The sequence below is a fragment of the Coregonus clupeaformis genome, unplaced genomic scaffold (assembly GCF_020615455.1).
Source record: "Coregonus clupeaformis isolate EN_2021a unplaced genomic scaffold, ASM2061545v1 scaf0458, whole genome shotgun sequence".
Classification (NCBI taxonomy): domain Eukaryota; kingdom Metazoa; phylum Chordata; class Actinopteri; order Salmoniformes; family Salmonidae; genus Coregonus; species Coregonus clupeaformis.
The window spans coordinates 237769-309857 of record NW_025533913.1 but is presented as its reverse complement, the minus strand read 5'-3'; the positions used below and the strand labels follow the sequence as shown (position 1 = coordinate 309857).

The 72089-nt window shown below is 44.2% G+C and overlaps 3 protein-coding genes and 1 long non-coding RNA gene across 4 annotated transcripts in view; 3 read left to right on the top strand and 1 right to left on the bottom strand.

Annotated features, from left to right (window-relative positions):
* The window catches only part of LOC121583594 (leucine-rich repeat-containing protein 49-like), a gene marked incomplete at its 5' end in the record, with an annotated part of 43751 nt that extends 39957 nt beyond the window's left edge, over window positions 1-3794 (top strand). Inside the window, 2 exon segments of the mRNA XM_045215497.1 lie at window positions 2072-2234; window positions 2680-3794. Coding sequence (XP_045071432.1) covers window positions 2072-2234; window positions 2680-2901 — 385 coding nt within the window.
* Window positions 3795-16582: 12788 nt separating this feature from the next.
* LOC121583443 lies at window positions 16583-18318 on the top strand. Its single transcript, XR_006003532.2, has 3 exons — window positions 16583-16875; window positions 18006-18062; window positions 18288-18318. It is a non-coding gene; the product is annotated as an uncharacterized LOC121583443 (long non-coding RNA).
* A 1604-nt stretch (window positions 18319-19922) lies between these two features.
* LOC121583590 (thrombospondin type-1 domain-containing protein 4-like) lies at window positions 19923-58770 on the top strand. Its single transcript, XM_045215499.1, has 15 exons — window positions 19923-20284; window positions 20833-21355; window positions 23264-23366; window positions 24457-24593; window positions 49064-49271; window positions 51967-52142; window positions 52269-52392; window positions 52537-52734; window positions 52906-53035; window positions 53318-53522; window positions 54046-54219; window positions 55995-56168; window positions 56619-56798; window positions 56963-57107; window positions 57372-58770. The coding sequence occupies exons 1-15, from the start codon at window positions 20064-20066 to the stop codon at window positions 57512-57514; spliced, it is 2841 nt and encodes a 946-aa protein (XP_045071434.1). The 5' UTR covers window positions 19923-20063; the 3' UTR covers window positions 57515-58770.
* A 2832-nt stretch (window positions 58771-61602) lies between these two features.
* On the bottom strand, window positions 61603-71526 carry LOC121583589 (xaa-Pro dipeptidase-like). The gene is made up of 15 exons (XM_045215498.1): window positions 71443-71526; window positions 68653-68836; window positions 68309-68436; window positions 68099-68162; window positions 67884-67931; window positions 67699-67760; window positions 67545-67589; window positions 66660-66735; window positions 65669-65715; window positions 64103-64171; window positions 63851-63928; window positions 63164-63312; window positions 62746-62930; window positions 62402-62593; window positions 61603-62146 (listed from the first exon to the last, which is right to left on the bottom strand). The coding sequence occupies exons 1-15, from the start codon at window positions 71481-71483 to the stop codon at window positions 62030-62032; spliced, it is 1485 nt and encodes a 494-aa protein (XP_045071433.1). The 5' UTR covers window positions 71484-71526; the 3' UTR covers window positions 61603-62029.
* Between the last annotated feature and the right edge of the window lie 563 nt (window positions 71527-72089).

The window sequence follows — 72089 nt, the reverse complement described above, 5'->3', positions numbered from 1 at the left end:
CCTCTCCTAGTCCGCCGATTCGCCCTGTAGCTGCCTCCAGCAGCCCCGTCGTCCACGCCGTGTGCCCCCCCCCAAAAAAATTATTGGGGTTGCCTCTCGCGTGTCCGTCGTCGGCACGGTTGGCGCCGTTTCTCCTCTCCTGCCTGGGCATTTACTTTTGCCCATGGCCCTCTGCCCGCGAATATGTCCTCCCATGACCACCATTCGCCCACCTGAGCCATCGCCCTCTTCTCCTCCTGGGCACGCTGCTTGGTCCTCTGGTGGTGGGATCTTCTGTCACGATCGTTGACTGATGAAGAGACGGACCAAGGCGCAGCGTGATAAGCGTACATTCTTTATTTAGTACACACACAAACCAAAACAACAAACGAAACGATACGTGAAGTCCTAGGTTATACACAAAACCTTACGGAACAAGATCCCACAACCTAACATGCCAAAAGGCTGCCTAAGTATGGTTCCCCAATCAGAGACAACGAGATACAGCTGCCTCTGATTGGGAACCACCCTGGCCAACATAGATCCACACGATCTAGAAACTAAAACATAGAAAATGTAACAGAAACTCCACACCCTGGCTCAACATAAAGAGTCCCCAGAGCCAGGGCATGACAGTTTCACTATCTTGCAGGATTCAATAGTTGGAATTGTAAGAGTTGTTGCCCTGTCCCTTTCTCTGTGGTTGTCATTCTAATGGAATCCAGAAAGTACAAAACACTGTCCTCAAACATTTACATCAAAAGGTGAAAAGTTATGGGCAAAGACACAAAACATCCACATCAAATTAAAGATTTTTCTTGATCAAATAACATGGAAAACAACCACTTTTTGTGCAATATTAATTTACCATCCTTACAAACCACTTCATGTAAATGTACATTACTGTATTTTACATAGGCTGGTCATCTACTGTAGGTTTGCACCTGTAGACTTTCCATCACCATGAAGATAAACAATGCACAATACAGTAATTAAGTACATTGAGCCATCAAGTGGTTTGTGATGATGTGGTTCAGTTGTGGGTTCGATTCCCACAGGGGACTAGTACGAAAAAGTATGAAAATGTATACATTTGCAAAGTATTTCAAGAAACTGGAATAATAGTGAAACATCAAAACTATGAAATAACACATATGGAATCATGTAGTAACCAAAAAAGTGTTCAACAAATCAAAATATATTTTATATTTGAGATTCTTCAAATAGCCACCCTTTGCCTTGATGACAGCTTTGCACACTCTTGGCATTCTCTCAACCAGCTTCATGAGGTAGTCACCTGAGAAATGACAGTCCAGAGTGATGGAGTGCTGCATCAGATGACCTGGCCGCCACAATCCCCCGACCTCAACCCAATTGAGATGGTTTGGGATGAGTAGGACAGCAGAGTGAAGGAAAAGCAGCCAACAAGTGCTCAGCATATGTGGGAACTCCTTCAAGACTGTTGGAAAAGCATTCCAGGTGAAGCTGGTTGAGAGAATGCCAAGAATGTGCAAAGCTGTCATAAAGGCAAATGGTGGCTATTTGAAGAATCTCAAATATAAAATATATTTTGATGTATTTAAAAAAAATTTGGTTACTACATGATTCCATATGTGCTATTTCATAGTTGTGATGTCTTCACTATTATTCTACATTGTAGAAAATAGTAAAAATAAAGAGAAACCCTTGAATGAGTAGGTGTGTCCAAACTTTTGACTGGTACTGTATATCAAGCAAGAATTTTTATATTCCACAAGTATTATCAGTTTAACTGTTTTGTACAGATAATTATCAGACTCAAGTTACAAATGCTGGTAAACACTCAAATACATTTAGTGTCAAAGAAAATCACAAAAGTAGTGCACTGGGCCTTTACTAGTCCTGTATTAGCGGACCGATATGGACGTCTTCAGCGCGGTCAAATTTGTTTTTCTGCAACAAGAAAAACAGCACCCCCACCCCCAAACTACTTCCCCCTTGTCTCAATCTCTCTCTCTCTTTCTCTCTCTCCCTCGCTCTCGTTCTCTCGCGCTCTCTCTCCCTCTCCCCCCTCTCTCTCTTTCCCTCCCTCCTTCCCTGCCTCTCTCTCTAGGAAGCGTCAGCTGCAGTTTCTGTTGGAGGGGCGTGGACGGCGTGCAGGCTTGAGCCCAGAGGAGCTGCGTGACAACGGCAAGCTGCTGGGAGAGGGCCTGAGCAGAGCCCTGTTCAACTACCCCAGTAGAGACTGCTGCAGTGTGGGAGCAGAGAGCCCAGAGGTCAGCACTGTCAGACTATCACTGTCTGTAGCCTGGTCCCAGTGGTGATGACTGCAGTAGCAGAGTGGGAGCAGCCAGTCTAGCCTGGTGGTCCCAGATCTCTTCCAGCACAAAGAGATCTGGGACCAGGATAGACTGGCTGCTCTCACTCTGCTACTGCAGACATCAGCACTACCTGTCACTGTATACCTGATGCTTCATACTGTATTAGATTTATTGAGGGCATGTTTTATACATTTACAGCAGTGAACCTCATTCCTGCTCCTTGAGCAGTGAAACACCTGATTTAGCCAATAAAAGTATTGAAGACAGTGGCTCTCCTGGAGAAGAATTGAGGATCACTTATTTACAGTGTAGCATGATTACCATCCAATAGGATGATTAATGGAGACTTCCTCTCCCCAGTGTACATGCTAACCGTCCTCTGTTCCCTGGATCTCCTCAGGAGGGTGCTATGGAGTCATCATCGGAGCGCGGAGCCATGATGGAGCAGTATATACAGGATCTGGTCCAGAGGGCATCTGACACCAACCTGAAGGGGGAGTCCCTCCACAAGCTGTGGCCCTCCATGTTCATGGAGATGGTGAGAGACTGTGTGCTGGAGATGAGGGACCGACCGGCCTTCCGTCAGGCCTGCCTCAACAGGCTCTCCACACAGGGAAAGTGAGAGGGTGAGGGGTAGAGACCTGGTAAAGCTCCATAAGACCTACAGTACAGCAAACTGGACACTTACTGGACACAGGTACAGCATACTGGACACATACTGGAAAAATGTACAGCATACTGGACACATACTGGAAACATGTACAGCATACTGGACACATACTTGACACAGGTACTGCATACTGGACACGTACTAGACACTGCTACAGCATACTGGACACCTACTAGACACAGGTACAGCATACTGGACACCTACTAGACACAGGTACAGCATATTGGACCACTTCTACTACTACAGCATATTGGACACTCTCATGCTGCTCTGTCTCACCACGTTAACCCGTCTTCATCATCACGTGGTGTCAGCCAGTCAAGTCTTTGGGAAGTTTTGGGTTTGATTTTTTTCATAACTGGAAAAAAACGTATTCTGTTCGAAGATGGATGTGGATCGTTCTTTTAAAGGCATTTTTTTTTGGGGGGGGGGGTTCTCACCAGCCTGCCTCATAAGCTTGAATACACATTTTCATGGAAAATACAATATTGATGTTTGTTCTATAGTCTGTTCTTCCTATTCAACTTGATTCCAGGATGCACAGCGCTATAGAGCTATATACTTGAGAAAGTTATTTTGAGCGTGCATTGTCATCCCTAAGGAGGAACACTCTTTGCACTTTAAAGCCTTCATAAAGACCCTGTTCATGATCTCCAGCTGAAGATTACAATGAGTGTCTCTCATTGAGGCTAGAATGATTGTGTCATAATAACCTCATCCTCTTCTTGGTGTTACTCTCTGACTCTCTGCCTGGCGTGGTGACAAGGGCACAAAATACACCTTTTCTTTTAGGACCACTAATTTTCTGTATTGTACTTAGTATTAAAAGATTCCCTAACACTTAACTTGTCCATGTTTATTGCTCCTGTAGTGTCTCTGTTGATCAAGAAACCATGCTGCAGGAAATGTATTCTCCATCCATCAATCATCAAATTACTCAAAGCTAATGTTTTGACTGACTCAGACGATTTTGCAAAAAAACGTATCATTAAAAGTTTTCTTTTTTTTTGTTACATTTCTCTCTTCTGACCATTAAACCCTAAGTATGTTATTACTATATTATACCACCTCTAGCTCCTCTGATCTCTGACTATTAACTGAATTATTTTGGACAGGGGTGTCCTTTTGAAGATCAGCAATATATCCAGCCACCTCCTAATACATTAGACAGAGCCGTATGCTTATGCTGTTCCACAGTATCTCAGTGTCTCTCCAAGTGCATGCTCTACACTGCACTGGGCCATCCAGGGGCAATGGAGAGGGTCCTCTCTCTCCTGTTGAACTCTAGAAAGGAATGTTCCTGCAGGCTTCGATAGAGCAGACCTGCACTGGTTTACTACAACTACTCTGTAGAGAGGCACTGACTGACTGGCCTCTCCACGCAGCCTGTGCTGTCAATGGTTTACAGTCATGGGTTTCCAAAGTCAACTGCAGACACCTGTGGCACTAAACAGGAGTGGTGAAAAGGGAAACTGGAAACCTGCCGGAGTGGGAGAGTTCAGAATTGAAGGTATCTGAATGGTTTTCTGAATGGAATGTTCATTGTGCAACTGAATAAACAGAAGCATCTTGGGGGAAGGCAACTGTGGTTCAAGTATAATGTCCTACTGCTCTCAGACATTGTAATGTCCTACTGTTCTCAGACAGTGTAATATCCTACTGCTCTCAGACAGTGTAATATCCTACTGCTCTCAGACAGTGTATTGTCCTACTGCTCTCAGACAGTGTAATGTCCTACTGCTCTCAGACAGTGTAATTTCTACTGCTCTCAGACAGTGTAATATCCTACTGCTCCCAGACAGTGAAATTCCTACTGCTCTCAGACAGTGTAACATCCTACTGCTCTCAGACAGTGTGTCTTACTGCTCTCAGACAGTGTAATTCCTACTGCTCTCAGACAGTGTAACATTCTACTGCTCTCAGACAGTGTATAATCCTACTGCTCTCAGACAGTGTAATGTCCTACTGCTCTCAGACAGTGTAATGTCCTAATGCTCTCAGACAGTGTAATGTCCTACTGCTCTCAGACAGTGTAATATCCTACTGCTCTCAGACAGTGTAATTTCTACTGCTCTCAGACAGTGTAATGTCCTACTGCTCTCAGACAGTGTAATGTCCTAATGCTCTCAGACAGTGTAATGTCCTACTGCTCTCAGACAGTGTAATATCCTACTGCTCTCAGACAGTGTAATTTCTACTGCTCTCAGACAGTGTAATATCCTACTGCTCCCAGACAGTGAAATTCCTACTGCTCTCAGACAGTGTAATGTCCTACTGCTCTCAGACAGTGTGTCTTACTGCTCTCAGACAGTGTAATGTCCTACTGCTCTCAGACAGTGTAATGTCCTAATGCTCTCAGACAGTGTAATGTCCTACTGTTCTCAGACAGTGTAATGTCCTACTGCTCTCAGACAGTGTAACATACTACTGCTCTCAGACAGTGAAAATCCTAATGCTCTCAGACAGTGTGTCTTACTGCTCTCAGACAGTGTAAAGTCCTACTGCTCTCAGACAGTGAAATTCCTACTGCTCTCAGACAGTGTAATATCCTACTGCTCTCAGACAGTGTGTCTTACTGCTCTCAGACAGTGTAATATCCTACTGCTCTCAGACAGTGTAATTTCTACTGCTCTCAGACAGTGAAATTCCTACTGCTCTCAGACAGTGAAATTCCTACTGCTCTCAGACAGTGTAACATCCTACTGCTCTCAGACAGTGTGTCTTACTGCTCTCAGACAGTGTAATGTCCTACTGCTCTCAGACAGTGTATAATCCTACTGCTCTCAGACAGTGTATAATCCTACTGCTCTCAGACAGTGTAATATCCTACTGCTCTCAGACAGTGTAATTTCCTACTGCTCTCAGACAGTGTAATGTCCTAATGCTCTCAGACAGTGTAATGTCCTACTGCTCTCAGACAGTGTAACATACTACTGCTCTCAGACAGTGAAAATCCTACTGCTCTCAGACAGTGTAACATCCTACTGCTCTCAGACAGTGTGTCTTACTGCTCTCAGACAGTGTTATGTCCTACTGCTCTCAGACAGTGAAATTGCTACTGCTCTCAGACAGTGTAACATCCTACTGCTCTCAGACAGTGTGTCTTACTGCTCTCAGACAGTGTAATTCCTACTGCTCTCAGACAGTGTAATTCCTACTGCTCTCAGACAGTGTAATGTCCTACTGCTCTCAGACAGTGTAAAATCCTACTGCTCTCAGACAGTGTAAAATCCTACTGCTCTCAGACAGTGTAATGTCCTATTGCTCTCAGACAGTGTAATTCCTACTGCTCTCAGACAGTGTAATTGCTACTGCTCTCAGACAGTGTAATATCCTACTGCTCTCAGACAGTTTAATGGTTTTATATGCATTATAGTCAAACATTGTTCTGCAAAAATAAGAACATTTCTCATACACATTTGGGGGAAAACGATAACATACTTGTAGAGTGTATCTGAATAGCTCTATTGTCAGTGTATTTATTGTATATGGATAATGAAAACCAAATGTAGACTATAAGTGATACTGATGATCTAAATACAGGGTATGAACGTATATCCTCCAATTGCATGTGTGACAGTGGCTGTCTCTTGTGTTTTATTATGTTCTTGAGTGTGTGCGTGCGTACGTGTGGCACGGAGGGATATATCCTGCAGGAATCATTCCTTTGCGACAGTGGCCCTTTGGGGAATAGAGGCTGTTACAATCTTACAAATACAATTATTTTAATAACCAGAGCTGTCAGACACCATCTAGTCAACTGTCATCATTGTTTTTATGACTCTTTACAACATTGACCTGTGGAATGAGTGCAGATATCTGCCTCACTCAGAGCTAACTTAGATGTTTAAATGATGATAGCAAGGAACATCAGTGCTGTGTTTCCTTTGTTGACAGATGAACACACCAGAGTATATACCGTTTACATAAATCAAATGCTCCCAGCGTGAAAACGAAACTATAACGAGGGAAAGTATTCCACCTTGGCAAGTACAAATAGAAGATTAGCTCAACCGAGCTACCTGTTCTCACAATAAACAATCACTCACAAAGAAAGGGGGAACAGAGGGAACACTTATACACATACTAATTAGGGGAATGAGCACCAGGTGTGTGTGATTGACAAGACAAGACATGACAAGTGGAGTGATGAGAATGGGATCGGGGACGGCCAGGAGGACGCGGAGCAGGGCGAGTCGGATGGCGACGGTGGAAATCCCTCAACAGGGAGGGATCGAGGATGTCCCTCCTTGGGAACCAGCACCGTTCCTCCGGACCGTACCCCTCCCACTCCACGAGATACTGAAGGCCCCCCACCAGACGCCTCGAATCCAGTATGGAACGGACCGAGTACGCCGGGGCCCCCTCGATGTCCAGAGGAGGTGGAGGAACCTCACGCACCTCAGACTCCTGGAGCGGACCAGCTACCACCGGCCTGAGGAGAGACACATGAAACGAGGGGTTAATACGGTAATCAGGGGGAAGTAACAACCTGGAAGTAACCTAGTTTATCCTCCTCAGGACTTTAAACGGCCCCACAAACCGCGGGCTCAGCTTCCGGCAGGGCAGGTGGAGGGGTAGATTCCGCTTCGAGAGCCAGACCCGATCCGCCGGTACGAAAACCGGGGCCTCCCTGCGGTGGCGGTCAGCGTTCGCCTTCTGACGACGCACAGCACGCTGGAGACGATCGTGGACAGCGTCCCAAGTCTCCTCCGCACGCCGAAACCAGTCATCCACCGCAGGAGCCTTGATCTGGCTCTGGTGCCACGGTGCCAGGACCGGTTGGGAACCCAAAACACATTGGAAGGGTGTTAGGTTAGTGGAGGAGTGGCGGAGAGAGTTCTGAGCGTATTCTGCCCTTGGCAGGAACACCGACCACTCCCCCGGCCGGTCCTGACAGTAGGTCCGCAGGAACCTACCCACATCTTGAAGGCCAAATCAGCCTCAGCAGACCAGCGGAGCCGGGACGGCCCACCCTTCAACAAGGAGGTAATAGGAGCTGCGACCTTGCCAAAGCCCTGAATAAACCTTCGATAGTAGTTGGCAAAGCCAAGGAAGCGCTGCACCTCCTTCACCGTGGTTGGAGTCGGCCAATTACGCACGGCTGAAATGCGATCTCCCTCCATCTCCACACCTGTGGTAGTAATGCGGTATCCGAGGAAGGAGATTGACTGCTGGAAAAACTCACACTTCTCTGCCTTGGCATGAGGAATACACCAGGATGTCATCGATGTAGACCACCACACCGCGACCAAGCATGTCCCGAAATACCTAGTTCACAAAGGACTGGAAAACGGATGGAGCATTCATCAAACCGTAGGGCATCACCAGGTATTCATAATGCCCCGAGGTTGTGCTGAATGCTGTTTTCCACTCATCCCCTTCCCGAATACGCACCAGGTTGTAGGCACTCCTGAGGTCTAATTTGGTGAAAATACGGGCCCCATGCATTGACTCAATCACTGAAGGAATGAGGGGAAGAGGATAACTAAATCGTACCGTCACCTTATTCAGTGGTCGATAATCAATGCACGGGCGTAAACCGCCATCTTTCTTCTTCACAAAGAAGAAACTCGAGGAAGCAGGTGAAGTGGAGGGACGTATATACCCCTGGCGCAGGGACTCGGTGACGTATGTTTCCATAGCCTCCATTTCAGCCTGCGACAGGGGATACACATGACTCCTGGGAGGTACAGCGTCTACCCAAAGGTTTATCGCGCAATCCCCCTCCCGATGAGGGGATAATTTAGTCGCTTGCGTCTTGGAAAAGCAAGCGCCAGATCATGGTATTCGTGGGGAATGCTCACGGTGGGAGTACCGTCTGGACTTTCCACCGTGGTCGCACCAACGGAAACACCTAGACACCTACCCGGACACTCACGCGACCACCCCATAAGAACCCTCTGCGGCCATGGAAATTTGGGGTTGTGAAGGGCTAACCACGTAATACCTAAGACTACAGGGTAAGCAGGAGACTCAATAACCAAAAAAGTGATCTGCTCAACATGCGTCTCCTGTGTAATCATGGTGACTGGTACAGTAACCTCCTTAACCAACCCGGACCCTAATGGTCGACTATCAAGTGCTTGATGGGGAGTGGAATGGATAGGGGAACCAATGAAATGCCTTGACAGCGTGCAAATGCCCATAAAGTTCCCAGCTGCGCCTGAATCGACTAGCGCCTTACACTGGGAAACTACCAGGTGATCAGGAAAGGAGATAGATAGGGTACAGTGCGCCGCAAAGGGCTCTGAACAAGTTTGGGTGTTCGTTACATGGGGTGATGCGTGAGTACACTGCCTACCGCCTCCAGACCCAAAAGAACGTTGACTGCGACGTCAGGTGGATTGCCCCTTCGTGCCACCAGAGTGGCACTGTCGCTGTCCTCCTGCGCTCTCTCGACCGGCGGTCCCCCCAGCTCCATCTGCTCGGGGTCAGAGTTGTCCGGAGTGGGAACGGGCAGACCCCTACCAGGACGTCCTCTGGCTGCTAGCAGATTGTCCAGCCGGATAGCCATGTCCACCAGTTGGGAGAACGATAGCATGGCATCACGGCAGGCTAGCTCCCGTCGGACGTCCTCCCTTAGGTGGCACCGGAAATGGTCGATTAGGGCCCGCTCGTTCCACCTGGACCCCGCTGCCAGCGTCCGGAACTCCAGCGCGTAGTCCTGTGCGGTCCTCGTCCCCTGCCTCAGATGGACCAGTCGTTCGCCCGCCTCTCGACCCTCAGGCAGGTGATCGAAAACGGCCCAAAAGAGGCGAGCAAACTCCCCGTAGTCCTCCAACGCGGCACCTCTCTCGTTCCACACCGCGTTGGCCCACTCCAGGGCTCTCCCACAAAGGCAGGAAACGAGGACGGATACCTTCTCCCGCTCCAGTGGCGCTGGCCTGATGCTGGAGAAATACAGCTCGAGTTGGAGTATAAATCCCTTACATCGTGCTGCCGTCCCATCAAACGCCGGTGGTCGGGATATCTGGATCCCTCCAGGGGCTGGGGTGTAGGTGGCTGGATTCGGTTGACCAGCTGGTCTCGATAGATCGGGTCCTCTCCTCTCCAGGCGTTCTACTACCTGAAGAACCCGATCCATCGCTTCCCCCAAGCTGTCCAGCATCGAGGAATGCTCCTGGACCCTTGCCACAACTCCAGGCATGCAGTCTTCTCCTGCTGTCTCCATTCAGAGGGTGAGTGATTCTGTGATGAGGTATGAATGAAGGAGTCAGGCGCAGGAGGTAAAACACCGAAGTCCAGAGTTTATTCTGTTTACATAAATCAAACGCTCCCAGCGTGAAAACGAAACTATAACAAGGGAAAATATTCCACCTTGGCAAGTACAAATAGAAGAGTAGCTCAACTGAGCTACTCGCTCTCACAATAAATAATTCCTCACAAAGACAAGGGGAACAGAGGGAACACTTATACACATACTAATTAGGGGAATGAGCACCAGGTGTGTGTGATTGACAAGACAAGACATGACAAGTGGAGTGATGAGAATGGGATCGGCAGTAACTAGTAAGCCGGTGACGACGAACACCGAAACCTGCCCGAACAAGGAGGGGAGGCAGCCTCGGCAGAAGTCGTGACAATCGTATTGAAACAGTTGTCCGTTTATGGAGACAAAACTGAGTCAGACTCACACAAACAGACTTTAGGGAGAAAACCTCAGAGAACCTGATGACAAGTGACAGCACACTGTGCTTGGTGGGGAGGTAGAGTAGATCAGAGGAGAGAGTAATAAGTCATCCTTTGTAGGAAAGCAGATGAGAACCGCTGGCAGGGCAGCACTTCCCAGGCCCAGGGCTCTGAGGGGTCAACTCAACATCAACTCCAACATGCCAGACATTTACATACCACTCAGTGAGTAATAACCAGCCTTATTGGTCTATACCCTTTATTTAGAAGATTATTTTTACACTGACTGAAAGATGTGGTACTGGAATCCATCATTGGAAAACGTCCTTCTGATATCTGTTGGAATGGTGCATGAGAACCAACAATCCTTGATGTGAGCAAAACAAGGTCATAAAAGAGATCTTCTGCAGACTGAGTTCTTGAGAACATTTTTGATAGATGCTGGTATCAAAACAAACCAGATGTAGAGTTTCTTTCCAAAGCAATGTATTCCCAGCTGAATTTCTCCCCACACACTTCTATCATGCCCAGCCCAAGGTTCCTCCTTTGACACTGTAGTGGAGGCAGGCCAAGGAGAGCTCTGCTATTGACAAGCAAAACATAGCCAGTATGTTTGTAGTATCAAAGAGCTGCATAGGATCTGTCATGTTAATTAATACCGTATCTTGCCATGTAGGTGTTGCTGTCAATGAGGAATCTTCACCTTAATCCACCCAAATCCTTTGATACCAGCAAAGGAAAAAGCACTCAGGTAAGAGAGAAACATAAAATGTTGAGGGTGAATAAATATTGGACCCCGTGAGAATGATTGTCACATGCATTTAGAACCCAGGTTGTCTGTGTGAATCTTGACTGCATAAGCCCACTGAGCTATCATGAGTCTCAAGGTCTTAGGCAAGGTTACTCTTCATGCATAATTCATGAACTTATTCAGACATTAGAGAAATGTATACTGAACAAAAATATAAACGCAACATGTAAACGCAACATGTAAAGTGTTGTCTCCTGAGTGGCGCAGTGGTCTAAGGCACTGCATCGCAGTGCTAGCTGTGCCACTAGAGATCCTGGTTCGAATCCAGGCTCTGTCGTAGCCGACCAGGAGACCCATGGGGCGGCGCGCAATTGGCCCAGCGTCGTCCAGGGTAGGGGAGGGAATGGCCGGCAGGGATGTAGCTCAGTTGATAGAGCATGGCGTTTACAACGCCAGGGTTGTGGGTTCGATTCCCACAGGGGGTATGAAAAAAATAAAATAATAATAATAATAATAATGTAAGTCGCTCTGGATAAGAGCGTCTGCTAAATGACGTAAATGTTTCATGAGTAAAAATTTTGTGCACAAATTTGTTTACATCCCTGTTAGTGAGCGTCTTTCCTTTGCCAAGATAATCAATCCACCTGACATGTGTGGCATAACAAGAAGATGATTAAACAGCATGATCATTACACAGGTGCACCTTGTGCTGGGGACAATAAAAGGCCACTCTAAAATGTGCAGTTTTGTCACACAACACAATGCCATAGAGGTCTCAAGTTTTGAGGGAGCGTGCAATTGGCATGCTGACTACAGGAATGTCCACCAGAGCTGTTGCCAGAGAATTGAATGTTCATTTATCTACCATAAGCCGCCTCCAACATCGTTTTAGAGAATTTGGCAGTAGTTCCAACCGGCCTCACAACCGCAAACCACGTGTAACCACACCAGCTCAGAACCTACACATCACCTGGCTTCTTCACCTGCGGGATGTTCTGAGACCAGCCACCCGGACAGCTGTTGAAACTGAGGAGTATTTCTGTCTGTAATAAAGCCCTTTTGTGGGGAAAAACTCAATCTGATTGGCTGGGCCTGGCTCCCCAGTGGGTGGGCCTGGCTCCCAAGTGGGTGGGCCTATGCCCTCCCAGGCCCACCCATGGCTGCGCCCCTGCCCAATCATGTGCAATCCATAGATTTCGGCCTCATTTATTTATTTCAATTGACTGATTTCCTTAAATGAACTGTACCTCAGTAAAATCATTCAAATTGTTGCATGTTGCGTTTATATTTTTGTTCAGTATATTAGCAGAATGCATTATGGTGGCCTGCACAACCATTGAAAGTGAAATTCCAACAGTGTGTGGGGTATTATCAAAACAATAGACTATCATGACAGAGGAATAACTTTTTATCCATCCAATTTATCCTCAAATCAGAGTGTATTATCTGTCTCCACTATAATAGCTTGTTTATAAGCATTGATACTTCTCCATATAGAGGATGTGACGACAGAAACTGTCAGTAAGCCTGTGTTGTATTATATACTTGTCATGCAGGATGTATTTCACAGGATTAAGTACAGTGTATACTGTAAACAAACAAGCTCTGTTGGCTCTGATAGTAGCCTCTGCTAACAGTTCACTCATGTATATCAAAATATGTATCTGTACAGTTATCATACAGCAAATAGAGATATTTGATACCAGTTAAGATAGCAATGTGTTTGTGTATGGGTGAATGGACCAGAGGTATCCCATAGAAAACTGTTTTACTTCTCAAGCAAAGGACGGATTGAGAGTCTGAGGTGTTGCTGATGAGGAGTTAGCTTTTTATGTGTGTTCTATTGTTTCTGCTCGTAAAGCCATCCCATTGAGACACCACCTCCTTATAATGTATTATCTGGACACATGGCTTTCACTTGGTTCCACTTCATAGGACAGAGTATTACTTTTCCCTGGTCCTGGAATGAGCTTAGCACATTGTTAATTGTGAGCTGCAGTGCTGACTGTACTGTACGTCGGATGGCAGGGGATTCACATTTTTGTCAGATGACCGTGTAGAACAGCTCTCCTTTCGAACCCGTTTCCTTGTATAGTTTGAATAGGTCAACCGGAACAGTAGTTCATTAAGTTGCTATAATTGGGTGCGGTCACCCGTGACCACGGTTTGGAAACATAGGGGTTAAAGGCAAATTCACAGCCAGCATCAACATGGTCCCACCATTGAATGAAGCCATTATGATAGCCGGCACCTTTGGACACAAAGGCCATGATGAGACACATATGTCACACAGTATACATACAGTGGGGAAAAAAAGTATTTAGTCAGCCACCAATTGTGCAAGTTCTCCCACTTAAAAAGATGAGAGAGGCCTGTAATTTTCATCATAGGTACAAGTCAACTAGGACAGACAAAATGAGGAAAAAAAAAACAGAAAATCACATTGTAGGATTTTTTATGAATTTATTTGCAAATTATGGTGGAAAATAAGTATTTGGTTAATAACAAAAAGTTTCTCAATATTTTGTTATATACCCTTTGTTGGCAATGACACAGGTCAAACGTTTTCTGTAAGTCTTCACAAGGTTGTCACACACTGTTGCAGGTATTTTGGCCCATTCCTCCATGCAGATCTCCTCTAGAGCAGTGATGTTTTGGGGCTGTCGCTGGGCAACACTGACTTTCAACTCCCTCCCTCAAAGATTTTCTATGGGGTTGAGATCTGAGACTCAGGCCAATCCGAACCTTCGAATGGCTCACTCCTTCGTTGCCGGGCGGTGTGTTTGGGATCATTGTCATGCTGAAAGACCCAGCCATGTTTCATCTTCAATGCCCTTGCTGACGGAAGGAGGTTTTCACTCAAAATCTCATGATACATGGCCCCATTCATTCTTTCCTTTACGGATCAGTCGTCCTGGTCCCTTTGCAGAAAAACAGCCCCAAAGCATGATGTTTCCACCCCCATTTGCTTCACAGTAGGTATGGTGTTCTTTGGATGCAACTCAGCATTCTTTGTCCTCCAAACACGACGCAGTTGAGTTTTTACCAAAAAGTTCTATTTTGGTTTCATGACATTCTCCCAATCCTCTTCTGGATCATCCAAATGCACTCTAGCAAACTTCAGACGGGCCTGGACATGTACTGGCTTAAGCAGGGGGACACGTCTTGCACTGCAGGATTTGAGTCCCTGGCGGCGTAGTGTGTTACTGATGGTAGGCTTTGTTACTTTGGTCCCAGCTCTCTGCAGGTCATTCACTAGGTCCCCCGTGTGGTTCTGGGATTTTTTTCTCACCGTTCTTGTGATCATTTTGACCCCACGGGGTGAGATCTTCGTGGAGCCCCAGATCGAGGGAGATTATCAGTGGTCTTGTATGTCTTCCCATTTCCTAATAATTGCTCCCACAGTTGATTTCTTCAACCAAGCTGCTTACCTATTGCAGATTCAGTCTTCCCAGCCTGGGTGCAGGTCTACAATTTTGTTTCTGGTGTCCTTTGACAGCTCTTTGGTCTTCACCTATGGAGTTTGGAGTGTGACTGTTTGAGGTTGTGAACAGGTGTCTTTTATACTGATAACAAGTTCAAACAGGTGCCATTAATACAGGTAACAAGTGGAGGACAGAGGGGCCTCTTAAAGAAGAAGTTACAGGTCTGTGAGAGCCAGAAATCTTGCTTGTTTGTAGTGACCAAATACTTATTTTCCACCATAATTTGCAAATAAATTCATTAAAATCCTACAATGTGATTTTTTGGGATTTTTTTTCTCAATTTGTCTGTCATAGTTGACGTGTACCTATGATGAAAATTACAGGCCTCTCTCATCTTTTTAAGTGGGAGAACTTGCACAATTGGTGGCTGACTAAATACTTTTTTTCCCCACTGTATTATACAATGAAAGCCAGTAAGAAAACGATGGCATTTAGGACGCATGCTCAACCAAGCGTGACCTTGATTCATCCACTCAAATTAGGCAACTCTGCAATCCAAGGAGAACAATGCCATTGACCTTCACAGTATATTTTATTTACTTGATAGAGCAAGAAACAGGCCATTTTACGTAGTGAGACTTTCAGTTACACACACACACACACACACACACACACACACACACACACACACACACACACACACACACACACACACACACACACACACACACACACTCTTTTCACCCTGACCCTTTACATTGTATTTGGTCTTTCACCAAATGACTGAGTGGGGCAGTTGGATAACTTTGACCTTTGTGTTGGTTTAAAGGGTGACAAATGATTATCCTGTGTACAAATGAATTGGTTGCGGTTGTCAAGCCTATGGCACTTGCAGTAATGACAGTGATAGCCCTTACCTAGTCTGGTCTCTACAATCTGGGCGCATGTTACAGCATGCTTCCTATGTAGTCATGGAGAATTGTCATGGTCCATATTTCAGCAGTGAGAGAATGGTAGTGACCACCCAGGAGAGAAAGACTCAAAGACTATACAGTAGGAGGAGAACATATCTTATAGATGATGATGAAAGTCTGAAAAACCTTAGGAACTAGGACATATTTATTAGTTAATAAAACGTTTCAAAATATATATACTGTACACTTAACGTACAAAACATTAAGGACACCTGCTCTTTCCATGACATAGTCTGACCAGGTGAATCCAGGTGATGTCACTTGTTAAATCCACTTCAGTCAGTGTAGATGAAGGGGAGGAGACAGGTTAAAGAAGTATTTTTAAGCCTTGAGACAAATGAGACATGGATTGTGTATGTGTGCCATTCAGAGGGAGAAAGGGAAAGACAAAATATTGAAGTGCCTTTGAACAGGGTATGGTAGTAGGTGCCAGGCGCACCGGTTTGTGTCAAGAACTGCAACACTGCTGGGTGTTTCATGCTCAACAGTTTCCCCTGTGTATCAAGAATAGTCCACCACCTAAAGGACATCCAGCCTACTTGACACAACTGTGGGAAGCATTGGAGTCAACATGGGTCAGCATCCCTGTGGAACGCTTTCAACACCTTTTAGAGTCCATGCCCTGACTAATTGAGGCTGTTCTGAGGTGGGGGGGGGGGGTGCAAATCAATATTAGGAAGTTGTTCTTAATGTTTTGTACACTCAGTGTATGTCTGTCTCTGTCTCTCTCTCGGTTCTATTTCCATTAGAGAGAGTGAGAGAGGCAGTAGGGGGCGCAACAAGTTGTTTTCTTCTCTGTCGTTCCCATGGCTTTCATTCTCTCTGAGTAGAAGTGCGTTTCAGGACGCTAGAGAAAGAGAGTGTGAGAGAAAGAGAGAGAGAGTGAACGGAATATGTCATGTTGATTAGTGACCAGCGCGTGTACAGAACGTTTGGGATATTTGGAGCGGTTTTAAAATTGATTAATTGATGCGGTGGTAGTAATCTTTTTACACCTGGATTGAACTCGTCGATGCGCTCGGATTATGAGGATAACTGGTGCGCATGTTTATGAATCTCAAGGCGCCACAATTTACCGTTGAGAAGCTGCAATACTGCACTGGAGAAAATATCGAGGTAGCAAACACAAGCACAGTCATCCAAGGTAGGAACAGAGCAATTTACGTTTTATGGAAGTGTAATAATATAGGCCTAATAATAATCATAATAGCCTAATCATAATCATATAATACATTAGCAAACATTATAAAGCAAAAAGTTTACACAATTATGCTTATAATGTTTTTGTTTGTCGACTAATTTATTTCAAATACAATTAAAATGGTAGCCTACATGTTATGTTTCTCATAAATTGCTAAGGATTTCAGATTTTGAAAGTGTAATTTAATTTGGCTCCCTACGGCTCGCTACCATGTATAACTGCCTTAATTTTGCTGGACCCCAGGAAGAGTAGCTGCTGCCAAGGGGATCCATAATAAATACAAATACAACTACTGCGCGCTCACACTTCAAGTCCAAATCCCTCAGCCTGGACGAGAGCCTCCTGTCCCGTTCCTGTCGTGCCTGACAGAAGGTCGATCTTTCTGCACCGGGTGCAGCCAGCATTCTATTTGTTGATAGCACAGATATAGACATGCCTGCAATTATGATGTTGTTCACCATAACTAAATAATATTTGTAATAGCCCAGCCTCATAATACGTTTTAAAGAAGTTTGAAGTGATAGGCCTACATGTTTTTGGATAAATTCAATTCTAGGCTATTGTGCAAATAAAGTAAATAGATATTGTGAATATTATTTATTTAATGACAATGGAACTTTCCAAACCTCACATGGAGTGGAATTGCACCAGTGTGCGACAAACAAAACAGATAGGTCTATGTTTAAGTGGAAGTGATCTTTGAACCCCCACATTCATCATACCAAGTGAGGTTTATTTTGAGAGATACATCACAGATTAGTTTTTACTAGGAGCACAGTGGTAAAAGTGTCACTGCAGTCCAGCCATCTCAAAATGGAGTTTCAGTGGGGGGCCACTCATTAGGACCAGGGTTAGGGTCAAGGGTCAACACACATGGTCAAGTGGACAGAAGCCATGTTCCCCTGAGTCAGGACCATGAGTCAGGACCTTCAGACAAACTGAGACACTAAAGAGCAGACTAGACACTGCATGTGGTCTTGAGGAGACAGCTTTGTGTTAAATATGATATTACTGCTTTATTGCTGTGTTATTAATGTCATTATGTCTGCAAATACAACATATCCCTTTTTTAGGTACTGTAGCCCTCAAAATCTAGGAGATATGAGGGAACTCTGTATCTGGTTTCTGAGGTGAGATATCACTTGTCACTTATTACAATCTGATCATCTTGGTGTACACTGAACAGACTCATCTAAAACATGTTGTATCACACTGCAGCTGCTGGTCATGCACTCTGCATGACTCAATTTCATAGTTTTGTTTTGATTGTCTCCATTTTAGATTACAATCATTTTTCTCCGTAAAAAAATGCTGTTAAATGTATTATAGCTCAGTATGCTATCTGTCACACACAGCGTTTCCATGCTTCTTCTGCTGCTGCTCAGGCCAAATCTTACTACAGACCACAGGAAGGTGAGTAGAGTGGCTGGGGGACAGCAGAGGGGAGCAGGGAGGGGGTTGAGTGCTGAGTGCGGGGGCACGGTATCTGTGTTTTAAAATGTGTGTGGTCTGTTTGACATCCCCAAGCCCAGGGTGACATACCTCCCTGGTGTGTTTGCAGCCTGAGAATCCATTTATCTCTCGCCTTTATCATCATCTCACGCCGGTTGGCACAGACTCACAGAATCTGAACTGCCAAAGAAAGCATGATCGTGTCTTCCGATCGTAACCGTAGCCAATTAGCACCCTCCAGTTCACAGAGGATGCATATCCTTTCAATTGCACAGGGGACGTTTATAGTGTCTGCTGCCATGATGTTATTGTTCAACCACAAAGCCATTAAATACAACACTAGTCTATCCCGGCCCATGTAAACATGCAATCAGTCATTGAGGAAGGATGCCCCCAGGGGAATCTGACTTGGGTGTAAATCTGTTCACTCACAGGAGAGCAGCGGTGAAAAGACATTCGGGACCACATAGAGGATCATGCCTGCTGTCAGCAATACATCCCCTTCAACCTCAGTGCTATGAGAAATGAAGAGTGGCTTAGGGGGAGGGAGGAAGGGAGGGAGGGAGGCTTAGGGTCGGGGAGGGAGGGAGAGGGAGAGAGAGAGGGAGAGAGAGAGAGAGAGAGAGAGAGAGAGAGAGAGAGAGAGAGAGAGAGAGAGAGAGAGAGAGAGAGAGAGAGAGAGAGAGAGATGGACCAAGATTTATAACTGTACTTTGTGGAGATTGTCGATGGACAGGCTAACTGTCCAATCACAGACAACTGTCTGACAGGGCATTCCTCTCTTGGAGAGAGTTTGTCTCTGTTGGCCCTGTGCGTTTCCAGGAGTCCAGCTGTTTGACCCATGGCTGACCCTGGAGATGACAGTGGAGTACAGTTACAAAGGCTGCAGCGAGGAGGGCCATGGTCTGAGTGATCTCTGAATAGCCCCATGTCGTTGACTGACAGGAGGATGGCTATCTGCCAACTCTCCCTACTATCCCTACCGTTTGGGTATTCTCTTACAGTCTTCTAAAGGCCAATGGGAGGCTGAGCCTTTACCATGTGCATGTGTAAGCTCACAGAGGACAGGATGAATGTAGACAAAGTGGCTCTTAAAGAGCTGGATTTCCTTCTTTGCGGCTCCTCGGGCATAGCTGGCTGGCGCAGGGTTGGCTGGCACAGGGTCCTGAGACAGAGAGTGCAGTGAAAGCCACTAAGGCGCTAATATGTCTCTGGCAGCGTTACACAGAGGGCTAGAGTCAACAGAGGGATACGCAGGTAGTCAGTACGGGATGGGAGAGTAACAGACAACCTCTAATCAGACAAATCTGGGCTTTATCCAACTTGAACAGAGGCTCATCTCATACACAGCAAGGGAGAGAGAAAACCGTTGTTGATGAATGATTTCTGGAAAGCCCCCTAATGTAATGATGTTATTTTGTTGCTTCTCTACTCTGCTCTCAAGTGGTGTCTGTGCCATGTTATCCATGCTGTGGGTGGTGTAGGGCTTTAACCCAGCATGTTGTGTCTTCCTGCAGGTTCCTCAAAGGGCAGAGCCCCAGCAGCAGGAGGCTGGAGGAGGGCAGGGTGGGGCCCCGGGATCCTGGGGCTCCTGGGGGCCCTGGTCCTCCTGCTCCCGTTCCTGTGGGGGAGGGGTTCAGGAACAGACGCGACCCTGCCTACCCTCCTACACCACTTCCATGGGTGCAGCTGCCTACCCCTCCAGGCCGGGTGGCCACCATCCCCAGCACCCCAACCAGAACCCTGGCCATGTAGTGTCTGCCCGAAGACCCACTGTCCCGCTGCACCGCACCAACCCTGGGAGACCCCCACCCTACAATAGCAGCACCAGCCTGGCCAGCCGAGGGGAGCTGAGGGACCAGCAGAGAGACAGAGAGGCCCAGGCCCAGGCTGGACGCAGGTACTGTATCTATCACACCATACAGAAAGGGGCCTGTCTGTGTCTTTCAGTCTGGCCTGTGTTTAATGCCCTGCATGCTGAGCAGCCCAGTCTAAAAGTGTCTCTGTGGAGCTCCAGCCCACCCCAAGGTCCATTTGGACTCCCCTTCAGTGTAAAGCTATTCTTTTATGGATGGAGTCAATGGCTCGGCTTGTGCTTGGCGGGTTTGTGGCCTCCTTCCTGTGTGCTTGAGTTAAAAAGGTTTTAAATAAATAGAGCTGACAGTTGAGTAATGGGGGGCTGTTGACGTAGGAATCCAAGCCGCCAAACAAAAGCGGTCTCCGCTCGGCGCTTGCTTGCTGCCACTAATATCCATCCGCTTCTCAGAAGTAATTTGCACTTGTGATGTTTGTCTTTGACATTTTGTTTGACAGTCTTTGATAGTCCAGTCAACACATTTTGAATGTAAACAAGTGCCGTAAGTGGAGGCCATTTTACACAGACAATTTCCCCCTTTACCCATGTGTGTGTGTGTGTGTGTGTGTGTGTGTGTGTGTGTGTGTTTTCAGGAGGGGCAGTGACAGTCCCATCATTCCAGGGAAGTATGGCTATGGGAGGATGCCTTACGTTGTGTCTCTCCAGACAGACACAGGCCAGACGTCTGGGACTGGGACAGAGACAGGAACTGGTCGCTCCCACAGACAGAGACGCTCCCCGCTCTCTGACCCCAGCCCGTCAGCCACCAGGCACGGAGGCCACAGGCCAAACCCCTACCGTCCACCTTACAGCAACCCACATCTCCACAGCTACAGCCCAGTCCATCACCAGCCCCCAGCCTCCCAGCCCAGGGTTAACCCTAACCCTAACTCAAACCCTAACCTAGCCCCCCAGCCCAGGTCTAACTCTAATTCTAACCCACCCTGGTCCTCCTCACTCTACCAGCCCAGCCAGGGGCACCAACCTAGGCAGGAGCAGCAACACTCACCCAGCCGGGCCTCAGCAGCTCAGCAACCCTTTGGACGGCCCTACAACCCCCTGTCCACCTCCTCCTGTGTGGGAGAGCACAACCAGTACAAGATTTGCAACACCAATGTAAGAACGGCTTAGCCAGGAGGTGGCTATTTATCATGTACAGTGGGGAGAACAAGTATTTGATACACTGCCGACTTTGCAGGTTTTCCTACTTACAAAGCATGTAGAGGTCTGTAATTTTTATCATAGGTACACTTCAACTGTGAGAGACGGAATCTAAAACAAAAATCCAGAAAATCACATTGTATGATTTTTTTATAATTAATTTGCATTTTATTGCATGACATAAGTATTTGATCACCTACCAACCAGTAAGAATTCCGGCTCTCACAGACCTGTTAGTTTTTCTTTAAGAAGCCCTCCTGTTCTCCACTCATTACCTGTATTAACTGCACCTGTTTGAACTCGTTACCTGTATAAAAGACACCTGTCCACACACTCAATCAAACAGACTCCAACCTCTCCACAATGGCCAAGACCAGAGAGCTGTGTAAGGACATCAGGGATAAAATTGTAGACCTGCACAAGGCTGGGATGGGCTACAGGACAATAGGCAAGCAGCTTGGTGAGAAGGCAACAACTGTTGGCGCAATTATTAGAAAATGGAAGAAGTTCAAGATGACGGTCAATCACCCCTCGGTCTGGGGCTCCATGCAAGATCTCACCTCGTGTGTCATCAATGATCATGAGGAAGGTGAGGGATCAGCCCAGAACTACACGGCAGGACCTGGTCAATGACCTGAAGAGAGCTGGGACCACAGTCTCAAAGAAAACCATTAGTAACACACTACGCCGTCATGGATTAAAATCCTGCAGCGCACGCAAGGTCCCCCTGCTCAAGCCAGCACATGTCCAGGCCCGTCTAAAGTTAGCCAATGACCATCTGGATGATCCAGAGGAGGAATGGGAGAAGGTCATGTGGTCTGATGAGACAAAAATAGAGCTTTTTGGTCTAAACTCCATTCGCCGTGTTTGGAGGAAGAAGAAGGATGAGTACAACCCCAAGAACACCATCCCAACCGTGAAGCATGGAGCGGGAAACATCATTCTTTGGGGATGCTTTTCTGCAAAGGGGACAGGACGACTGCACCGTATTGAGGGGAGGATGGATGGGGCCATGTATCGCGAGATCTTGGCCAACAACCTCCTTCCCTCAGTAAGAGCATTGAAGATGGGTCGTGGCTGGGTCTTCCAGCATGACAACGACCCAAAACACACAGCCAGGGCAACTAAGGAGTGGCTCCGTAAGAAGCATCTCAAGGTCCTGGAGTGGCCTAGCCAGTCTCCAGACCTGAAACCAATAGAAAATCTTTGGAGGGGAGCTGAAAGTCCGTATTGCCCAGCGACAGCCCCCCGAAACCTGAAGGATCTGGAGAAGGTCTGTATGGAGGAGTGGGCCAAAATCCCTGCTGCAGTGTGTGCAAACCTGGTCAAGACCTACAGGAAACGTATGATCTCTGTAATTGCAAACAAAGGTTTCTGTACCAAATATTAAGTTCTGCTTTTCTGATGTATCAAATACTTATGTCATGCAATAAAATGCTAATTAATTACTTTAAAATCATACAATGTGATTTTCTGGATTTTTGTTTTAGATTCCGTCTCTCACAGTTAAAGTGTACTTATGATAAAAATTACAGACCTCTACATGCTTTGTAAGTAGGAAAACCTGCAAAATCGGCAGTGTATCAAATACTTGTTCTCCCCACTGTAGAAGTGATTGTTGTCATCACTTATGATCATTTATGAATTAATCCCTCACTGTTACCCACAGCTAAACAGCAAAATGAATCATGAAGGGTAAAAAATGGAGGCTAGTAAAGATGAGGTCTGTTGAGACAGATATAGTGGAGATGTTCGTGATCGTAGACTGGAATTTACCTTGGGGGAGAATGTGGCCATGTCTGAACTTAGTAGGCCGGGGGACACATATTCACTCTATTTCTATCTGTCTATATGTCTGTCCAGGCCTGTCCTCCAGCCAGTAGACACATCAGAGCGGTGCAGTGTTCTTCCTACAACAGCCATCCCTTCATGGGTCGACTGTACGAGTGGGAGCCTTTCAATGAAGGTATGGGTGGGTCTCGTCATGTTTTTCATATTACCTTGGTGTTGGACAATATTATCCAAGCTGTGAGGTGATGTAAGCACCATACTATGTCACCTGTCTCTGCCATTTTGATGAATGTCCAGGTCTTATTGAGCTGCCAGAGAGCTTGGAGATTTTTACATTGACATTTTTAGTCATTTAGCAGACGCTCTTATCCAGAGCGACTTACAGTTAGTGAGTGCATACATTTTCATACTGGATCTAGGTGTCTTAAGTATCCAAGCAACAGTCAAAACACCTCAAGGATAGATCATTACTTTTAGGACACTAATGAACATTTTATGTTTTTCTTCTCTCTGTTGGAGTGAATTGCATTTACTACAGACGTATGACTAGATTAAAGCTAAAATAACTTCACTTTAGTTGATGTCAAGTTTGCTTGATACCTATCTCAAACACATGAACATGCAATTACAACACTTTTAGCAATAGCTGTCCTTGTAACCTCATTGGCTAATGCACAAAACATCTGAGTGAAGTCCCAGTGCAGGTGGATTACAAACCTGACGTTACATTCACCCCACTGACTGCCAACTCCCAGTCGTTTCCAGGTCTGGAGGGCATCTGCCTCCCTCCCACACAAGAGACACCACCCAGAGATCTGTGGTTCTATTTGGCACTAATGGATCACCAGAGAGGAGCAAAGAACCTGTTAACTTCCCTTGATCCCTTGGATTTATTAGGAATTTGGTTAGCTTTCCTTGAATCCCTAGTTGTTGCTTGGCATTACCTTTCACCACACAGCATTACTGTAGAAGGCACACAGCAAACATTGATTTACTCATCACTGATAATCACAGGGTAATTGCGAGGACGTGCCAGAATTTAGTCCACTCTTCGCATCAGTTGCTAGATGGCAGCATGGCTCAATGGAAGAAAACAACAATTACTGCACCACGCCACAATTCTAATGCAGCAGTCTACCCAGTTTGTCCACCTACATTGAACAATTTACATTTACAGCCCTGCCAGGCACCCTACCAGAGAGAGATAATGTTTTGTACTATTAAACCACATCAAATAATTCCTTTCTGTGTCTCCTCTGTCTCAGTTTCTGAGGACCACCATTGTGAGCTCAACTGTCGCGCGATCGGTTTCCGCTTCTACGTGCGTCAGTCGGACAGGGTCATCGATGGGACGCCGTGTGGCCAGAATGAGACTTCCATCTGTGTGGAGGGGAGGTGTCAGGTAGGACACTTAACTCATTTACCAGTGGCCTGGCCAGGCCCGTGGACTCCTCCCAAACCACTCAGAATAGAACAGAACAGTGACAGGATGGATGGAATCAGAGAAAATAAAATCTAAGTTTAATTCATTGAGATGAAATGTTGACATCATTCCACACAAACCTTCAAACACAAACAACCACGGCCCCAATAAAGTTCTCAAGATCAACTGCATCCAAATGCAAGAGACAGTACATTTTCTTAAATACATTTTATCAGTTATACATAACCAGCAGAGGGCAGCAGAATATAACACTGTTATCTGTCCATTAGGAGTGAAACAGAGGTCAGGTTGGGGTGACTGAGTTGACTGGGTTCTGAGTTCAGGATCTGGGATCTCAATGAAGGATCATGACGGACATATTTGTTCCCTTGACTTGATTTTTATATGCATCTCTAAACCACACCTGTGGCCAGAACTTGGAGAGACATAAGTCCCTGTGTAAACCTGTAAGTGCTATTGACTGGCTATGCGTCCAGTGTGCTGCTGGATACATTTTACTTCTTATTTCATTCAGGATTTAACTCTTAGAGATGTTTTTCCAATGTGATTTTAAGCCATAATTCTGAGTGAACCCTTTCCAAGTTGCGCTCTAGGAACTTGTGCTTGCCTCTGAGTCTCCCTTCAACCCAATTTGCAGCGCTTTCAACCACTTTTTTCCCCCCATGCACTGTAATCCAGCTGAGATCTTTACTATATTAAGATTTAATCAAGATAAAGAGTCCTTCTGATCTCATATTAGCTATGAGTAATTTCCACTTTTAAAACCAGTGAAATTGTGATTTATCACAGGGGCCAGTGTTCTCACAAGACCTCCAGCCCTCCAGCCCATATATCTCTGGGCAGTGTAGTGACTAGCTGACCCCATGGAGGAGTGGTCTGCTTTTATGTGGCCGTGGTGGGATCCCACTCAGTATTCATGCAGCTGGGCTGTGGTCTGTGGGTGTGCTATGGACTGCAGACTGCACGGTACTGTACTCTACTATACTGTACTGCACTGTACTGAAGCTTATACTGTTGTGGTATGGACTGTAGTCTGCACTGGACTGGACTGTACTGGACTGTACATTACTGTACTCTACTATACTGTACTGGAATGTACTGAAGCTTATACTGTTGTGGTATCGACTGTAGTCTGCACTGTAGCTTATACTGTACTCCACTGTACTGTACTCTACTGTACTATACTGGACTGTACTGTACTGTACTCTACTGTAATGTACTCTACTGTACTGTACTCTACTGTACTGTAGCTTATACTCTACTGTACTGCACTGCAGTCAGTTGCCCAGTAGGTTTACCTGTGTATAACACAGTCCATCTCTGTCAATGGCGGACCCAGGATTTGAACCGACGCCAACGTCAACACCACTTACCCAGAAAGCCTAGGCATTTCCGACAGTGGTTTAGTACTTCCGACAGTAACTTCGCCATCTGCTACAAATTTGGAGCTAAATCAACTAGGGGCCATTCTTTACTCTCTCTCACTGCTAGGGAACGTATTGAGGCCTGATTTCTGTGTATACTCACCTAGGGAATGTATTCAGCAGGTCAGGGCACATCCCATAGTAGCAGTGAGATGCTGTCATAAATTATATTGGGGAGACCAAAGCAGACTGATGACATAGACACAGTAACATCTGCTTTTCCTGCCTTGGCCCTTTTTGCTTGCGTACAATAAAATCAAATCTCCCACTGTAACTGTAACCTAAGGCTCTATTTATTCTGCCCTCTGTGTGGAGCTAGAGTCAGTTTGCAGCAGGCATCTCTTTACTTTGTATGGTTAAACTTTGACTCTTATTTCGCAAGGTGTCTGCAGAGGGTTATGGCTGCATTCACTTTGAGCTCAATCAGATGGAGCCTATAGACATGTTGCATAGAGTAGAGCCCAGGTCTGTTTCTGCCAGGCCTTGTCTGTTTCATGTGGTTCTGCTCTACGGAAAGCAGACCTGTCCTGCACTGTGTGCTGAACTCTGTGTTACTGTGTTTATAAGCTCAGGGTGTCTGTGAGTGTGTGGGGTGATTTCTGAGTGTGAAGAGAGGTGGTGCTGGAGCGTATAATGCAGGAGTATGTGTGTTTATTTCTGTGTACCACACACACACCAATAGATAAGTAGAGTTTCCCACTGCAGCTCCTGGAGAGCTTGGCATCCTGCCCACTCATACCCTTATAGCTCTACAGTCCTGAAGGCCCAAGCCTAAAGACACACTGTAGACACAGACAGGTTTGACCTAAATTAGGCTCAGTGACAATCCCTGTATTATTGCAGTAGATCATTTGTTCTCAATGATTTACCTGGCTAAATACAGGTTGAATAAATAAATAATGATCCACTACTCTTTCTATTAGTCGGGCTAAACACATGCGTTTTGTGTGGTCCATCCCATAACATGATAAACAACCTAGCTCTCAATCTGACCTCTGACCTAAGATGTCCCTGCATACCTGTGGGTCATGTTCCTGACCCACTTTGATGATATATCAGTCAGAACTTATAGCTCAATAAACACGGTGACATTTCCTGTAGGTCCATGTCTCAGAACTCATACTGTTAGTCAGGTAGTGAGTTGAGTCTCAGAATATTAGAGAATGTCAGAAAAACGGAACATCTTCTTTCTTCAAAATGGCCCTAGATAGTATGAAAAAAGGATTTGGCAGATATCCAGCAGTAGTCATAGGTTACAAATGTCAGTTAGCCTGCTTGTATTTGTCCCTATTAAGTCCCTGTGCTTACTGTGAGACAGGCAGGCTGCATCCTGAATGTAAGAGAGCTCAGTTGGCTAAACAGTTGGTCACTGTTCTGTGTTTTCTTTGTGGTCAGAATCTTGCTTTCCTTTAAGATTGGTCTACCTAAAGCTGTGCTGCCTTGGCTCCAATGAGCCGCCTCAGTGCTGTGGAACTGGGTTATATGCACTGAACTCTTGGTTAAAAAGCTCAACATAACTGTGGAATCGCACTACACACTTGATTAGATAGCACAACATAAATAGTGAAATGAATGACATTGAATGGCTCTTGGCATGTGGCCCACTGTGATCTCCTACGGCTCGTAAGAACATTTACGGAATGGTGCCAGGTTTCATAGCAGCACTAGAACCATCCGGCATGGAGGTATTCTCAGAGCTAGAGAGACATCTATCTCTGTCAGTGAGAGAGTAGTAAACCATATTCTACTACCACAGTCCCTTTAGCTCAGTTGTTAGAGCATGGCACTTGCAACGCCAGGATGGTGGGTTTGATTCCCGGGGCCACCCATATGTAACATTGTATGCACGTATGACTATAAGTTGCTTTGGATAAAAGGCTCTGTTAAATGGCATAGATGTATTACATATATTACTTTAGCAGATTGAGAACACTAATAAGTTATTCTCTCTACACGGGTGCTTTAGTTTATGCTTTCCCTGGGATGCCTTAAATTCCACAGGGCTCACACACATCTCACTCAGATCCATGGCACAAATCCTCAAATCCACCCTTCTTGTCTGTTGGCTTCAGTAGCCCTAACCTACCACTTTTGTTACTGGACACGGTATCCATATGCTACTGTCTACTCTGGTTGAATTGATGTGGTATTTCTACATAGAGTAGAGGAAAATCTTACATAGAGTGTAGGGATATCTCTATAGGTATTGTAAAGTGACAAATTAGTTATTTGGGGTCTTTGACAAGGAAACAAAGCGTAAGCAAAAAACAGAGAGAAGGAGCTGGAAGCTGCTCTTTTCATCAATATTACTGACAAAGATGGCTGCTGAAAAACTTTGTGGCTTCTTCTATGGCTTCCTGTATTTTCCTTGAAGAGAGAAATTAGGTCAGAACTGTTCGAACTTGTCATGATCCTCAGCGCATGTGCTACTGACTCTACCTACCAAGAAATTAGTTATTTCAGGTGCTGTTTCTCCCCTCTGTATAACACAACGAGGAAAAGCCTGTCCTCTGTAGAGGGCTATTACATTTTCCTACTTATATTATAGTCAGGATATCTCTACTTGTTAACAGATTTATGTCTTCATAAAGAGCCTTCATCATGAGAGTGATTACAATAGTAGTAGTGTAGTGTGCACTGTAAACTGTGTTTGACCGATGCATAGAGGCTAAACGAGGTCTCTTTAGGATACCCTTTGTCTCTTAACAGTGGAAAGACAGAGCCCTACCTATGAATCATGAACTTAATGTGAAAGGCTTGGACCTTGTCACTGAATACAGTGCGCCTCATACTCGATCCAGGTTTTACCCAGATTTGAGCCATAGAAAACGTTGAATGTGGTTACACATTTCAGATGGATGCTAAAATAAAGCTCCTTTGATGGCTGGAATTCCACTGAGCTGCTCTTTCTCTTTATATGCCAAGGAAGTGCACTTGAGAAGGGTGTGTGTATTTTTAAAGGGCAATCTCTGATCACACACTTTTCTGCTGGCGGGTGATGTTGGGGCTGAAGATGGGGGGAAATATATCCTGGCTGGAGTGTTGTATTATTCCACCTCAATAGCTGGAGGGTGTGTTCTGAGTGCTCTGTGGATAATTAGGAGAGAAGGCTTTTACCCCGGCCACTGTAACGGTAACTTAATGAACCCCCCCAAAGCCTCAACATCCACTGTTGGTCATTCTGGTCAAGACTTTCACACATGTTAGACCTTTCTTTTTATTTTACATTTACTGTGTTTTTATTTAACACTGAGGATAGCGTGCTAGCCTAGGCCCTATACCCTTTACATAGCAGATGATCCTCCTATTCCTGCCTTTAAACTTTCTTTACACTAGTTAAAGAAACATTTCCCTGTAAATATATTCATAAAGAAGTGTCAATAGTACCGTATGGTTTCAAGCCAGGAGAGTATAAGGGTAAAATGACCTCTTAAAGGCTGAAAATAGTGTGGTTTCAACATGCTAACACAGGTCCCAGTGCTGACAGGGTAAAACCATAGACTCCTACTACTGTAATTCAGCGGTCTCTTCCCCAGATCCTTGTCTTCGCTGTCGAAGTCAGCTCTGCTGATCCAGATCCTCCACTGGTGTCTTTGCCAGTGCTCTGTCTCTGTTCCATATCTCACTCTCATTATGTGTGAGAGGCCAGGTTGTGTTCCTGTGTGAGTCTATGGGTCCGCCCTGCCCTGGGTCCTGGGTCAGGAGCTTGGCTGCCTGGCTGCCTGGCTGCCTGGCTGCCTGGCCGTTGCAGTGGCTGTGGCTCCCTCTCCTCTCCACCACAGTGCTGCTGTGGCTGGCCTGCATCCCTCTGCATCCCTCTCTGCCAGGCTCACCCTAACACAGCCAAGCCTCCCCTCGCTCCCTGCAACAACTCCTCCACCGACCAACAGACAGCTGCATCTGTTTTAGGCATTCCCCGCGCGGGGAGCGACTGACTTGTTAAAAGGGGGATGAGAGGTTCTGAAATACGGCTGGCACAGACTGGTGGAGAGATCACAACACTGTCTCTCTCACGACAGGCCCCAGCTGCAGGCCCCAGCATATTATCCACCATTTTCTGGGTATGAAGAGGGACTTTAGTCAACAGAGCCTGGTCTTACATTTACATTGACATTTTAGTCATTTAGCAGATGCTCTAATCCAGTTAGTGCATTCATCTTAAAATAGCTAGGTGGGACAACCACAGATCTCAGACATAGTAAGTACATTTTTCCTCAATAAAGTAGCTATCAGCAAAGTCAGAGCTAGTAAGGGGGGAAAAAGTCAAGTGCGAGTGTTAGTTCACGAAGGGCTTTTTTAATTTACATATTTTTTTAAATATATATATTATTTTAAAAAATTGAGGAGGGGGTGCGAGTGGGGATGCTGTGGAATTATTTAAGATACTCTTTGAAGAGGTAGGTTTTCAAATGTTTTCGGAAAATGGGTAGGGACTCTGCTGTCCTAGCTTCAGGGGGAAGCTGGTTCCACCATTGAGGTGCCAGGACAGAGAAGAGCTTGGACTGGACTGAGCGGGAGCTGCCCTGCCCTCTCGTAGGGCAGGGAGGGCCAAGAGACCAGAGGTGGCAAGAACAGATTGCTCGGGTTGTAGGGTTTGAGCATAGCCTGAAGGTAGGAAGAGGCAGTTCCTCTTGCTGCTCCGTAGGCAAGTACCATTATCTTGTAGTAGATGCGAGCTTTGACTGAAAGCCAGTGGAGTGTGTGGAGAAGCGGTGTGATATGGGAGAACTTGGGAAGGTTGAACACCAGCTGGGCTGCAGCGTTCTGGATAAGTTGCAGGGGTTTGATGGCACAAGCGGCGAGACCAGCCAACAATGAGTTGCAGTAGTCCAGATGGCCTGGATTAGGACCTGCGCCGCTTCCTGTGTGAGGTAGGGTCATACTCTATGGATGTTGTAGAGCATGAACCTGCATGTGCGAGTCATTGCTTTGAGGTTTGCAGAAAACGACACGGTGTTGTCCAGGGTCACGCCAAGGTTACTTGCGCTCTGGGAGGGGGACACCGTGGAGTTGTCAACCTTGATGAAGAGGTCTTTGAACGGGCAGGCCTTCCCCGGGAGGAAGAGCAGCTCCGTCTTGTCAAGGTTGAGCTTGAGGTGGTGGGTTGACATTCAAGCTAAGATATCTGCAAGGCATGCAGAGATGCGTGTCGCCACCTGGGTGTCAGAAGTGGGGAGGAGAAAAGTCATTGAGTGTCATCCGCATAGCAATGATAGGAGAAACCATGTGAGGATATGACGGAGCTGAGTGACTTGGTGTATAGAGAGAAGAGGAAAGGGTCTGGAAGCGAACCCTGGGGGACACCAGTAGTGAGAATACGTGGTGTAGACACAGATCCTCTCCACGTCACCTGGTAGGAGTGGCCTGCCAGGTAGGATGCAATCCAAGAGTGTGTAGAACCTGAGACACCCAGCCCTGAGAGGTGGCGAAGAGGATCTGATGGTTCACAGTGTCGAAGGCAGCGGATAGATCTAGGAGGATGAGAACAGAGGAGAGCGAGTCAGCTTTGGAAGTGCGGAGAGCCTCCATGACACAGAGAAGAGCAGTAACGGTTGAGTGACGCGTCTTGAAGCCTGACTGGTTAGGGTCAAGAAGATAGTTCTGAGAGAGCGATAGAGTTGGTCAGAGACCGCACGCTCAAGTGTTTTGGAAAGAAAAGAAAGAAAGGACAGAGGAGTCGAGTGTTGGTTTCTTTAGGATGGGAGTGACTCGGGACATTTTGAAGTCAGAGGGGACGCAGCCAGTGGTCAGGGATGAGGGAAATGAAGAATGGGAGGTCTCCAGAGATGGTCTGGAGAAGGGAGGAGGGGATGGAGTCGAGCGGGCAGGTTGTCGGGATTTCATCTGGAGAGAGGGTAGAAAGAGGTCAAGGCATAGGGTAGTTCTGTGTGATTGGGACCAGTGGACTCAATAGGCTAACGGAATGAGAAGCGGAGAGGGAGGGAGAAAAGAGAAAATCTCCACTTAGAAGAAATGTTTAGCCCTGTGCCACCATCGCGACGACTAGATGCTCTTGGACTATGAGAGAAAAGTAGTCAGATGAAGAGAGAGCAGCTGGAGTAGCAGTATTCTCTGGGGTGATGCAAGTCTCCGTCAGGGCCAAAAACTCAAGGGACTTACATAGTTGCCAAAGCAAGAGCAAAATTAGATAATCTGAAAATAACTAGGTAAGATACTCAAGTGAGCCTAGTGGTGTGGAGCCTTCCTCTCTTTCCTTTGTCGAACAACTCGGCACAACAACTCGGCAGAACCGTCTTTGTTTCGGCGACAGCCTTAGTTTTGCGACGAGACCGCCGCTGACACAAACGCCGCTTACACGACCGCCGCTTACAGCTGCAACTGAGAAAACAGGGGAGACTGAAGTACTAATACTAATTGCTAATTGCCTTGCAAAGGTGAAAAGCACATCTCTCTGTACTAATTGCTGATTGCCTAGGAAAGGAGAAACAACTCCCCTGCCAATATATACATTGATTACCAAAACAACAACAGTCACAAATTGCCCTGCCCCTTAATCCTGGTTGATATGTCAACAATCATCTGCAAGTTATGAGCAGTCAGCAGTTCACACACCAAGTAGGCTACTGGGAAGACAGGCAGCACTTAAAGTAGATGGCCCTAGCTAGCAAAAATACAGTACTAGACAACAGCAGATAAAGACAGAAATTATACTTAACACTCTTGGAGATATCAGGAGTCTTCTAGCTATAGAATAAAGCACACTGAGATGGAGCCTGAGAAGCTGGTTATATACTTAGAAAAGAGGTGAAATCACTCTCCCCTCCAATACAGCCACTGATTACCAAAACAACAACAGTCAGTGATTGGGCGAGTTAGTATACATGCTGTAAATAATTCCCAATAGGACAGACAACGTGTGAATCAGTGAAATACAGCATGTAGCTCGTTCTTTCACTGGAGAATGCCATGCATGTTAAAGTAGAGGTGTTACTGTACAGTATATGGTTTAGGCTGCCCGGATGAGAAGGAGATGATAGTTGAAGGGGCGAAACCTAACTTCCACTTAAATCACATTTTAGTCATGCATTGATGTCAATGGGAGACTAAGTGAACATTTGATTTAAGCAGAAGTTAGGATTCTCCCGTAAGTGTGTCCTCTCAGCCTCCCTGGTCCCGTTCAGCCCTGGTCCACCTGTTTAGTCCCGGGTGACTGGCCTGTAATGTGCCGGCTGGATCTGTGGGTCAGACTTCTGCTGACCAATCCTTAGGGGTTGAGCACAGAGCTCATAAAGGGTGTGTCTCGAGACAGGGGAGCCTTTGACCCTCTGAAGAGGGGCACGTTAAATCCTTCACACTGTGAACAGAAAGTGTCTGCTTTCAATAGGACCCAAATTTGATGCATTTCCAACACTCTGTTAGTTCCGGTCTCCACCTCCTATTTTTTACATTTAGTAGGAAGACTAATTTCCTCTGAATACAATAAATGCATTTTTGCTCTGTGTCCCTGAAGTCTGAGATGTTTTCCCTGTTTGATGCTTTGTCTGGTGGATAAAGTTAGATATACTATTTACTCTAAACACAGTACACTGTACAAAATTATGTATATTTGATATTTCCATCATGATTCAATTTTGACATAAATAATACGGTAATTTACATGTATCTCCAACAATGGGCCGAACCATTTGGACTAATCCATTTGCTGACTGCTTACTGTCTGTGACGGTCTGGCTTGACTGTACGATGGTCTGGCTTGACTTTCTTATTTATTTAATTTTTTTGTGTATTTTACCCACTTTTTCTCCCCAATTGATCACTGCAACTCCCCAACGGCCTCGGGAGAGGCGAAGGTCGAGCCATGCATCCTCCGAAACATGACCCGCCAAACTGCGCTTCTTAACACCCGCCTGCTTAACCCAGAAGCCAGCTGCACCAATGTGTCGGAGGAAACACCGTTCAACTGACGACCGAAGTCAATGCAGTGCCTTAGACCGCTGCGCCACTCGTGAGGCCCTGGCTTTCTAATAGAGACGCAGGCTGTCTGTCCAGGCTTCTCCACAGTGTGAAACATCCCCTGGTCTCTACGGCCTTCGCGGCCCCCGGACCTCCATACTCATTTCCTGCCCCTGGTGATCAGCTGAAATATATGGCTCCTTTGTACTATGGGAGCTGTCAGCTCCACTGAGCTTGAACAAGCCATACAGGAGTGCAAGATAGGCCTGAACCTCTGGGGACAGGTAGTGGAGCAGAACAGAACACAGCCAAGGTAGTGTTAAAGACTCTCTGACTGCTGTTGCTTCCTCTGCCAGGTTCAAACGAGTGCTAAACTGTCACTTTGGACTGAAACAGTATCTTTAACAGTACAGTACAGGGCAGGTTATATACTACCACTCTCTCAACAGTCTTCGTTTATGAGTCAATAGAAAAAATCTAACTCTCTTTTTACGTTTTCTGGGAGACTGACCAAGGATGGTGAACTCCTCTAGTGATTGGTTTACCTGGTATCCTGTGGTGATTGTTGTTCACTATACCATAGCCTAAGTAATATTATAGTTTTCTGTGTGGTTATGGGCCATAGTGCAGCCATACCTGAGAGGGGAACAGATTTATGAGGGGACTCTATAGGGTCATACAGTGTTATTCTTTACATTCAGTCAGCAGCCACACACACTGACTGACTGCTGTTGACAGTGATTGGATTGGCTGTTGTCTGGGTGGTTGTCAATGTCAATTGAAGAGCTAGTTGAATGGATTTGAAGCTTCAAGTTTGTTTCATCTGAAGGCTATTCAATGAGTGGTCAAGGTTCGCTGAATGGCAGGAATTTATGGTCATTTGAGAGGGAGATTCAGTGTGTGTGCGTGTGTGTGAGCGCACACAACAGTGCAAGTGCATGTTTGAGCGTGCATGTGTTTGTGTGTGACGCATGTGTGTGGAAAAAGGGGGTAAGTGCATTGGTACGTACTTGTCGTGTCTAAGTGTCATCAGTGCTGCAGGTGGGCTGCCCCCTGAGGTCAACCTGGTCATAAATGATCACCTTATCTTTGTCTCCTAACAACTTCATTACCATCAGACTATTAGCAGGTGTGTCAAGCAGGAAAGAACCAGCATACAACCAGGATCAGTTTTCCCACAGAGCTTATATCCCAAATGGTACCCTATTACCTATATATCCCTATGGTCTCTGGTCAAAAGTAGTGCACTATAAAGGGAATAGGGTGCCATTTGGGATGCATCTCTCTATCAGTCAGTCAGTCACAGTCCCATGCCCCACAATGTACCTCCAGTGATAATGTAGCATACCGTGGATCTCCATACCCCTGTCCTCCCCACAGGATGACCCTGTTATTCACAGACAGCTGGCTTTATGAGCCAAACAGGCCAAATAATCAATAGTGATCGCAGCTATGTTCCCCGATCCCTAACCTCACCTCCACCACACCCCTCATTATCCTAACACTCTCACTGTTTTATTCATTAGCAACCCACTCTCTCTGCCTTCCTTAGTCAAAGACATTGCTCGAAGGAAACAATCAAGGGACCTACATGCCTGGCCTTGCTGCAGCTAATATGTATCCCAGATGCACAAAAATCTCATTTTTTCTCTCATTCTGCTCTACTGCTCGATCTTCGAACTGTGGTCTTCCTGACACAGTCAACTCCAATAGGTCTTTTTAATGTACATGCAGTTAATGTTTGGGTTTTGGGTTTGAAATGTATGGTAATATGTAGATTAAAAAAATTAAATATAAGACAGATTGAATTGAAATCCAGAGTAGTGTTTCGTTAGAGAATAGTTTTTGAAAATGTCTGCTCGAATCACCAGGATGTAAAAAAAATTGTCCAAGTCATGCTTACATCGTACTTTAAGACATTATGGAAATATGACAGTAAATGGGAAGCAAACATGAATACACTCATTGTATGAATACCGTACAGTAATGGTGAGACCACCTGATGCTGTAGGCTAGTGCATGTCTCTGGTGTGTGTGGATGTGTGTGGGTAGGAGACATTGGGAGCCAAGGCTGCTGACCTGACCCATATGTTGAAGGAAACACAACTCCAACCAGAACCAGGACATGCTTTACTTTTCAGTCTGTCTGATCCAGCAGGTCCCAGCAGCCGGCCTCGGGGCGTTAAGCGGTACTGTTCAATATCTGTCCAGATTAGTATACAGTATATCAGGAGAGCATTAGTAGCTGATGTGTCTGAGATTATAGAGATAGACATGCTGTTGAAAAGCTCTCTTCCCAATACACTACATTCCCTGTAAACATGTGTGCAGCTGTTATGTGTTGCTGCAGAGAGGCTGCTCATTCACTGGCTGTCAGTCAGTCTGCCTCTGGGAGAGAGAGAGAGAGAGAGAGAGAGAGAGAGAGAGAGAGAGACACACAAACAGACCCCACAGAGCCCCAGGACAACAACACAATTAGACCCAACCAAATCATGAGAAAACAAAAAGAGAATTACTTGACACATTGGACAGAATTAACAAAAAAACAGAGCAAACTAGAATGCTATTTGGCTCTAAACAGAGAGTACACAGTGGCAGAATACCTGACCACTGTGACTGACCCAAACTTAAGGAAAGCTTTGACTATGTACAGACTCAGTGAGCATAGCCTTGCTATTGAGAAAGACAGCCGTAGGCAGACCTGGCTCTCAAGAGAAGACAGGCTATGTGCACATTGCCCACAAAATTAGGTGGAAACTGAGCTGCACTTCCTAACCTCCTGCCAAATGTATGACCATATTAGAGACACATATTTCCCTCAGATTACAGAGATCCACAAAGAATTTGAAAACAAACCCAATTTTGATAAACTCCCTTATCTACTGGGTGAAAAACCACAGTGTGCCATCACAGCAGCAAGATTTGTGACCTGTTGCCACAAGAAAAGGGCAACCTTAAATTGAAATTGAATTGAATTGAGAGAGAGAGAGAGAGAGAGAGAGAGAGAGAGAAAGAGAGTGGGGAAAGACTAGAGAGTGCCAGCAGAAGCCAAGCCAAGTCCAGGTGTTGAGACGCCACTCTCTAAACTTTCTGTATTTTTGTCTGTCCTGGATGCCTTTGCTTGCCGCTGGGAAAGATTTACACACAATTGGAGATGTAATGGATTTAGATGCACATGTGGCCTAAGGAAGAGGGTGTGTCCACTAAAAGCCTGCTGGAAGTAGATTGGAGAGTGCAGACCTCTCTCTCTCTCTCTCTCTATAGCCCAGCTGAAATACAGAATTGAAGTGGATACAGTAGTATGCTGCATGTGCCTGTTGTGGTCTCCCTATACTGCTTTAAAATAGGAAAATATTACATTATCTCATGGTTAAGTGAACATGGCTGCAAAAATGCTCTTTGTCTACAAATCAAATACAGCCACAATGCCCTGATGCACCCACTATGGTCATATACTTTTATGTGAAAACCAACTGTCATAGTCTGATGAAGAGCGCACTCCTAACTTCAGTGTGTCCTGATGAATTAGGGTTTAATGTTGTGGAAACAATGGTGCAGCAATAGGAAAACCATATGATGAGTTCAGGCTTTTTGGCTCCGGCTTTTTTACTTCCAGCCTTCCTTGCGACGTGGCAATTAAGTGCTTGAGTATGCTTGTATAAGAGAGAGTGCAAAGGGATCATATTGTTGCAGAGTTTGTGGTTTCTCCAGGTTTAAGAATATGAAATGTTGTCCGTAGTGTGTCTATTTCCTTGTTAGAATGCCCACTTGACCTAAAAGTATTTGGGGCTGTTATGTTATTTTTCTTTGGCTGTCTGCTGTGTTCCATTGTCAGTGGTCTAGATTACAATGCAATGGTATTCTATCAAGTCCTACTAAAGAATGCTCAGCAAAGGTATCCAGTTGAGTTGTCTCACCAACACCTGTCCATTGTTGCCCACACAGTAGGAGGCTTCATGTTCCACTTCATTCTTGTCTCCTCTCCTCACTTCTCTCTCTCTCTCTCTCTCTCTCTCTCTCTCTCTCTCTCTCTCTCTCTCTCTCTCTCTCTCTCTCTCTCTCTCTCTCTCTCTCTCTCTCTCTCTCTCTCTCTCTCTCTCTCTCTCTCTCTCTCTCTCTCTCTCTCTCTCTCTCTCTCTCTCTCTCTCTCTCTCTCTCTCTCTCTCTCTCTCTCTCTCCCCTCACTTTTCCTCTTAAATGCCCCAGCCTCCACAGATACGCCTCCTCCAGCTCAGTTTACAAGGCTGTGCATAGAGATCAGCACAGTAGTGGTTTTGGCGTTCACTGCGCTACAGAGGCAAGGCAAAACAGCCAGGAGCAGCTACCGTTTTGTACTGGACCTGTCTGAATGCATGACTGAGAGCTGCTGGTCAATAGTTCTTGGCCACATGAGAGAATGCTATCAGGTCTGGCTCTTCTGCTGCTTGTCTGCCTCCTCCACATGCGTGTGACTGCGCAGGGGAACCCGTGGTCACAGGTAAGACTAAAAACCATACCATGGTCTTACTATGGACCCTCTCTGCTTTTCCACAGGTTGGGCTGAGACCGACTGTCTGGGACTGGCTACTCATCGCTCCCAGTCCCAGGATCTCTAGACGTCCCAAACAGACATAAGAGGGACTCCCTCTAAAGCTATGACCTGTATAAACCTGTATTATGAATGTAATTAGCCTGTTTAGCCCGGTGTTCTTCTTAAGTATTTCTTGAGCTGCTGAACTGTAAGTTGATAGTCTGATTCTAGTAGATAGGTTAAGTTATAAGTTACTTCATGTCATGGCTATGAATGCAGATTATAGATCAAGAGGAGGAAGTAGGGATCAGATGAGGTATTTACTGTGTGACTGTTTTCACTGTTAAGCAGCTTTGGCAGTCTGTTCTGTTTACTCTCTAGCGCATATAAGGCAGGCTGTTACATAGTTATAAAGGACAGTGTCCTACAAAGTTGTACTTAGTATAACTGTGGAAACTCGAAAGGGGGATGAGTGTCGTCCTAAATTAGCCTGTCTGGCTTGTCATAGGGCATAGCTTGGCACAGCTCCGTGTGTGTGTAGATGAATGACTACATGGCTGTGACAGCACTGTGATACTGCTGCAGAGAGGTGATATACAGTTATAGAAATAGGATGTCTCATTCTAGTTCTGTGTACAGTATCCTGGTTTGATCTGTTCATCATATACCTTGATGAAAGTCATTGTGACCAACATGTTGCATGTGAATGAATGAAGGAGTCCATGCAGCCGGTTTGCTTTGTCTTCTCCTAAACATCTCTGTAAAAATAAGTGACGTCAGGCGAAGCAGCAGTTTGTCATTTGGCAGCTGTTGAGATTGGTGTTTTAGAGAATGATTGCACAGGATTAAGTGTTCCCTCAATTTTTTTTTAATTGTACCTTTATTTAACTAGGCAAGTCAGTTAAGAACAAATGCTTATTTACAATGACGTCCTACACCGGCCAAACCCGGACGACGCAGGGCCAATTGTGCGCCGCCCTATGGGACTCCCAATCACGGCCGGATGTGATACAGCCTGGAATCCAACCAGGGGGTCTGTAGTGACGCCTCAAGCACTGAGATGCAAACTCTCACTATAGGGCACCTTTAATTTCTACATGTAAACATGTAGGTGTGTCCTTAAGTTGTCCCTTACCCTGTATTTGGTCACTTGCTGGTTTTTGTTAATCCATTCATTATGTTCCCAACACAGAACCTCTACAAACAGATAATGATGTCAGAGGAAACCCTCAGTGTTTTAAAGGCTGTAGAATCAACACGGTTTGTGCTATTTCAGAGACATTTACAAGCAGTGGGCATTTATGAGGCTTCTGTGCCCTTGGCCTGAGGCCTCAGGCTGGGAGACGTGAGGTCTCTTTCCTGTTGAGAAAACATCCCCCAGTCATGACCAGTATATGTCACTCTACTCTTCACTGTTGAGGACCCCACTCATATCCGGGGCAAAAAAAGTATTTGAGTAACTATAGCTTGTTGCCATACTGTTTTACCATGTTATTACCACTTTGTCCTGTATTGTATCTCGTGCTGATGTACAGTAGCCCTACTTCTCTCAGTGGGAAGAGTTATCCCCACAGTTCAGTCATTATTCCTGGTTGTTTTGGATACCCGCTTGGGGTTTGACACATGTAATGATTGATGTTGGGAAACGCCATGTAGTGGGAAAGAACCCATGAGTTATCACTGTGTGGTCCAAGAAGACCAAGAGTTTGTGCTTCTTTTAGTGGTTACAAGCTCAGATTATTGCCTTGGCTTGGTTGGCTTCCCAACATATCCATGATACAAGTTCCAGAGATGAAATTGGAGGAAAAGTCTGTGATTCTTGAAAGTATGTCTTCCATTCTTCCATTTACAGATGGATTGTGATGGTCCATTTGTCTATTTAATTTTGTTAAGCAAAATGTTTTAAAAAGTGCACACGCATGAAAATGTTATAGGACATAAATATATTTTCTAGTTCTTTGTTGAAGGCTGCCAATTTTCCCTCTCTTCTGTCATAGCAGCCAGAATGGCCATATTTCCTAATCTCCTTTTAATGCTGCAATCTGATATGGAAATGTCAATTGGTATTGCAAGTTGTACAGTACCATAACAGGTCTAAAACTATTCATTGGGAGCTGCCCTTGAATGTCTGATGGATGTACCTTACAAAGTGACTTCATCATACTGTATGCAAGTGAAAATCACCTTTCACCTTGTGATCACTGAGCAGTCCCCAGCACTACAGTAGCCTACCTTCACCACAGCTGCAGATGTTTTTCCAGTGCTGACTGTGTTAAAGGCAGTGTGTGTCGTTAGCGACCTCACCCTCATTAAACACTGTTCTGATAAAGGAGCTTCTAAAGGGAAGGTAGAAAGGAACACAGCATCTCACCATGTGGGAGACAGATGCTTGTGGCCTACGCCACCGCCAACGTCTGACCACATGCACTTCACATGGACCGACCGACCCAACGGAGGGGGTGGGTTGTCATGCCATACTATGTTACACTGGATTCTGTGTGAGAATTGAAATAGGAATCAGTGGTAAAACACAGACAGACACTATTATATGGGACATGTGACTCTGTATTTTCTAAAGCTATACAGGATGCCAGTATGGTCCTATTCTTAAAGATGGCCAGTGTTTCAACTCAGCAGGTCCAATATTCAGTGTTCACAGGGTTTGCATTAGTCCTAACAATTTAAAAGGTGATGGAATTGAGCATTTTGTTATTTTGTTATCACATTTACTTTATACCTGTATTGTGAATACCATTCAACAACATCAGCAGCATTGGAACACCTTTGGTCAGAAGTTGAGCTCATTAGACAGTAAGTAGAGTGAGCCTCTGTTCTGAATCCCTGCCTGCCTGCCTGCCTGCCTGCCTGCCTGCCTGCCTGCCTGCCTGCCTGACTGCCTGCCTGCCTGACTGCCTGCCTGACTGCCTGACTGTCTGCCTGCCTGCCTGCTGTGGTAGAGAGCACCACCACCTCATTGTGCTGTAGTGTTTAAACAGACAGGAAGGAAAGCGTACATGGACGGAGATTAAATTAAATGAATGGAATGACTGACACATAGCTGAGGTTTGCTGCCCTCTCTAAAGCCAAGCCACACCGCTTCCTGACATCCTGACACCAACTCCCAGGGCTGCCTGCCTGGGAGACTCAGCGGTAGCTGGCTGGCGTACTGTACATACACCGACCCCATATGATACGACTATGGCATGTCTAACTTCAAGTCTACACCAAGCCCATATGAGACTGTACCACTATAGCATGTCTAGCTTGGGAGACTGACAGGATGTCAGGGTGAGAGCACTTCTAGCCATTCACATCCCAGTCAAGGAAGGTTAGAGGAAGCTCTCTTTACTTTCCTTGACCACAGTGCCTCTGTGTTTTCAAACCAGGCAGACAGTGAAGGCATCCTCAGTGAGTGGGTAGGTACAGTGGGGAAAACAAGTATTTAGTCAGCCACCAATTGTGCAAGTTCTCCCACTTAAAAAGATGAGAGAGGCCTGTAATTTTCATCATAGGTACACGTCAACTATGACAGACACAATGATTTAAAAAAAATCCAGAAAATCACATTGTAGGATTTTTAATGAATTTATTTGCAAATTATGGTGGAAAATAAGTATTTGGTCAATAACAAAAGTTTCTCAATACTTTGTTATATACCCTTTGTTGGCAATGACACAGGTCAAACGTTTTCTGTAAGTCTTCACAAGGTTTTCACACACTGTTGCTGGTATTTTGGCCCATTCCTCCATGCAGATCTCATCTAGAGCAGTGATGTTTTGGGGCTGTCGCTGACTTTCAACTCCCTCCAAAGATTTTCTATGGGGTTGAGATCTGGAGACTGGCTAGGCCACTCCAGGACCTTGAAATGCTTCTTACGAAGCCACTCCTTCGTTGCCGGGCGGTGTGTTTGGGATCATTGTCATGCTGAAAGACCCAGCCACGTTTCATCTTCAATGCCCTTGCTGATGGAAGGAGGTTTTCACTCAAAATCTCACGATACATGGCCCCATTCATTCTTTCCTTTACACGGATCAGTCGTCCTGGTCCCTTTGCAGAAAAACAGCCCCAAAGCATGATGTTTCCACCCCCATGCTTCACAGTAGGTATGGTGTTCTTTGGATGCAACTCAGCATTCTTTGTCCTCCAAACACGACGAGTTGAGTTTTTACCAAAAAGTTCTATTTTGGTTTCATCTGACCATATGACATTCTCCCAATCCTCTTCTGGATCATCCAAATGCACTCTAGCAAACTTCAGACGGGCCTGGACATGTACTGGCTTAAGCAGGGGGACACATCTGTCACTGCAGGATTTGAGTCCCTGGCGGCGTAGTGTGTTACTGATGGTAGGCTTTGTTACTTTGGTCCCAGCTCTCTGCAGGTCATTCACTAGGTCCCCCCGTGTGGTTCTGGGATTTTTGCTCACCGTTCTTGTGATCATTTTGACCCCACGGGGTGAGATCTTGCGTGGAGCCCCAGATCGAGGGAGATTATCAGTGGTCTTGTATGTCTTCCATTTCCTAATAATTGCTCCCACAGTTGATTTCTTCAAACCAAGCTGCTTACCTATTGCAGATTCAGTCTTCCCAGCCTGGTGCAGGTCTACAATTTTGTTTCTGGTGTCCTTTGACAGCTCTTTGGTCTTGGCCATAGTGGAGTTTGGAGTGTGACTGTTTGAGGTTGTGGACAGGTGTCTTTTATACTGATAACAAGTTCAAACAGGTGCCATTAATACAGGTAACGAGTGGAGGACAGAGGAGCCTCTTAAAGAAGAAGTTACAGGTCTGTGAGAGCCAGAAATGTTGCTTGTTTGTAGGTGACCAAATACTTATTTTCCACCATAATTTGCAAATAAATTCATTAAAAATCCTACAATGTGATTTTCTTTTCTCAATTTGTCTGTCATAGTTGACGTGTACCTATGATGAAAATTACAGGCCTCTCTCATCTTTTTAAGTGGGAGAACTTGCACAATTGGTGGCTGACTAAATACTTTTTTCCCCCACTGTAGATAGAATACCATAATGAGTCTGGGAGATGATGTTATTTTGGCATTTCTATAGATCTACTGTAGACCTTCATCATTCCAACCAAGTCAGTAGTAGTTAACTATGTTTATTGAATGTAAGTATTATTTTGTGCAGTGGGGAGTTAAACTGAAAGAGTTGAAGTTGGCCCAACTGATTATGTAGACATATCTTGCATTCTGTTTGATTTAAAATGTTTAGAACCCACTTATTTCTCATTGTCAGCACTTCTGATGTACAGTATGACCCAGGTTACTATTCATTACTACCATTTCCTCTGGAGCCATGAGTCACATTTTTGATAAAACAGAAAATGATCCCCACTTATCTTTTTTTCATGTTGAGGTTGTGGTCAGTCAGTGAGTTTTCTATAGATCTCAGCATAATGTAATTTCCATTCGGTGGCCATCTTGCTGTAAGGTCACCTCCACTATGAATTATTATCTGGTATGACATTGCCCCAGAAATCTCAGCTTGGAAGCCCAGTAATGTAAATATTACATTTCCAGATGAGCTGGCGTATCATTGCAAGCCAAGTCTTGATAACAGCAATGGCAACGCTCCAGCAGAATTCTCTGCTGGATGTACAGCAAGTGAAGAGTTGAAAATATACCCATAATGTTCACAAAACAACCTCTGTTACTCTTTGGTCGTAAATTTGGTCGACAGGTTGTGTGTGTTTCTTTCATGTCAAAGTGGAGTGTTATCGTTTGAAAATAAATGGAGAATGCCTTTAATCTGAAGACATTCTCATAAGAATTTAAGTTGATCAAATGTAATTGGTGAAGCTAGTCCAAACCATTTAGCTGACACTTAATTCTAGGGCCTGTTATTGTTATAAATATGTATTGCATTAATGCAGCATTCATTTAGTTTGTTTTTAGTTGATAAACATGCTGAGACAACATGTTAGGAGTTCAAATATTAGATGTTATGTTAAATAATATGCACGATTTTAACCTTGGAACATTAAACACAAATGTTTTAGTATTAGTGACCAGATACAGCTGGATGCATGTCTAAGTTTGTGTACCCTGTAATAGTGTTAAGGGACCATGTGCGTTAATATAGTCAATGTCAATCCTTATCCTTATAGGATCATGTATTCAGTGAGCAGTCTTGGTGCTCTCTCAGCGACTCATTGAGGTATCTACCTTCCTGACTCTTCTGACGTTAAGCTTTAGTCAGTTATCCCTAGTGGTTTCCAGGCTGGTGGGTCTGGCATGGCACCCAGAGTAACATATCGTGGGAACCCCTAGTCTAAGCTCTGACCAGACCCAAGTACGTTCTGACCTCAAGCCATGGACATGGTAGAGATCAGAGATCAGAACAGTTATGGTCTAGGATAGACCTGTATCAGTGTCAGTTACAGCAATGACTGAATAAAAGTGTCTGCATTGGAGTCCCTGATATGCAGAGTATGTGGTTGATAATGGATCATTTGTGTAGATGGGGCTCCTGAAACAGCTGCATGAATCTGGATGTATTTGTGTTCCATAGTGCTGCCTGATAGGCCTATACTGATAGGCCATCTGCACATGTTGATGTCAATCACTCGTTAGCTTCAATCTCGTTGTCATTAGTGGATTTCTCTGTCTAAACATCCACTCACAAACACTCTCTATTTAAACCCAGGGTCCCAGTACCCGCCTGTGAGAAACCCTAGCAGGGAGTCCGCTACTGACTTTTTCCACCATATTTACTTCATTTACAGAAGATGGGGGAGATGAAGGCCTCGATTAAATCAGAACGAGCGTTGACCCGCATTGGCAGACATACGCATAGCAGATGTTTTGCCGATGTTGGAGGTGCAACTGTGGTGTGAGCTGACAAATAAGTGAGTTGCTGCTTTTGTGTCACAAACCACCCCCTTCCTTATAATCCCCACCGTGTTAGGAGTTCAAAATGGTGATAGAAAGTGTAGCCTTCTAATGCATGTTTTCAATTTCATTTGGATGGGGGGGATTTATAGTCTATCAGCCTAATCGAGGTGTAGACAATAAAACATCACGCATTTCAGTGTTTGAACTTGTAACGCGGCTGCATGAACTTCTAATGCGGCTGCATGGGATTTGTCGGATTACAAAATCGGGTGATTTCGTTGCATCCAATAGCGGTGTCCATGATAAGCTAACGCAGTTCTACCTTTGACACCGCCAAAACAATCGCTATGCGGGTGTTGGCTAGCGCAGATCTAATAGAATCTAGCCCGAGGTCTTTACAGTTAAAGAAAGATGGGGGCTGGTCGAGTTAAGGACTGTAAGATGTTTCCAACATTCCTGTTAACTCCAGCATGAAGTCACTGTGACCTCTCCTTTCTATATCCATATTTGTATTCCTTGTTGGGAACCACAAATCAAGACCCCCCACACAGTTAAAAGCAACATTATTGCAAGGCAAGTGTAACCTACGCCAAGCCTGTGGGAAAAGGATTAAGTGACATGGAGTGTCTTTGCAACAGTTTCTTGACAGTGTGTGAATGTTTGCAATGAAATAAATGCCAGTTTTTCCTTCCTTCTTTACCCACTCAATTAAAGTGCATTAGGCAGTCATTTTAAAGCTCCCAAACCTTAATTTCTGAGAAGAGGCGCCTGCACAGCTGAGGACAGGCTTGGGATTAGGATAGCTTTAGCATCATAGTGAGACTGTAGTTTAAGGGTCTCTAATAACCTTATTAATGCAAACTCAAACATTTGTTATAAAGTGGTTACTGGTATGATGGAAAGAGACCAATAGTCTGCTGGTTCAGTAGAATTTCATAAATTCATTCCATTGAACTAAACCAGGGATTATCATCCCTATCATGACAAGCCAATTCCTAAAAGCATAAGACCTTACATCTATTGTATCTGGAAAAGTGCTGTTGGGGTTTATTGGAAGACTGTTGTTTTCAACCGACGTTCCTCACTTTGACTGGTAGTTGACTACCATCCTGACACGTCTAACCATTTCCAGATGAGGTGGATTTTAGTGACATTTAAAGGTCCATTATAGTTCTACTGAAAAGGGATGTCGTCCAGTGCCAAGCAGAATTATAAACCACCCACAGAGAGCAGATTAGAAAAAAGCAATGATGTGGTCTCTGAATAAATTGAGCACTTAAATGCTGTGGATCCCCTTGAAAGGGAAAAACTAGGATCCCTCCAAACTTGGATCCTCATTTATTGTGCACTTTGAGATTTGGGCACAGTCCCACACGCTTTACCCCATGGGGACATTCATGTGTCCAGACAAGTTAATTGACACACCTCATTTTGATGAATTCGTGATGCAGGTCCATTTATATTTGATATATCAAGGACAGCCTGGGTGACTGTTTTCAGGTTTGGGAGACAGATGACTGCTAGCTTCACTGTTTTGCATGGCCTATCATCTGTTTCAAAAGTCTGTTTTGACAGTTTATGATTTGAAAGATATACTGGACTGTACATTAACAGTGAAAATATTTGATATCAAATAATCCCTACACACATTCCCTCAATGCTTCCTGTATAGGTCCCATGCCCTAAGCCATTTTACTATATTAAAAGGCTTGGAAAACCTTATTGCACAATTTTTGTAAAAACACTACTGACGCCTCTTAGTCACATGATATTTCATACATTGACTGATTACTCAGATTACTGGTAATAAATGATGTGACTCTCCATTCACACGTTAACACATAGTGATTCAGAGCTTTTCCCACGCAAATGGTCACAGATAACCATTAATCGCCGATGCTTGTCAGGCTGTAGTTTATGAGGGGAAGGAAGGAACAGTTCTCTTTCTCCTGGGATTAAGGCTAAACATTGAAATGATATCTGTGATAATGTTGTTGCTTGAAGTCAGGGTGTTTTATGGTGAAAATTGAGAAGACAGATACCACTCACTTGGTATCCCAATTTTTTGTGATAGCCTTGCATACTGTACATGTGATGTATGAAAATATAATAATGTGTAAACTCATATGGAACAATCTATTTTTCATCATGTACCAATCTTACATTTGAATGCCTATAGGCTACAGTATGTACTGTAGATCCGTTTTTATCCTGTCAGCCTTGTGCTTAGAATAATTCCACATTGGCCAATATAACATTTGCCCTGTTTTGTCATTTCTCAGGGCTCTTAGTTTGCTATTCCCTCTCTCATCACTTATTTCCTGTGTAGGAGGTAGTGTGTATTTGTTTTGGCCTGGGTGGAGTGTTGGCCCGATGCAGACCTCGCTGCTATGGGTGGGCGAGAGCCAGGCTTCTGTCTCCTGAGTCTACCCCAATCTCCTCAGTCCACCCCTAGCCCTGGCCTGGCCACCATCTCCCTCTTCCAGCCCCCTGTCCCAGCCTGCATCCAGCCTGCAGCTGACTGTCTTACTGCAGCTCCAGGAAGTCCGCTGAGAGAGCCTGAATCTACAGCAAAAACCTTTTTAATTACGACTGTAGTCTGCTCTTCATATGCATTTGTTTGCGTGATTATTCTATGTAAGCCTAGTTATTCCCCGTGCTTAAGGACCACACATAAAATGTTGTGTAACATTTTTTTTGAATATTGGGACATAATATATACAGTTGGTCTGAGAAAATATGCCTGTTTAGCAAGGCAAGATTCCCATTAGTCCTGGCTTGGGATTGGGAGGAAATTGTTTGTGACGGGGTAATGTCTAGGAACGGGGGGGATTATTCACTGGACTACTAACCGTAACGTTCCCTGAGAGATACTGACTGACTAGAGACTAACGTTGGCAGCCGTCCAATCACAGAGGAGCTTTGCGTCATTAAAACAAAACTGCTTTTTTATCCCCTGCTGAACCCTCCCTCGGTCGTCCCTTAAGTTCGAGGTTCGAGTGGTGACGGGCTAAGGGCGTATCCTGATCCTGGCATGCCAGTGTCTACTCTCCACTTCATAGGGGTCTGGAATTATAGAAGTATGGTGGCCTGCTGGGATCAGTCCCAACCAGGCCCCTGCCTGCAGCACCTGTTCACACAGCAAACTACTTTTACGGCTGGATTGGCTGGATTTATCGACTGCTGATTTGAGTGTTCTATACTTACCGTATCCAGTCTACCTGTAATTTATGAGTGCCAATGTGACAGAGAAAGCTAACACCCCTGAGGATTTGCTCTGAAACTTTGGGAGCCGTTACTACTCTAGCATCGTGCCAAGAATATGCCTGTTGTTGGAATGAAGCCGGGCTCAGACTAATTGGTTGTTGTGTTATGGTAGTTAATTATGTGCAGCAGGTCAGGGAGTTAGAGAGGTGAAATAACATGGGTTTGTTTATGAATATGCTGGGATAAGCTTCGGTTTATTATCTCTCATTCTCCCCTCTTTACTTGATTAATGAGGTTGTTCATGTTATTTACTTTTCCATGCAATTCAGTGGTAAAACAGTTGCTTGTTAAAACAGATGTCTCAGTAGCTCAACAGTTGAAAATTGCTTCACCTCAAAAATCCTACAGTCCCTCTGCTTACAACAAAAACACACTGTACTGTTTGTAATGTACCGGTATTGATTAGTGAGATGCTATACATGTCCTCTGTCCCCTCATTTGACCTCCTTCTCCCTCTCTGACAGAGTCTGGGCTGCGATGAGTACCTGGGCTCAGGCAAGGTGATTGACAAGTGTGGGGTGTGTGGTGGGGACAACATGGCCTGTAAGCTGGTGTCAGGGCTCTTCCAGCAGCACAACCTGAACAAGGTGGGCTACCACAAGATAGTGGAGATCCCAGAGGGAGCCACCAAGATCAACGTCACCGAGACGGTGAAGAGCAGGAATTACCTGGGTGAGTAGGACTGTGACTGACCAGGGTTTTAACCCGGGTCTCCTGTGTGCCACAAGACTGTGTTAGCCCACTGAGCTAAAGCCTAGACATTACCCACTGGGCACGGACGTCAATTCAACGTCTATTCCACGTTGGTTCAACGTAATTTCATTGAAATGACGAGGAAACAATGTTGATTCAACCAGTCAACAACCACTCAACACACCTCTGTTTCGCTACAGAGTTACCAGCTCTTTATCCACTGCCTCTTGAGGCTCCATACATCTCTGCCTGAATCAGGCCCATGAGCTATGACACATGCAATAACAATTTTAGGTTTTCCCTTCGACCACATGTTAGATTATGATTCACATTACATTAACGGTACTAATAAAAAGTCAACATTTAAAGATAAGCTTCAAGTTATAAAACATCTGACAGCAGTAGCTATTTTAGGTCATGTCTTGCTACATCCGTGCTGTGAGCCTGGTATCAGGCAGCAGGGAACAGCTGCTTGTTAAATTGATTTGATTCATTTAATTAAAAGGAAGCTCAAATACAGAGCAGGAGGGCTTTTTCCGGAATTTAGGATTTTCCAAATGTGGGCATTTCTATGTTGTCAGTAGTAAGTAACCACACAGTGCACTTCTGGTTACAATCTTTTATTTAAAAAAAGCCCTTCGCCAAAATTCATTGAATAAATAAGTTATTGTCTTTATAGAAGCATAACAGTGTGACACAGAAGTGGGTCTATTTTCAGGAATGACTACTGGAATGTCAGTGTTTTATTGTTGGAGACATTGGTTTAATGAGAGCCATGCCATAGCATAGCAGTGGGTCTGGCAGAGCAGAGAGAGAGAGAGAGAGAGAGAGGGAGTGCCTGGCCCCCACTTCCCCTGGCCTGGCTGCTCCCCTCAGGGGATAGTACATAAACAAGCTTTCATTAGAGGACCTTTTCCTCCAGCCTTCCCATCCTTTTTAATTAAGGTGAGGAATTTCACTGCTGCCTAGAAAACCAACACTACTGACTGAGCCCAGCGATGGAACCTGCTCTGAAACTACCTTTCAAAGTCAAAACTACTAAATGGGGGTGCCAAGTTATGCCCTGCTTTTTTAATGAGTCCCTACTCAACCCTTACACAATACTTACTCAGTGAGTAAGCACCTAAGCAGGAAATGTAGAGTATGCGTGGATAATGGCTCCTTTCAGTGACTGCGTCTGTTGGCGTTGTTGTCGGAAGAGTTCATATGTTATCGGGTAAGAGCTTGCTGTGAATGCAACATCCTGGGGATAAATGCAAACATTCTGAGGAGTGATGGAAACAGGAGACAACCGAGGATTCTTCCATTGAACTACTTATCATTACCATTATCCCCTGATGTTTGCCCCATTCTCCTCAATAGACTTCTGTTCTAGTTTATTTCTGCATGGCTAATGTTTACATTTTTGTCATTTAGCAGACGCTCTTATCCAGAACGACTTACAGTTAGTGAGTGCATACATTTATTTTAATTTTATACTGGCCCCCCGTGGGAATCGAACCCACAACCCTGGCGTTGCAAGCGCCATGCTCTACCAACTGAGCTACACGGGGCCTGTGTGCTTTTAGTTGTCCAAACACTCTTATATTCAGTAGTCTTAATGTTACTTGTCTAATGATTTTCGGATGGCCTGTTGCCCTAACCATGGAATTCTCCTATGCGGCTGTAGAGTTCAGAGATTCAGCTACACAATTAACATAAAGCTTTGCCAGCTCTTTACTAACAGGTTTGCTCATTTACAAAAGACACGGCTTTGAAGATACATGTGACAAAATGTATTCAGTTAGCGGTAATTACACCGCTCACTTTTAACTGATTTGCTCATTACATTAAAACTGCTTCACATTAAACAACAGTTATGGCAGAGTGATTGTCAGCATTATTTCCTGTCTGTCTAAGCACAGTAGAGCTGATTGTGACAGGAAGGGTTGCTGTCTGTCTCATGGACATATAACTAATAGAATGGACATTCCCATTCAAGTTGTTGTTCTATGATGGGGGGACCGGCGGCCATATTGAGTGCCCCCATACTTCCTGTAAAGCAGGAAGTTCAGCATTTAAAGGAAAATAGCTCACTCCTTTCAAAAATACAGAAATCAAATCAAATCAAATTGTATTTGTCACATGCGCCGAATACAACAGGTGTAGACCATACAGTGAAATGCTTACTTACAAGCCCATAACCAACAATGCAGTTTAAAGAAAGAATACCTAAAAAATAAAATAAAGAGCAGCAGTAAAATAACAATAGTAAAATAACAATAGCGAGGCTATATACAGGGGGTACCGGCACAGTGTCAATGCGGGGGCACCGGTTAGTCGAGGTAATTGAGGTAATATGTACATGTAGGTAGAGTTATTAAAGTGACTATGCATAGATAATAAACAGAGAGTAGCAACAGCGTAAAAGAGGGTGGGCGGGGGCAATGCAAATAGTCTGGGTATGATGCATTTGGAATCATATGACGCTGCGTTTTGCATCATCTGATGCAAAATGTATCATATGGGGCTCATTTCTGTATTTTGAAAGTTACATACCTTGAAAATGTGAGTGCTGACATTTAGGGACTATGTCAACAATGGACTAATGAAACAAATACCAAAATATAGCTTTTGGGTGGAGTTTTCCTTTAATGTGGGTTTTATTAACAGTCAACTCATGGTCTGTCTGCAGCTCTGAAAAGCCGCTCAGGTCGCTCCATCATCAATGGGAACTGGGCCATTGACCGGCCGGGGAAGTATGAGGGAGTGGGCACCATGTTCACCTACCGACGACCCAATGAGATCACCAGCACCGCCGGGGAGTCCTTCCTGGCTGAGGGGCCAACCAATGAGATCCTGGATGTTTATGTATGTAACCAGTCAACTTGTATGTACTGTAACAGCTCATATTGGCACATATTTCTCTGGCAGTTTACACTGGCACATTATGTTGTAATTAACTTGTTCACTGAATAAGTTTTGCTCTGTCCTCAGGTGATCTACCAACAGCCCAACCCAGGAGTGAGCTATGAATTCATCCTTCCCTCCGACAACCCTCAACAGCACCCTGATCACAGGAATCCAGTCCACCCACAGCACCCCAAACACAGGCCTGGAGGTGAGGCTCCCCAAATGTACTGATGCATCCTAAATGAATTATTAGTCCACGGGAGGGGGTCACAACCACTGATGGCGCTGCATCTCAATGACTGTGAGTTTTCCCCTGGTTTCGTTGGCTGAAAGACTATGTTCAATCTCCCAGGGAACACTTTGCATGGGCAAGGTGGGAATGACCACCATGGCAACCCCAACCAGGAGGGGTACGATCCAGCAGGAGGGGGCAAGTACCCTACCCAGGTACCCAACAACCAGGTGCCAGCGGTCCAGCCACCCAGACGGCAGAGAGAATACAACTGGAAACTGTCTGGGGCAACAGAGTGTAGCGCCTCCTGTGGCAGAGGTAAGACATGGCATGCATCTTTGTCTAAACTGAAGCCCCAAGAGGTCTCAACCTCTGATGCTCTGATTGATACTAGTTGATCAACTAGGTTTAACAGATTCCCACGGTGAGTAGTGAAGATGCAGTATTGAGTCATGAATATCTAACGCTCTCCTGTGTATTGGTTTTCAGGTAGCAGGTACACCATCTTCCGCTGTGTCCACAGACTGAGCCATGAGCAGGTACCAGAGAACCAGTGTGACAGCAGCACCAGGCCCAGTTCACAGGAGGAGCCCTGCAACCTCCAGCCCTGCCCTGCCTTGTGAGAGACCCCTCTGTCTCAACCACACTTACATTACATACAGGGCTCTTAGACACTACACACACTCTTTCAATAAATACACAGAGCTTTAGCAGAAGTCATAGGACCCATATTTCATATATTTTTCATGAAAAGATCCTGACCCGTCCTCTTTATAGTCTAATAATTAGATCATAATTAGAATCTAATTGGACAATTGACCGCATGTTTTATTAGCTATGTTGGTACCACATCACTATTGTGTCCCTCTGAACATGGGGCCTTGTGTGTCCTACTGTGCAGCTGGGACATTGGTGAGTGGTCGGAGTGCAGTAAGACATGTGGTCTGGGTATGCAGCACCGCCAGGTCTTGTGCAGGCAGGTGTACGCCAACCGGACCCTCAACGTCCACACCAGCCGCTGCCGCCACTTGGAGCAGCCTGAGACCACCAGCACCTGCCAGCTGAAAATCTGCAGCGAGTGGCAGATACGCACAGAGTGGAGCGCCGTGAGTGACAGCTGTCAATCAATCACAAGACAGCTGACTGACCCCTCAGTCAGCACATAGGAGAGGACTCAAATATGCTTCAAATAGTATTTGTTTCAAATATTTTAGATGCACTTAATTGAGCTTGCTCGGCGCGTTGAACTAATAGAATAGTCTTAAAAGTGTAAACCTACCCACCCATCTGACACTCCAGGCAGGCTCAATCAAAAGTTAAAAGTACTCAGACAAGATTTAACATATTCCATACTGCATTAGAACAATGTATCAGAAAGTACATGAAACCCAATTAGATAAATGTTATCATTCCTCCAAAGTTGCTAACATTCCTTAAATTAAACCCGAGCAAGTATTCTGTGGAGTATTTTCCAAGTTGTGACATGTCTCAGGCCCACTGCACTGCATCTGTTTTCACAGACAACAGGTTACATCCATCAGAGAGAACTGACCCGTGTTTACACTATGAGATGAACTGAACACTGTTTACCCCTATAGTATTCTTCCTGTCCATGCTGTGTTTCCCCAGTGCTCTGTTCCCTGTGGTGTGGGCCAGAGGACCAGGGAGGTGCACTGTGTCAGCAACGTGGGAGACTTTGTGTCGGACGAGGAGTGCAACATGAAGCTGCGACCCAGTGACAATGAGAACTGTGACATGGGGCCCTGTGTTAAGAGTTGGTTCTTCACTGAGTGGGGGAATAAGGCATGTACAGTTGAAGTCGGAAGTTTACATACACCTTAGCCAAATACATTTAAACTCAGTTTTTCACAAGTCCTGACATTTAATCCTAGTAAAAATTCCCTGTCTTAGGTCAGTTAGGATCACCACTTTATTTTAAGAATGTGAAATGTCAGAATAATAGTAGAGAGAATGATTTATTTCAGCTTTTATTTATTTAATCACATTCCCAGTGGGTCAGAAGTTTACATACACTCAATTAGTATTTGGTAGCATTGCCTTTAAATTGTTTAACTTGGGTCAAACGTTTCGGGTAGCCTTCCACAAGCTTCCCACAATAAGTTGGGTGAATTTTGGCCCATTCCTCCTGACAGAGCTTGTGTAACTGAGTCAGGTTTGTAGGCCTCCTTGCTCGCACACATATTTTCAGTTCTGCCCACACATTTTCTATAGGATTAGGGTCAGGGCTTTGTGATGGCCACTCCAATACCTTGACTTTGTTGTCCTTAAGCCATTTTGCCACAACTTTGGAAGTATGCTTGGGGTCGTTGTCCATTTGGAAGACTCATTTGAGACCAAGCTTTAACTTCCTGACTGATGTCTTGAGATGTTGCTTCAATATATCCACATAATTTTCCTTCCTCATGATGCCATCTATTTTGTGAAGTGCACCAGTGCCTCCTGCAGCAAAGCATCCCCACAGCATGATGCTGCCACCCCCGTGCTTCACGGTTGGGATGATGTTCTTCGGCTTGCAAGCTACCCCCTTTTTCCTCCAAACATAACGATGGTCATTATGGGCAAACAGTTCTATTTTTGTTTCATCTGACCAGAGGACATTTCTCCAAAAAGTACGATCTTTGTCCCCATGTGCAGTTGCAAACCGTAGTCTGGCTTTTTTATGGCGGTTTTAGGACTCGCTTTACTGTGGATATAGATACTTTTGTACCTGTTTCCTCCAGCATCTTCACAAGGTCCTTTGCTGTTGTTCTGAGGACTTCGCTGATTTCTTTTGATTTTTACATGATGTCAAGCAAAGAGGCACTGAGTTTGAAGGTAGGCCTAGAAATACATCCACAGGTACACCTCCAATTGACTCAAATGATGTCAATTAGCCTATCAGAAGCTTCTAAAGCCATGACATCATTTTCTGGAATTTTCCAAGCTGTTTAAAGGCACAGTCAACTTAGTGTATGTAAACTTCTGACCCACTGGAATTGTGATACAGTGAATTATAAGTGAAATAATCTGTCTGTAAACAATTGTTGGAAAAATTACTTGTGTCATGCACAAAGTAGATGTCCTAACCGACTTGCCAAAACTATAGTTTGTTAACAAGAAATTTGTGGAGTGGTTGAAAAACAAGTTTTAATGACTCCAACCTAAGTGTATGTAAACTTCCGACTTCAACTGTATGTGTAGGACTGAGGAAATGTACTCTCACCATCACTGTCTAACCCTTTTCTAACCTAATTCTGTAGTAATTGTAGTACTTGATTGGATTGCATCTACTACAGTATTGTATATGCAAGATTATAATTGAAGACAAATTGACTTGATACTACTGTTAAAAATGAGGGTGATACTAGGGCCGGGATTCAATCAGATCGCACTTTGTCAGCTTTGCACCTTTTAAAGGTAATGTTCCGCATTCACAGTAAACGCTGCATATGCCGGCTCAATTGGAAATTACCGTTAAATGTCAAGTGCGCTATACACAGATCTACTGCTGATCGGATTGAATCACGCCATAGGTCAACTGTTTGTATTGTTGCTTACCATGTTTTTGCTCTCTGCAGTGTTCTGCTGAGTGTGGGATGGGCGTGCGGACGCGCGGCGTTCTGTGCCTGACCAATCACATCAGCAGCCTGCCTCTGGAGGGGTGTGGTCATGAGCGCCCCGCTGACTCTCAGGTCTGTAATCACGGCCCCTGTGAGAGTCGCATCGAGTGGTTTACAGCCCCCTGGAGTCAGGTAAGACCGGACAACACCGGGTCAAACTGGGCTTGTAGGGACACATCATCTGGGAAAAGATTAGGATGAGGATTTGCTGCTGATTTTACAGATGTCTCCTGTCCATTATTTACATTTCTGCTGATGTCTCATGTCAGTTGTATTACCTATCCACCCCCCCAACAACAAAACATCTTACCCCACGATACAAAGAGGAACACTCAGATGTTACAAATTCCTTGTTCATTATTTCCATTTGAAATAGCTTTTTAGTCCAGGACTAGGCTTAATCTCTGTCCAGGAAACCGTCCCTGTAAGTAAGGTATACCTTCTATCACATAACTCAGGTCAGCCAATCAAATGAGCCAATCATGCCTTTTTATTTGAAAAAACTAAACATGTTGAAACAGTTCAGATGTCTCATGTCATGCCCATGTGTAGTTTCCCTATGGTTTTGCCTCCTTCCTCCAGTGCTCAGCGGAGTGTGGCTCGGGCAGCCAGCAGAGGGCAGTGGTGTGTCTGATGAAGTCTGAGGAGGGTTTCAATGTAATGCCGCCATACGAATGTTCCTCTCTCGACAAGCCTCTTAATCAGCAGAGCTGCCACCTCAAGTCCTGCGGGGCCAAGTGGTACCATACAGACTGGAGTGCTGTGAGTAACTGTACACGCACATGCCCACACATGCACGCACTCACACATGAAAAAACACAGACACACGCTCTTATGTGGAGTTGTAACTTGTGAAATACACTCTCTTGTAAGTGCAATTGAAGAAAGGGAGAATGAGGTTTGTACTGTATTCTCTGTCCCTGCAGTGTTCTAAGACGTGTGAGGGGGGCTTCCGTGTGAGGGAGGTGCGCTGTCTGTCTGATGACATGCTTTCCAGTGAGGGCTGTGAGGAGCAGCTGAAACCAGTGGAGAGAGAGGAGTGCAACCCAGAGCCCTGCGTCCCACACATAGGTCAGTTACTACTGTATAGTAAATATGGATCAGGGGCCAAGGCACCTCCTCTGGAATGTCATACAGTTGGATTGGTTAATGATGGCTGGTCTGGTCCTAACTACTGTCAGACATTTTTAATGAGGGTTAGAGGGGATTTTAGTCTAAAATGGTTAAACATTTATGAAGATCTTATTCCATACGGAAAACTTGTGAAAATACTTAAAGATTTCTAAAACTTAAAATCACTGATCACTGACTTTCGATATTATGATTGTTTTTCAGACGAGAACTGTCGAGACAAGTATTTCAACTGCAATGTGGTGGTCCAGGCACGTCTCTGTGTGTACGACTACTACAAAACAACCTGCTGTGCCTCCTGCACACGAGTGGCCCACAGACAGTCACAACACAGGGGACTCAGCTAGCCCCCTCTCTCCAGGCCTCAGACCTCTAGGGGGCCTGCCACGGTGCCCAGAGCAGGCCCTCAGTCCCTGGGCCAAACACACTGACCCACAGGGGAGGGGACAGTCTAGAACCTGACTCTGGGTGGACACTGACTGGATACTATAATATGAGTGCTGAAATACAGACTGAAAAACTGAAAGACCGTAAAGAAGCCAAACTTGTTTTTGGCTTGTGAGGAGATTGCCAATGGGCAATACGGGAAACTGAATGGTTCGTGGAGGATGGTTGTGAAGGACACGTTTAACAGAGCTATGAGTGGAGGCGCTCTGGTGAGGCGAGATGATCGACAGGGCACCAAACCGAAGAATCTGGAATCACTTTATGGACTGTAACCAGAGTCCCCTCCAATAAAAGTTCCTGTCTGGGCTTTTGTTGTGTTTCGTGGGAAGCAGTTTGTTGCTGCCATTCACCTGAATGGCTTAAGGTCTTGAAAAAGGTATTTGGCCTAAACATTGACAAAATAAACAATGTACAGAGGTAATATCAGGTGTGGGAGTTATCTTTCTTACAACTAAGGACTGCTACCGCATCTGTGATGAGACTCTTGACTACCATGGCTCTCTTGGATTACATGAAAGGAGAGGAAGATACAGTATGAAAGGAAAGCAAGATTGTTTGTTTTGCGTAATGTATAGACTGCACACATTTTAATAAGCTTCTTTCATCTTTAAAATCCACAATATTTATGATCTAATTAACTACATGTAGTATGAAGTTGCCCAAGCTTGCTCTGAAATTATCCCCAATTACGTATCATGAGGGCTCTATTCAATACTCTCCGACATAGCAGTTTAGTTGACCAAAGATTTCAGTATTTCACAGGAGGACATGTCAAACAGTAATTTCTCAATCTGTCCAGATCTAGGGCTCCATTTAATCTGTACCAGTGAAGTGTTACAGATGGCGCAATATAAATGTTAAGGTAATTTCCGATTGAGCCGACATATGCAGTGTTTACCGTGATGCAGTCTCCACTAATGCGGAACATTGCCTTTAAATTTCTATCACGCTGTAACGCTGAACTTCCGCGATACGGATTGAATAGAGCCCCAAGTTATGGTGCTAAGACAACTTAAGTTGTAAAGTGTTTAAGTGACAGTTTACCAGTTTTATACAGCAACCCTCTAACAAATGAAGCTCTAAAATGTTCATGATATCTTGTTGTAGTGTATCATGATTTCTCCCACTTAAAAAGATGAGAGAGGCCTGTAATTTTCATCATAGGTACACGTCAACTATGACAGACAAATTGAGATTTTTTTTCTCCAGAAAATCACATTGTAGGATTTTTAATGAATTTATTTGCAAATTATGGTGGAAAATAAGTATTTGGTCACCTACAAACAAGCAAGATTTCTGGCTCTCACAGACCTGTAACTTCTTCTTTAAGAGGCTCCTCTGTCCTCCACTCGTTACCTGTATTAATGGCACCTGTTTGAACTTGTTATCAGTATAAAAGACACCTGTCCACAACCTCAAACAGTCACACTCCAAACTCCACTATGGCCAAGACCAAAGAGCTGTCAAAGGACACCAGAAACAAAATTGTAGACCTGCACCAGGCTGGGAAGACTGGATCTGCAATAGGTAAGCAGCTTAGTTTGAAGAAATCAACTGTGGGAGCAATTATTAGGAAATGGAAGACATACAAGACCACTGATAATCTCCCTCGATCTGGGGCTCCACGCAAGATCTCACCCCGTGGGGTCAAAATGATCACAAGAAGGGTGAGCAAAAATCCCAGAACCACACGGGGGGACCTAGATAATGACCTGCAGAGAGCTGGGACCAAAGTAACAAAGCCTACCATCAGTAACACACTACGCCGCCAGGGACTCAAATCCTGCAGTGACAGACGTGTCCCCCTGCTTAAGCCAGTACATGTCCAGGCCCGTCTGAAGTTTGCTAGAGTGCATTTGGATGATCCAGAAGAGGATTGGGAGAATGTCATATGGTCAGATGAAACCAAAATAGAACTTTTTGGTAAAAACTCAACTCGTCGCGTTTGGAGGACAAAGAATGCTGAGTTGCATTCAAAGAACACCATACCTACTGTGGAGCATGGGGGTGGAAACATCATGCTTTGGGGCTGTTTTTCTGCAAAGGGACCAGGACGACTGATCCGTGTAAAGGAAAGAATGAATGGGGCCATGTATCGTGAGATTTTGAGTGAAAACCTCCTTCCATCAGCAAGGGCATTGAAGATGAAACGTGGCTGGGTCTTTCAGCATGACAATGATCCCAAACACACCGCCCGGGCAACGAAGGAGTGGCTTCGTAAGAAGCATTTCAAGGTCCTGGAGTGGCCTAGCCAGTCTCCAGATCTCAACCCCATAGAAAATCTTTGGAGGGAGTTGAAAGTCCGTGTTGCCCAGCGACAGCCCCAAAACATCACTGCTCTAGAGGAGATCTGCATGGAGGAATGGGCCAAAATACCAGCAACAGTGTGTGAAAACCTTGTGAAGACTTACAGAAAACGTTTGACCTGTGTCATTGCCAACAAAGGGTATATAACAAAGTATTGAGAAACTTTTGTTATTGACCAAATACTTATTTTCCACCATAATTTGCAAATAAATTCATTAAAAATCCTACAATGTGATTTTCTGGAGAAAAACATTCTCATTGTGTCTGTCATAGTTGACGTGTACCTATGATGAAAATGACAGGCCTCTCTTATCTTTTTAAGTGGGAGAACTTGCACAATTGGTGGCTGACTAAATACTTTTTTCCCCCACTGTGTGTATATATATATATACACACATATATACATGAATGAGTGAATTAAGACGTTGCTGAACTGAAGGCAATTCAGCAGGTCGTCCCAGTGACTGAACAGAGCAGAATGCCCTCTTTATTTATTTGTTGGGGTCCCCAGGGAGGGCGTTGGTTTATCAGCCACCAGTGGCCACTTTTGGCTGCAGGGTTAAAACGTCTGTTACCTCTCCACCAATCGCTGCCTAGGAAAGGGATGTAGGCATTCCAGAGCCCACTGGATGGTTAAAGCAGATGGTTAGAAGTTCTAGAACACTATACTTCTTAAAGAGAAGGTAAAATAACTACTACATTTGTGTGAGATAAAAAGTATTACACCATTGTAAATTGTTATGCTCATGTGAAGATTGAAACGTTAATTCCCTAAAAGGATACTGGGTTATTCATAACACTTTATAACTGCAGTAATGTACCACCATTTTCACAAATAAAATAATTTGAGTAAATTGAAACTTTTACTCATGTAGGCCTGGTAAACACCTAAACAAAGGTGATACATTGACCATGCCAGTAAAGTATTATGCCCCACTATTTTGTCCTTTATCCTGTATTGTACCTCAAGAGCAAGGAGTTCCTTTTTGATTCCATCCAGCATAGTAACATTCACTGTAATAAAAGGTTTTGAGGACATATTTATCATGGTTGATGTGTTCTCATCCTGTATGTACTGTATGTGTAATGAGATGCTACATCTGGGATGGAATCTGTAGGTAAAGACATGATAATATAGTGTATTCAATGCAACTTTGTCTGAGTTAAAGGGAATTAACTGAATGTGCCAACTGCCAAGTATTTAAGTTGATGATTTAACACTTATTTAACATAACACTATCTTTTTTTTATCAGAGGCATGGGGTATGACTGAAATGCTATACTTTAGTATTTGGAATTTTAATGCAAACATCTGCAATGTACTGTACACTACTTCATATAATGGAAATGGGCAAGGTTTGATTGACACTGTTGGAGAGAATGGGTAAATAAACTTCTGTTGTTTGTACTTATTTAGTGCATATTTGTAGTCATTCCATTTATCTGAACACCAGTTCACTGGTGGTGTGAATCAAATCTGTAACAAATAAGAGCATCGAAACAAGGCAACTCTTCTTACCAGAGCTACATGAACTTGAGAATGACTTAAGGACCCCATCTAGTGAAGACTGGCAGTATTACTACAAAGTTGTAGTAAACCAACCCACTGTTCCATGACACTTTATGTTCCCTGGCATTTACAAATGGAAGCACCCTCTACAAATGTCACAGAACGCAAAACTGCAAATTGAGGGGTTTATTTACTTAAATTGCACTGTATTTTATGAGAATTGCATAAATGTCCAAGAAAATAAAGTATATTATTACACACAGTCATAAAGCAATTAACCAGGCACTGAAATATTGTCAACCGTCAACACTGTTTTTACATGGCAAGATGGCCACAGCAGTTTAATACACTGCATTTCTCTTCATTTTCAAAATTATCTTTATCACTAAGAGCTTAAAATAGTATAGGTAGTTTAACCTGCTTTTGTTGAAAAGTTCAGCATTTAAAGCATCCATTATTGATTAGATATAGCATTATGTAGACAGGTAAGATATCATTAGAGAAACTGCATCCTTTATATCAGAAAACAGATATTCTCTCCAGATTTAGGAGTGAAAATACCATTTGGTTAGATCATCTTGGATTTGAGTGACGTTACTTAGAAGGATTTTCCACGGTCGGCCATGAAAGCCTCAATCTCCTCCACTGTACGAGGGACACAGGTGAGCAGCTCCATTCCACTGGCAGTCACTGCAATGTCGTCCTCAATACGCACCTGGACAGAGGAGGGGAAACATCCAGTAAGACACGAGGGTCAGAGCCAAGGTTAACAATCAACAGCAGATAAGGATCAGGGGGAAGCAGTTATAGCAGAAGACTTAACAGAAGAGCATATGTGTATATTATTTGCTGCCATGGAGTTGATTGAGACCAAGGGGTTTCTATGTGCAAGCTTTGGGTGGTTCACTTTGACAGTAAAACCAGCACATAAACGAATTAGCACAAATTGTCTGTGGACAGGTAAACGTACCCCTCCAAAGCCGCGGAAGCGGGCCAGCACTTCATTGTTGATGAAGCAGCTCTGGGCTGGGTTGGCCAAGGCCTGGTCCAGCAGGTGGTTGATGAAGTAGATACCAGGCTCCACAGTCAGGACCATGCGCTCCTGCACCAGACGGCCCATCCTCAAGCTCTTCAGACCGGGCTCGTTGACCCGCTCAATACCCTGTGTAACCAAGAACAAGCGACATGACACGGACGTTAGCTTTGTCCATAAGGAAAGAGCCACTCATGTCTTTTTGGAAGTGTATTTAGAACTTTATGTAGCACTGATCATTGAGATAAATAGAATACTGTATCTATCTCTTTGGTACTGACCTCTGGGTATCCGCCCACGTCGTGCACGTCGATGCCCAGCAGGTGTCCCAGGCCGTGGGGCATGAAGACAGAGCCCATGTGGACCTTCAGCATGTCCTCCACACTCCCACGCAGGATCCCAATCTTCACCAGCTCTTCTAGGTGAACCCGGTCAGCCAGACGGTGCATCTCTGTCCACTTGACCTCTGAAACACAAGACCCCTCCAGTCAGGTTTTTAATTGGAGGTTAAAAGTTTCAAAGCAGCCTAGTATGCAGGTGATAATGACTGGTGGTGAGGATATGGCATGTTCTGTGGTAGTCTTCAGACTTCAACAACTCACTATTAGTCTAACCATAGAACAAATTGCCCAAGCTAAGTTTGTACTGTATGTTTAGTGAATGCTTCCTCAATCCTGCCTGTGTACAGTATGATCATACCTGGTTTAATGGCAGCCATGACAGCCCGTGATGACTTGAGCACAGCCTCATAGATGGCCTTCTGGTCTGGAGTGAACTTTCCATTGGCTGGGAAAGAGCAGGTGATGTCAGAGGAGTAGCAGTAGTATTCTCCACCCATGTCAAACAGACTGCAAGAAAAAACCACAGGTCACAGTTACATCAGTGTTATTGCTCACCCAGAGGGCTCTACAGCCATTCCAGCATCATTTCCAAACATAAATCAGAGAAATTGTTCACAGCATGTACATCAGAATGAATACAAGTTTTGCCTTTCAAAGGTGCTCATGTTGTGTCACCATGGGCGCTCCACACAGCCACTTTAAATCTCCATCAGTAGTCCCTATACACACAGCAGCCTGCCTCAGGTTCAAACCCAGTCCAAGCTGTGCTCTGTCTATGAGTAAACCCATGGGAGAGCCACTCAGTGGATCCAGCTAACAGTGAGTACAAGACAACACCCTACTATACTAATGACAGCTGGGGAGGTGTAGCTATCTGAGATGTACAGTATTCCATTAAACAAAACAACAGATCACTGCAAGTGTTTTTGATATACAAATCCAAGACGAAATGAACATATCATCTAACAAAACCAAGCAAACAACCCAAAAAGGACAATTGAGGAGTGGAATAACGTCACATCATGTGAAATGATGGCCGACTTACCACATGTCTCCGTCATGGATGGTCTTGTCATTAGGAGCTCCTGCATGGCCATAGTGCAGAACTGAGCCATTGTTTCCACTGTTGAAGATTTAAGCATACAAGTAGGTCATTATAGAGGCACTGAACATACAAGTCAGATAGAAAAATAGCACCTCATTTCTGTATATCCAAATTGACCTCAGCTGTCATGCATTTCAGATGCTCTATGTTCTCCATTAACCCCATTCTGTGTAGCAAAGGGAAGTGCCTTACGTTCCACAGATACAGGTGTAGGAGGTGTGACGCATTCCCCCATGAGAGTAGCAATAGTGCTGGAACAGGCTGCAACAGTAAAGCATTGACATGAGCGACCATACACAAGAAGCTCCCCAGCTCTAACAATGACAATATATGAGGGGGTTAACCTCATTTTTCATATTCATTAGCCTAGAATACAAGAGGGGAGTCACTTAAACCTATAATAATATAATAATAATAATAATAATAATATGCCATTTAGCAGACGCTTTTATCCAAAGCGACCCCACCTTGAAGATCTCCATCGCCTGATACTTAACAGGAGGATAGTATAATAAAAGCATTTGGACTCATCTTCACTAGTTTATTTGTCTATTCACTGGAGACTTGAGTCAGTGATTACATATTCTCTGCTGCACGTTCTTGCTGCAGTCAATTAGTCAGATAGTGGGCTGGCGAGGGGCGCTGATATAGTAGCTCAGATTATTTACACTCTTCAGTCACCCAGATGAAGGTTTAATTAAAAACACAAAAAGCTGCCAGCTAGAAACAGGAAATTGATTCAGCTCAGTGGGTGGCTGTTGCTACATCGTAAATACACTCCCCTCCATATGTATTTGGACAGTGAAGTCATTTTTTCATTTGTCTCTATACTCCAGCATTTTAGATTTGAAATCAAATGTTTCACATGAGGTGACAGTACAGAATGTCACCTTTTATTTGAGGGGATTTTCATACATACTGTATCTGTTTTACCATTTAGAAATAAAAGCACTTCATGTATTGTCCCCCCCATGTGAAGAAGTCATAAGTACTTGGACAAATGCACTTATAGTGTATCAAAGTAGTCAAAAGTTTAGTATTTGGTCCCTTATTCCTTGCATGCAATGATTACATCAAACTTGTGACTCTACAAACTTGTTTTGGATTATGTTTTGCCCAATAGTAACTGAATGATGAATGATGACTAATCATTTTCTTTCTAAGTCAGTGGATAAGATATTTCTGAACCCTTCTAAATAAATCATGATAATGCCACGATTAAGAAAAATCATGAATAATGATGAGTGAGATGCCGTTCAGAGGCTACAACAAAACATGCTAACCTCTCACCATTACTAATAACAGGGGAGGATAGGATTTTTGCCTGATGGTCCATTATCATGGTAACATCCACATTAAGGTAGAAGTGTTCAGAAACATCTTCTATTCTTACTTACAATAAAAGTAAATGGCACAAGACAAACCAAAATGAATCCAACACGTTTATAGTCACAAGCATGATGTTGTCATTGCGTGCAAGGAATATGGGACCAAATACTACCCTTTTGACTACACTATAAGTGAATTTGTCCAAATACTTATGACTTCAGTATTGATCAGATCTGTAGTGCTGTGAATGTAGTTTATCCAGAGGAACACACCTTGGCATAGATAAGGAACATACTGTTCTACCATCACCTTTATGGTCAGACAGGACATAGTACATTACATAGCCTTTTCTTCATACAATATACTTTTATACGGTAGAAACAGTTCAATATTGCAGGCATACCCTTCATGATAAAAAGCTCCACTCACCTCTCCATTTCATACTCTTTCTGTCCAGGTCTCACATTCTTCATGATCTGAAGAGAAATGAAAAAAGCACTTCAGGTTGGCTGTACCTGTGATATACAAGGCTGCAAGTGGGCATTGATGCCTCTGAGATGTATTATTTTAGCTTTGATTATATTCATATATGAATCTTGATATAACAACATGGTGAGCTCCAAAAGTATTGGGACAGTGACACATTTTTGGTTGTTTTGGCTCTGTACTCCAGCACTTTGTAATGATACAATTACTATGAGGTTAAAGTGCAGACTCTCAGCTTTAATTTGAGGGTACTTTCATCCACATCGGGTGAACCGTTTAGAAATTACAGCACTTTTTGTACATAGTCCCCCCATTTTAGGGGACCAAAGGCTATGTAGTGTACCAAAGTTTAGTATTTGGTCCCATATTCCTAGCACACAATGATTACATCAAGCTTGTGACTACAAACTTGTTGGATGCATTTGCTGTTTGTGTTGGTTGTGTTTCAGATTATTTGGTGCCCAATATAAATGAATGGTAAATAATGTATTGTGTCATTTTAGAGTTACTTTTATTGTAAATAAGAATAGAATATGTTTCTAAACACTTCTACATTCATGTGGATGCTACCATGACTTAGGATAGTCCTGAATTCATTGTGAATAATGATAACGCACACATATCATACCCCCAAGACATGCTAACCTCTCAACATTACAATAACAGGGGAGGTTAGCATTTTTGGGGGGTATGATATTTGTGCATCCAACTTTCTCACTTATCTTTATTCATGATAAAGCTTGATGTAATCATTGCGTGCTAGGAATATGGGACCAAATACTAAACTGTGGACTACTTTAATACACATAAGTGAATTTGTCCCAATACTTTTGGTCCCCTAAAATCCAAAATGCACAGATGAGCCAGAATCTTGAGCTCCTTCTCTCCCTGTGGCAGGTATGTATGTCTGTCTGTCTGTTCTGCAGGATTTTACCTCTTTATGGGCTTCACTGGAAATCCGGTTAGTGTATCGCAGGACCTCCAGCTCCATGTCAGTCTTAGTCAGCCGGCTGCAGGAAGAGAAGAAACAAGGAGTCAAGAGCCTCCTAGATCAATATGCCAGGTGTATATTTCTATATTATAAACCGGGTGGTTCGAGCCCTGAAATGCTGATTGGCTGAAAGCCATGGTATGTCAGACCATATACCACGGGTATGACAAAACATGACTTTTTACTGTTCAATTACGTTGGTAACCAGCTTATAATAGCAATAAGGCACCTCAGGGTTTGTGGTATATGGCCAATATACCACGGCTAAGGGCTGTATCCAGGCACTCCGCATTGTATCGTGCATAAGAACAGCCCTTAGCCGTGGTATATTGGTCATATACCACACCCCCTTGGGCCTTACTGCTTAATTATATCATGCACAAACACATACTAAGCCTGGCTTATAGCACCCAACCAGAGGCAAAAGAATGATGATGAAAGCCAAAGCTCTGTGTTTGTGTGTGTATGCATGTGGGTGCTTTATATTTGGTAGCTCATAATGAATGCAGAAATAATACCTGTATTACTCATCCATTCCTCACTGCTGGAGGAGCCTTACACTGCCCTCTTTATCTTTCAGGGAAATCAGCATCTTGCCATCTTGTTAGTGAGGTGTTTTTCTGATTCTATTCTTGGTCATGGTTTCTACCACCATTTATGTCTTAATGATTCTCTTCATATTAGAGATCCAGTCACCACCTCAGATGACTCAGTGTGAAACAGCCACAGTAGACTAATAAGGTTTTACAAAAATAGTTCCACATAAATAACAGAAAAGAAGCAGCAACCAATGGTTACGAGCTGGATATAGTATCATACAGTACTTACCATTCCACAATGACTGGATGCAGAAGAGTGTTGTTCACTTGGAATCTGAAATATAAGACACAAGATCATTTGATCAAGGTAAAACATTCAACCAAATAAATTAGAAATACAAGTTTGATTCAAATGGATATCAATTGATGCCAATTAAACGTACTGACTGATTCCTTCAAAGGAGGCTTCGCGGCAGGTACTTCCACTATCTGTGTTCTGTCCACGCTGGAAGAAACATGAAATACTTATCAGGCCCACTTTCACGTCTCTCTTAAAATGATACTTTATCTAATGAACTGCTACTGTAAACCACTATCATAGCATCAACAGAATATATTAAGAGCAAACCAAAGTTAGAAGGGCTCTAAGCTTCATCTTGGAGAAGACATCAGCAATCTGTAAGAGTTCAGAAAGAAAGGCAGCCTTGTTGAGGGATCAGAGAGAACTGACACTATCAAATAGAGGGAAACGAGTGAAGCTACAAGGTCACAAGCTAAGCTACAACACTACAAAGATGGGTAAGGTGTACAGTATGTGCATGCAAACGTGACACACTAACTTACATCACAGGTGTATTGCACCTCATCGACGGCGTATTTCTCCTTGAAGTATTCCCGCGGATGGATCCTGTCAACAGACAATGACACAATTTGTTTTAATGAGCAGGCCTAAGGAGTATTCTTAGTGTCTGAGTCCATGATGCTGAAAGTGGTGGGCTGTCTCCTGAGGCTGATCATATTCACATATAGTTTGAGTTACAGTGACTGACTCACTCTCCCATCCAGGTTGCATAGCTCTCAGGCAGCTTGGGCACAAAGAGGATGGATTTTCCAGTGTCCACATCAATGGCTCCGTAGCAGTCAGCTTCAGTCACTCCAAAAGCCCAATGGAAGAAGGACTCCTACAGAACAGAACCACATGAGTCAAGAGTCAGCCAGGGTCCTCAGTCACATTTCATCCATCTCATCAATGTGTGATCCTATGTGGCTCAGTTGGTAGAACAACGGCAGAATTGTGGATTCAATTCCCGTTGGGGTCATCAATATGAAAATGTATGCACTATACGTTGCTTTGGGATAAAAGGCATATCTGTAATTGACTGTTATTAAACATGTACCTGTCTGAAGAGCATGTCTGTATCGGTGCAGTATCTCTGCTTCTGCTCCCCTCCCTGCAGCACGACCACAGACTTGGGGGGCATCCCATCCTCGGCCTTCAGGCCCTGGCACAGCCGCCGCCGGTTCTCAGCAAACAGGGCTGCTGACACTCTCAGGGTGTCTTTGCCCAGCCAATACACAGGTCTACAGAAAGACAGCATTGGGAAATGGGTTAATATGTTGTACATTACTGTCTAGTAGTTTGCTATTTTCAGTTACCTAACCCAATTGCCTGCCTTAGACAGAATCAGCTGAACTGAAACATTCAAAAAAAAAATCTATAAAATACTGACAAACACTTTAGTAAATATACAATTAAAAAAATAAAAATAGTTGTTCATCATTACACTGCACACAGTTATGAAAGTGACATTTTTACTGAAACTTTAGCAGAAGTGGTGAGGATATTGACAATTTTTAGGACTCAAGAGTTTTACACTCAACAAAAAAGATGATTGTGCACAAACTCAGATGGATGGAACTGTAGAACATTATTGCCCTAAATGGATCTGGTTTAATGATCCCCAGTGTGTGGTAAAGATAACACTTGATCTCTGGAGAGTGCTCCCTTCCTAGTGTGATTTAGTAACAACACATACCGATTTACATGATCAAAGATCACTAAATGTAGAGTTGTTGATCACCAACCTGCCTCAGATTTTGTCAACTCAACAATAAGTTGTCTAAACACTTCTGTGATCATGTGAGTGGGTTTCAACGTGGGCTTCCTGCTTCAGAGATGCAGTACATTTAAACAAGAAACATGAGCTATGATAGGAGGATAGAGTATAATGCATCACCTCCATATCAATTAATAATAATTGGAGCATTGACATATTGTAGGGATGGGGGAAATCGATACAGTAGAGCAGTGGCCACCAACCGGTAGATCTTCTAGGCATTCTTAGTTGATCACCAAACATTTCTGTAGAAAAGCCAACGATAAAGGCTTGCGCTCCTTTTTTTTATTTGATTAGACTTTGCGCTTTTGGCAGAAGGTGCACTTGATTCAGAAGCCCTGCGTGCCAGGTAGGCAATGTGTTTTGAACATTTAATTTGTCTGAAGGGTCAAACTCCATCTACCCGGCTGACCAGAAGAGCTGTAGTTAAATCAAGTGTTCCTACTGCGCTGGCCAATTAGATAGCTCAAATCACAGTGCCTAGTACAGCTTCCATGACCCCACAGCAAAGTTTGATACTAGCCTACGTGAGATTTCATAACTTTTAAAACCATGACCAGAGATAAACTGTCAAAGAATACAGCAAAGCCCTGCTGTTTTTATGAGTTAGTTTGTTTTAAAGTTTTTATTCAGCACAGTCAACACTTTTACAAAACGCGCTTCTCCCTACTTCCTCTCGCGCCACAGCTGCAATTAATTAGTAGCCAAGTGTATCGATAGGCCTGCGTTTTTATTATTAGCAGCTTGTCATATCTATTTTAATATCAAGGAATATTTCACTTTCTCTAGTCAAAGCAACATGAATTTGTGCATGAGGCAAAAATAATGCGGTGCGACTCGAGTTTCGCCATCAGTGGTAGGACGGTTTCCTCTCTCTGTCCAGTCTCACCGGAGTAAAGGAGAGAGCAGGGACAGTGAGAGGCGGACCCTCTGCTGCTCTCTCCCTCCCTCCGCTGAGACTGACCATCAGATGCAGATACTCAGTCCAGTAAAATAAAAAAGCGAATTACTTCAATGTATGCTCAGCTGTGCCTCGCAAGTGGTACAACTGATCTATTTCGTTATCAAAGCTCGAGTTTTTAAATATAATATGGTCTTAGAATAACAATATTGGCAGGCCACGCACATATAGCCAATATGCTGTGATAAAGTATTAGGCCTACTGCACAAACTTCATTCCTACAGAACTGTTTTTATTAATGTTACATGGTCTGAGCAGTAGATCTCGGCTTGTTTTTGGACTGTAAAAGTGATCTTGACTCAGAAAAGGTTGGTGACCACTGCAGTAGCGTATTTTTGACAATATTATATCGATTCTCTCTCCCTTTTTTTTGCTAGGTAGTTAATGTTGGCTAGTGCTAGTTGGCTGTACCTGCTCAAAAACGTCCTATAGTTTGGCCTCAATCTTACTTTTAAATGGTGAGCCAACTAGCCAAAACACATGTTTTCAGTGCTTGACTGATGAAAACTAGTTTTTATAATTATGGCTCTCTCCTGTCCCTCTGCCGCAGACATCGAATTGTGATAAATCGTGATACATATAGAATCGCAGTACATATCGTATCGCCACCTAGCTAAGTATCGTGATAATATCGTATCGTGAGGTCCCTGGCAATTCCCAGCACTAATATTATTCCGGAAGCAACCCGTCTGTAGAGAGACTTGCTAATATTATCCACAAACTGGAGCTGTAACCACCTATTTTTTCCCTATCCTGCGAATAAATATCAAGTTAGACAGGCATAGGTAGTTAGTTAATTAACTGGCAACGTTGCTCATTGATTCCTGAGTGCCAACCTGCAAAAAGTACGCCGCTCTTTTCTTACGCTTGACAGTTAGCACCGATAACATTTACATTTTTGTCATTTAGCAGACGCTCTTATCCAGAGCGACTTACAGTTAGCACATACATTATTTTATCGAGAGTTAGCTTAGTTGATCAGGTATATGCAGATAGCTAGCGAGCTAACAATTCATGCATTATACATTTTTATTTATTTAGAATCAGTGCCCAATCACGCTTAACACAAAGAGAAATCACAGAAATAATACAGAAAATAATGTACTCACTCCTGTCGTGCAGCCATGTTGCTCAAGACTGGAAGTGTCATGTGACACGTGGCTTCCCTTGTGAAGCCGATCAGCTGATTTTGGCTGGAGTGAGTGAGTGCTGAACATTGTTTCAAAATGTATGTCGGCGTTATGTGATATCAAGCGACGAACTTCAATGATGCTTGAAATAGTATGGCCATTTATCTGATCCACTAACTTGAAATATATGTTAGGGTTGTATTGCATTGCAAGGTCTTTATAGTTATCTTTCAGAAAACCCCCAGGGTGTTGTTTCAGTTTCAAACCCACTTTTTTACAAGTAAATATTTAAATGTTTGTGTTGGATTTATATACTGTTCAACTTTTCGTTTTTATTATGAACCAACTTTTGAGGTGTTATTTCATTCTCAATTTCATTGTCACTCTTCAGTGAATATTCTTGATATTTTGTCTCACAGAACTTCTACAGAAGTCTGTTCTAGTGCCCATCCCACACAAGTTATGTAACTTATTATGGCCTTTCTTTTATCAGAAGCAGCAATTATTTCAACACTTAGTTCAAGGTTCAAGAAAGCATTTGCAGACACCGTGTGGTGACTGAGGCTGCATTTACACAGGCAGCTCAATTCTGATGAATTTTTCTCAACTGCACAGATTAATGTAAC

Excerpts from the sequence above, each read along its gene's own strand:
- LOC121583590 (XM_045215499.1), top strand. The coding sequence starts at position 20,064 with ATGGGTGCAGCTGCCTACCCCTCCAGGCCGGGTGGCCACCATCCCCAG. Across the intron at positions 23,367-24,456 it reads GTGGGAGCCTTTCAATGAAG|TTTCTGAGGACCACCATTGT; the intron begins GTATGGGTGGGT and ends CCTCTGTCTCAG. Across the intron at positions 24,594-49,063 it reads GTGTGGAGGGGAGGTGTCAG|AGTCTGGGCTGCGATGAGTA; the intron begins GTAGGACACTTA and ends CCTCTCTGACAG.
- LOC121583589 (XM_045215498.1), bottom strand. The coding sequence starts at position 71,483 with ATGACACTTCCAGTCTTGAGCAACATGGCTGCACGACAGGA. Across the intron at positions 68,163-68,308 it reads TATGCAACCTGGATGGGAGA|GATCCATCCGCGGGAATACT; the intron begins GTGAGTCAGTCA and ends GTCTGTTGACAG. Across the intron at positions 62,147-62,401 it reads GCTTCCGCGGCTTTGGAGGG|GTGCGTATTGAGGACGACAT; the intron begins GTACGTTTACCT and ends TCCTCTGTCCAG.